The 72089-nt window shown below is 41.4% G+C and overlaps 3 protein-coding genes across 4 annotated transcripts; 2 read left to right on the forward strand and 1 right to left on the reverse strand.

The window, feature by feature from the left end:
- The first annotated feature begins 13518 nt into the window (after positions 1–13518).
- Positions 13519–17805, forward strand: LOC310871988 (uncharacterized protein). 2 transcript variants are annotated; one of them, XM_083783638.1, is made up of 8 exons: positions 13519–13652; positions 13864–14208; positions 14361–14628; positions 14844–14990; positions 15344–15420; positions 15722–15829; positions 15974–16481; positions 17201–17805. In XM_083783638.1, the coding sequence occupies exons 2-8, from the start codon at positions 13910–13912 to the stop codon at positions 17507–17509; spliced, it is 1716 nt and encodes a 571-aa protein (XP_083639764.1). In that variant the 5' UTR covers positions 13519–13652; positions 13864–13909; the 3' UTR covers positions 17510–17805. The 2 variants fall into 2 exon arrangements, with proteins under 2 accessions (XP_083639764.1, XP_083639765.1); XM_083783639.1 differs by lacking the exons at positions 13519–13652; positions 13864–14208; positions 14361–14628; positions 15344–15420 and having other exon boundaries at positions 14923–14990.
- Positions 17806–19079: 1274 nt separating this feature from the next.
- tm2d2 (TM2 domain containing 2) lies at positions 19080–38676 on the forward strand. The gene is made up of 4 exons (XM_083784338.1): positions 19080–19520; positions 19669–19756; positions 35033–35148; positions 38140–38676. Exons 1-4 carry the CDS (start codon positions 19204–19206, stop codon positions 38351–38353), a joined length of 735 nt encoding a protein of 244 aa, XP_083640464.1. The 5' UTR covers positions 19080–19203; the 3' UTR covers positions 38354–38676.
- Positions 38677–41452: 2776 nt separating this feature from the next.
- Positions 41453–58449, reverse strand: htra4 (HtrA serine peptidase 4). Its single transcript, XM_083784176.1, has 9 exons — positions 57873–58449; positions 53600–53699; positions 53318–53522; positions 49776–49970; positions 48376–48408; positions 45641–45755; positions 44685–44742; positions 43360–43455; positions 41453–41873 (listed from the first exon to the last, which is right to left on the reverse strand). The coding sequence occupies exons 1-9, from the start codon at positions 58330–58332 to the stop codon at positions 41708–41710; spliced, it is 1428 nt and encodes a 475-aa protein (XP_083640302.1). The 5' UTR covers positions 58333–58449; the 3' UTR covers positions 41453–41707.
- Positions 58450–72089: the final 13640 nt, after the last annotated feature.

Raw genomic sequence — 72089 nt, forward strand, 5'->3', positions numbered from 1 at the left:
AGCGCTAGCCATTGGCTGGCTCCGTTTGGGCCCAGCTGGCCATTGGCTGGCCCAGACAACGAGGCGGGACTTCCCCCCTTCTTCTTTGTTGTTTTTTATTTTGACTGAACGGGGGGTGGCTCCCGATCATAAACTGTAACGGTAGCCACGCCCCTCAGAACATACGTGACTTTATGGTAATTTTTTAAATAAATGGGACTATAATTTTCCAAAAAGAATATTATGACATGAGAAATGAGACTTTAAACTAGTGACTGGAAGCAGAAAGTATTCATGACCATGTTTATTAAGGTAATACAGTCTAGGTGAATTAGGAGTCCTAATTGGCGGAGACCAATATTGGAAAATGGTCACAGGAAAAATGGAGAGACTGAATGAAGGACTAGTTGCACTGGAAAGTGTATCTGGATGGCTGGTGCAAGGAGAAGTCACCACGCTAAATATCATAACTGAAGTTGTGGACATTGAAGTGATGCACATCAGCGTCGGAGAGGAACAGGCACTGTCCGATCAGTTACGCAACTTTTGGGAAATCGAATCCCTTGGAATCCACATGAAAGAAATGCATTCTGAGAAGGAAGACATGGTAGTGTATCCCAAGCCGTGCATATCCACGGATGTCCAAAGCCGTGCATATCCACGGATATCACAAGCCGTGCATAAGCCGTGCAGGCCAAGTTGCGTCTCACACACACACACACACACACACACACACACACGCACACGCACACGCGCACGCGCACGCACATACACACACACACACACACACACACACACACACACACACACACACACACACACACACACACACACACACACACAACCCAAACAAACATGTTTATATTAACTATTAATATATCTTCCATGAGGGGGAATCAAACTCCAGTCTCCAGGGAGAGGGCTCCTCTGCCATACAGGCCTATATGCTAAAACTATACTGTATTGTATGTGTATGCCTATTAATTTAAAAGCAATAATGCCTTAAATGCTGGTAACATACCTAAGTTAAGTATGAGTAGGCTAAGTAAGTAAGTAATTAGGCTAGATGTAGTATAGTGACAGATCTAAACTACATTTGACTTGGCTTCTTATGTGCTCTTGTTCGCATGCATCCTTGTCATGTCACATAAATAAAGAATGCTGGGACGTTCGATTAATGGACAAAGCCAAATATTGACAACTAATTGGCGCCACCGGGCTTGTGTCATTGTGTCAACATCCCGAGAGGAATTACACTAATGCAGTCTTCTCAGAGACGTTATGGCTCCTCTGAGACAAGGAGCAGAGAGTGACATATAGGAAATAAGAGAGCAAACCTGAAGGTGCTAAGACTGCCATAGATCGTATGTTTATGATCCAGCAGTGACTAGAGTGACTTTAAGTATTTACTCTAAGCCTCCCATGGGAATGTCTGTCAAATACGTCCAAAAGACCAACACAATTCCAGCTGGACATGAAACTTGAAACAATACCGTCGCCATATCTCTCGACACCCACATATCACCATTTGTATTTGCCCTTAATCCACCTTTGAGACCAATGCATACAGTTTAGTGGCTGTCTGCCTGTCATAAATCATAGGTCTGCTTACGAGTGTACAGGATTGCAAAGCATATGCTTTCTGCTCCTGCTGTGCAGTCTTGCACAGTAATCCATATCCGCAAGGTCAGGAGATATTGTGATATCTCCAGACTCCGGTCACAGACTCAGCTTTCTAAAATCACAACTTTATTGAACTGGGCGACACCTGTTCCTATGTAAACATCTGGGATCGAATGTTGCCTATGGGAATGATGGGCGTCAGTTTTACAGTACATGACCAGAAACTCTAGGCGTTAGTGCATAGTGATAATTAAGTTTTGTGGTCCATACTCGCTGCGGTTTTATATGCTATACGTTTTCATGAGAAAGCTACACTTTACTTCATGCACCATAGTGTCCCTATTCTTGTGTGAACATTCAGCAGAAATAGCAGATCTACTACAAGCTCATGCATTGTGATGGGTTGTGAACTTTGGCTAAAGGTACAGTATTTGGTGTAGAGGGAAATAGGTGGAGGCTTAGCATATAGATCCCTGGCCCGAGGCGCTCCAGTAAATGCAATATTAAAAGTACAATAAATATTTCTCCTATCTTTATTATAGCAAAGTGCAAAGTTCCCAGTACGAAACTACTTTAACTTATTCCTTTATCATGTCATGAATGGCTTTCATATTCACCTTATGAGACAACTAACAATGGCCTCATTCCAACATATTGTGATAAACTATGAAACAGCATTGTAAGGCCATAATAATACTCAGTGTTTACTTTTAAAATGGTAATCGCCCTAATACATAATGTACAAGGGCCAAAAGTGAAAACATTAAAAGCTGGTTACACTTACAGTATGTATAAAGTCTATAGGGGGAGGGCAGAGGGACACGTTCGGTAGGATTTTGGCTTATTTGGGCGCCATCTTCCTGCCTACATGTAGGCTAGTAGGATGCTAGGCTACTTGGCTGCCAGTCTGTAGTTCGTAAGTTTGCTTGTCAGTGACGCTGGTGTGTACACTGTCACTGCAGTACACCATCTTCCATCTCTCTACTATCTTTAACTTGCCGTTAGAAAATGTTCGTGTCTTCTATCTGACCATTATTATTATTTTGATTACACTGTCATGCTCGTTTGAGGACAGGTAGAGAGCAGAGCATAATGTGTTTGGGAATGTTCCTGAAGGTTATGTTATTTTGTCAGCTGACACCCAAATCAAAGAAACCATACAGCGTGTATTTAATTATTTTATATCTCCGACAGTCAAAGCACTGCAAGGCTACAATGGAAGCATAATTCTGACGGCGTGCGGTGGAATGGACAAGTTAGAGTATGTAAAACGGACAGGGCAGACCCATTACTGTTGTGGATCAAGGTTATGTTATTTTGTCATCTGACACCCAAACCATACAGTGTTTATTTAATTTTATATCTACAATGGTATATATGTCTCCACAGTGAGGCTGGAAAATGTAGTCTCGCAGCCTACTACTATAGCCTACTAGCCTACTGGTAGGTAGGAAAATGGCAACCAGAATAACCCGTTCTGAGTGAAACTCCTCCCTATGCACTATAGTGCACTATAGTGTCAAGGACATTTGCATGCACTTGCAGTTGCAGTAGTAGCTAGCTATATGTTAATCCATTGTTTAATCCATAGATTACACGCCATGGCTGTAAGGCCAATAATGTTAATGTATCAGCACATTTAGCTTCCTCTGTTCTTTTTTAAAATGATTTCTTTCTATTTTTCTCTTGAGACATAAAGCTGCGATATAGACTGCAGGCAAAATGTGACCCTCAGCCTGCAAGGGTGTGTGTGGCGCCGGATGTGAGCATCTTAAACCACAACAACACTGACGGATGCTGCAGTGTTTTACTTTGAGAATGATTGCATAATGAAGAGATCCTAATGCTTCCTCTGGCAGCACAAGCCTCAGTTAATCTACAGCCACTTATAGGACACACTAACTGTCCTCTTTATCTCCTTTAAGACAGCAGACATTAAGCTCAGGCAAACACCTCTGGACATAAATATTCACACTATTCAAATTCAACAGCCTTGATAGAATATCGTCAGGCCAGTCAAAGGGGTGAAATATAGTGGTGCCCTCCCCAACCACAGTGTCTGGTTCTCTTTTATGTTCTGTTCCTTCCCCCTGCTGTTTGTGCTGACAAAAAGGAAAACACATCTTCTTAATTGAAGAGCTCATTTCCTAACTATTCTCTATTAAGGATGTGTTACACTGGCACTTTCAAAGTCAATATTTCATCACTGGTGGTGATCTCCTGCTACTGGTAAAGATGCCATAATTTATGAATTGATACACGATTTGACATTTGTAATTATTTTATTCTTGTTTTTATAATACAGTTCTGTTTTATCAAAATAATATTCAGTTCATAGGTATTTTTGCTTCCTTGGTGTAGTTGAATTCAAGTTAGAAAACATTGCATAACAGTATGAATTATGATGTATCTTATTGAATTCAAGAGGACCACGCTATTAAAGTTAACATGAACTCTGTTAAGTCTCAGAGTCGTGGGACCTACTGTACTATGCGTATGACTACCGGTATATATTCTCGGTTAGATGCCCTAAAATTGCCTAACGCTGGCATTATTTTACTGTTTGACTAAATAATAGAATTACCGGTATACAATTTCGTACCCCCACTGACTTGCTGCGTAAGACAGGGTGGGAAATTATTTGGAAGGCTTCAGCAAATTCGCTACTGAACAGGACACTTCTGCTTAAAATATTGCCAACCTTATGCAGTGAAAAGCTACTCCAGTAAATTAGCCAATGTCTGCCAGATTTGGTAAAGTATAATGAAAATTGCAACAGTGTCCAGGTTATAGCATAGAATTCAGACTCAGAGTAAAGACATATACAGTGTAGATAAATAAAGGTGGCAAATTAAGTCTTGTGTTTTATCCATCAGCAGTTTTGATGTGATAACACTATATATAACTGCTACTATCTTGAGCTTAATGAACTGATTATTTTCTACATACAGTAGGTGCATTTGTTTCTCCACATATCAGGAGATGTTTTAAGGTTTGATATTGATTTTATTATTCCAGAAGGAAACTTATTTTGATTAAGTATGGAGGAGGGAAAAAAACAGGATACAGATAACAACTATAATGATTTAACAAGCACAAAACCATACATTAAAAATCAGTATTAGCCCCGATCCCATTCATCAATGGATGAGAAGATGTGTGTGCACTGAAATTCCAAATCTATCCAACCAGACAGATCTGGCTATCAAAATATCCATGCCTCTCAAGTTACTGGTTGGTTCGTGGCTGTTGAGGCTATTGCAACTGGGCTGAGTGATACTTATGAATGATATAGAGTTTAAAAAAATGAGAGCATCACACAAAAGGTAATTTTCAAAGGAGAGACATTCAGGCACAGCAAGTCACAAAGCATCGGATGATTGGATCAGAGAAAAGCCATCAGTGGAGAAGCTCTTTTACACTTACTGCTCTTTTTAATGGCAAGCCTTCAATCTTCAATCTGTCTTTCGCCTTTCAATAAGCTAATAGTTCTAATGTGTGAAAATTGATTTCTAGAGAACTGCTGCTTCCTCTTTCCCCCAGCCCTTTTTTTCATTCACTTTCTGTATACATCCTGGCTTAAATGTGATTTATAACCTTGTTGGTGTTGAAAAACGGTATTGATTATTTTTTCTCAACCTTAAACCTTTGTTTTATGTAAAGTTTGAGATCCCAGGGCATTGTGTTTACTGAATAGTTCATTTCAGTAAAGAGCCTTGGAGATTTCTTTGGCTGCCGTAATTTAATATAAACAAACATAATTATAGCATAGCTCTGTACATCATTCATTATGTTTGCAGGTAATCTAAGTGGCATTATATATTTTGACATTCTTCTTGCACCATGTACCCTGAAAGGCAATAGCCTAGATAAAAATATGTATTTATGATTTGCTTAAAACATTATGTAGACTCAAACTAAAAATATTGTATTTATTTTCAAAGCTCCTTTGATGCAAAAAGCAATGCCCACCTCACTACTAACTAACAGATAAACTGAAAATGCCATGGGTTAAAACTGCCATTACATTGTAGTTACCATACGAGGTCCTCCCTTTGCCAATCCTTTCCCATAATTCAGTGCACTGTTTGTAATTGTTGATTAAACAATCAGTGGCACAAACATCTAGATTTACTGCCAAATCTCAGTGCGTAAACCAAATTGGTATAATGTTCAAATGAGCTATGATTCATCTTAAAAATTTCCAAAAATGGAGATGGTTAAACATCATGCCGTCATAGGCATTTTGCATTAATTTTCATTTTCTAGCTAGAAGCTGCAAAGTGCAAACGAATGCATGGCATCTGTGTCAAGCACTGACCATGACATTGAAGGTTACAGTGATCATCTTTATCTGCTCCATTAATTACCGTAGGCTAGATCAAATATAAAATTAAAAATTAAGACATTCGGCCCAGGCCGTAGCGTAACGGTCTGGGCACCGGACTGGTAATCCAGTCGCAGTGTGCCGCGGGTTCGACTCCCGGACCCGACATCCCCCCCATCTCTCTCCCGTTTCCTGTCAGCCTACTGTCTGTCCCTTCAAAAATCAATAAAAGGCGTTAAAAAATTAAGACATTCTAGTATTTTCTGATGCACAAAATTCTATATTGATATCACCAATCATGTGTGTTGTTTTTACACTTACTTCTGAGCAGTGTCTGAATTTACTCTCCAGAGAGGCATCTGAGGGTATGGGAAATGTGAGGAATGCTTTGCATCGTCTTGTGAATAATATCCCTCACAGCACCCACTGAGCTTTCCAGGCCAAAGGTTATCTTCTGTGACCTGCTCTTCATACAGTATAGCACCACTAGAACTGTAGCATCCCTATTCTGGGGCGTTCTGCAAAAGTATAGATCTACATGCTCACAACTCATTGCTTTGCAACATCACAGGAAGGTTCTCTGAGCATGCATGCTCTTTTTCAGCAACACCTGCTTCACAATCACACAGATGACACACATTAATAAAACCTGAGAACTGCCGAGTACAACCACAGTCTTATGGTGGCCACTGAGCAGCTCAACTGGAGGAGATTGCTTGTGGATCGGCTATTTTGTGAGCTTGTAGATCGGCTGTTTTCAGTGAATATATTTAGTGTAGAGTGAAAACAGTAGGGGGCTTAATACAGAGCCCTTGGGAATCCGGTCAACTAAGAATAGGATTTAAGTGGTTAACATCACTATTTGATGTACAATAAAGTAATTACGGTCTAAGTGGTTACAATAGACCGCCAAGCAACAGCCATATTATTGTCACAGTAATGACAGTTCCTTCGGAGAGAATGACGATGTCGTTTTGTTATTATTATAAGATTATACTGTATGTCTCTGAGTTGTGCCTTTGGATTGATAGATCTTCCTGTGAAGTTTTGTACAAATCTCTGTGTGTGTGTGTGTGTGTGTGTGTGTGTGTGTGTGTGTGTGTGTGTGTGTGTGTGTGTGTGTGTGTGTGTGTGTGTGTGTGTGTGTGTGTGTGTGTGTGTGTGTGTGTGTGTGTGTGTGTGTGTGTCAAATACATACAAGTGCGCATATACACTTGTGTGTATTTGATATCAGCTCCTGGGACGGTGTCTTATAGCACCTCGGCTCTGCTGTTTAACTACATTCCTCCCACCTCTGAAGCCCAAATATGTTCAGTCGCACATCCCTGTTACCATTAGACCATTCATCAACATTGAACTGTCCAAACATCTGAGGTGTTAGGGAGACAGCAGGACCAGAGAGTGGTTTGGAGTGTTTCCAGTGACCCTGGCCGCGGCGAAGGATTCCAATCCATGAAGACAAGCAGTCTGCTGTGAAACCAACACAGGCTTAACGTGAAAAACATGATCAGTTGTTGTCTGTGACACTGGGATGCTACTGGAAAGATTGGTGAGTCAAGTCAAATGTCCAGTTTTATTTGTTTTTCTGTACTATAATATCAGCATAGCCACGAAATGACTAAAGGTATATGGTTCTTCTAGAGATAAAATCCAAAAGGGAAGCATGCACTGCACATCTCAGAAACATACATACAGACATACTGTAGCTGCGTATAGGAGTGGGCTGAGTGGCTAGCACCACTCAACAATTTTTGTTCAGCAGCTGAACAAAACATACATACAGAAAGAAGGTAGGATGTCCGCACAGGTTCTTCTAGCCAACACCATATCGCTAACATCCAGAAGTTGTATAACAATAATAATTATTAAGCAGGACATATTAAAACCAGAAAGGAAGCAATTCTTGGAAGTTGCAAACTGTGGTTGCACCAACAATTTCTGTCTGTTGAGTTGAGTCTTGCATAATTACAGTATGATGATGATATATGATGATGTATGATGATGATGATGATGTCACAGGGACCCCAAAAAGTTAATACGAAATAAATACAATTTAAAGGTATATTCAGTGATTTCACTCAAAAAACCTTAGGTTTCGTTTTTGGCTGTGGGACCCAGCCTTTCGTCCAATCAGGATAGAGAGTCAAAAACGAAACCTAAGGTTTTTTGACCCCCAGGGGTTAACTGGGGACAGGGAGGAAATCCTTATATGGCCAGCACACTCTATAGTAGTGAGGATTATCACAACAAAACAAAAAAATAAGTGATATTTGAATTAAGTGAAATCACTGAATATACCTTTAAGAATACATATTTCCTTACCAGACCAGAACCAATAAATGAGCTGGGCCTGGGTCTAGTAATGTCCATCCTGTCTTCTGACAACTCTACACCTCTTTGGAATGTATGCTTCTGTCAAGGAATCAGGATATTAAATTGAGTCTGATACACTGTGTATTTTAAGGGTCAGGGTTAGAAAGTTATTGCATGAGCACATGGGAGAAGTTTATGTCCGTGGTCAAGTATTGACCTGACCTGTGTGCCCCCGCACTCTGGAACAACCTACCTCTCCCCAGCCGATCTGCCCAGTCGATCGAGGTTTTCAAATCTCTACTGGAAACACACCTTTTCTCTTTGGCATTTAATTGCACCTGATCGTATTATTTCAATTATGTACTATTTGCTGTTGTTTTTTAATGATGTTCTTATTGTCTGTGCGCCGATGGGTGCTGCTGATGCTCTGCTTGTTTCAGCCTGTCCAAATTTGGTCAGCTTTGGTTGTTTTAAATGCGCTATATAAATAAAGTTTGATTGGATTTGATTTGTTGAAGGTATCTTGATGATATTCAGATATTCAGATTAAGGTTTCCGCTCCACCTCCTGAGTCACCGCTGCCCTGGCAGGCATGCTTTGGGAAGTGGTGTCAATAATGTCAAGTATACTGTGAGTCATCAAAATCTATTGATTCAATACCCTGATGAAGATGGCTTAGCCATAGTATAACGCCATCGTCCATTAAACTTTGTGGACGGGGCACGGTGGCACAGTTGGTAGTGCTGTCGCCTCACAGCTAGAAGGTCCTGGGTTCGATTCCCGCTGGGGACGCTGTGGGCACTGGCGGCGTGTTCCCTCCTCCGTGTCATCAGTGCCCATACCCGAGGCGGGGGTTGGCGAAAGGGCCTTTCTGTGTGGAGTTTGCATGTTCTCCCCGTGTCCCCGTGTCCCCTAGGGCCTAGGGTAGGTACCCTCACAAAAACATGCCGTAATCCTGGTCTCTAAAACTACCTCCCCCTGGCCAGCCGGGGCGCCTGATGGAGGGGAAAGGAACTGGTCGGAATAACGTGTCCCTTCCACGCGCTACGTCCGGCCGGGGAAATTCCCCTCTGTCAGGTGAAAAGAAGCAGCTTGGATTCCTCATGCATAGAAGGAGGCATGAGGTCAGTCCGCTGCCCCCCCAGGTTGGCAGAGGAAGTGTAGCGCCCAGGATTACATTAGATAATTGGCACTGGGTGAAAAGAAAACTGGGTTACAAAATCGTGGGATAGAATTTTAGAAAAAAAAAAAAAAAAATACTTTGTGGAGTATGTGGCTACTACTACTACTACTACTACTACTACTAACAACAACAATAACAAATATAGCTGAAAGCAGCTATAAGACGAGGTCAAGCCCCAAAAGAAAAAAGCTAAACACAATATACATAAGCCAAAGGGCGTATAGAGTTGTAGACCTCTTATTGTGTCCGAAAGAATTCCGCCAATTTAGCAGTTTTGGCAGTTCTGTGCTATCGTTCTTAAAGAAATTTGTACAATTTCTGAAATAAATGCCCAAAACTGGAGATGTTTCAGGCTTCTAGATGGGTTAACTATATGAGACCCAGGTGGACTAACTATATGGAACCTGTATATGACAATGTCAGCTGGCACCAGATGCTTCACACTTGGGTTACGTGTGGGCTTTAAATTGGTTCTATGTGTGCATTAGGTGTGCCCCAACTAGATAATTTTATGTGACACCCAAGTGGACTTGCCCATTGGACTTGCTTAATTGGGCTTGCCCATGCCCATGTGGGTTTTAACTTTTCATTAGATTCTAGTTCTACCCAACCCGAACCTGCTCATTTCTGTGTGGTTGACATGGCGTATGGTAGACTGGAGATTACGTCTTTTCTTTCTTTTTTTGTCAACGCTGTAGTCCCGTAACGCTGTAGTCCCGAGTCAGACTCCATTCACATTTGCAATTTCTGTGACATGGCCAAAAAAGGCAAAAAAGTGGATCAAGCAAAATGAAAGATTGAAAGATAAAGGTCAAAGGTCTTTTTTTTTCAAATGAGTGTAAGCTTCAGTTCCTGAGGGATCCTCACAGCCCTCTATATTGCCGAATTTCGTGAAAAACGATAGCACAGAACTGTCAAAACTACTCAAATGGAATTTTCACGAAAACAAAAAGGGGTCTACGCCCTTTGAGCTTGATCCATAATAACAATACATTAATACAATTCAATATATTCTTCATTGCATATTTGCATTAACTGATATTTTGATATGATATATCTCAAGTGCCATCTATGTTGTCAGATTGTCTTACTGCTTGATGTTTTTATTGACTGTCAGCTTCCACGCCGGCGCCGCATATGGCATCTCTGCATAGTGACATAAACTATGATATTTGATCACTCATTGAAATGTGCCTATCACACCTCCTCAATTTACTCACTACTAAAGCCTGATTTATGCGTGTTTATGCTTATTTTTATTCATGCTTCAGTGACAAAGTGTTTTGTGACATATCACAATACTTCACACTCCATTGCTCTTAGAATGGAATCACACTAACATTATTTTAAACAAAAACAGATAACCATATGACAGAAAGCTTGCAGTACATCTGGTTCCAGAAGGCTCTTAATAACTTACACCATCAATGGGCAGCAGCCATCATTAATTTAGATATCATGTCAATCAATATTTGGCTTGAGGTTTCATTCATCCCCATCAACTCAATGTTCCAAAAGGTGATATCCAGAGACATGTAGATTGTATAGACATTTACATTTGATCATTTCAGCTAGCTGATGTTCTAATTCAGAGAAGCAGGTGGGGTTGATTGTCTTCATCAACGATGGATGGCTGGATTTGGGGATTCATCTTCAGCCACCATGCACTTCCACCCTATAGGAGGAGGAGAGGGATGTATCGGCAGTAACCCAGTGAAGATCTGCAGGGTTTATCTGCTGTGACAGGTTTCACACGCAGCTTGCGGGCCAAGGCAAGCCCCACAAATAACAGCCAGGCGTCTTGTTTGCCATCCATTCTCTGGCCTGTTTCAGATTACCCACCGGGTTCTTTGATGTCTGGCTGACGGACAGGGCTGTAGGGTTTTCCCCCTGTCCTCTGCCAGAAAAAGATTGGGTCATCAGCAGCCCTGCCACCCACTGCATATTCAAGTGAAACCCCTCGACGAGAAGTGTGTTTATCCTGGGGGTTTGATCAGAGACCCTGCAAGATGGTGGCCGACACTAAGGGTGATTTCACAGCTATTGGCCCTCGGTGCCATTGCAATCCATCAGTTATAGGTGGATAGGATAGTGGCAGCACAAAATGATTGAAAACGGATATTCAAAATGTCTATCTGTACCAAACATTAAACAATCCACATAGGGTGGCCCAGGCCGTAGCGTAACGGTCTGGGCACCGGACTGGTAATCCAGTCGCAGTGTGCCGCGGGTTCGACTCCCGGACCCGACACGGCCTTTACTGCATGTCATCCCCCCATCTCTCTCCCGTTTCCTGTCAGCCTACTGTCTGTCCCTTCAAAAATCAATAAAAGGCGTAAGCCGCAAAAAAATATCTAAAAAAAAAATCCACATAGGGTGAGTAGAACCGCTGCTCCTTCGCCTGGAAAGGAGCCAGCTTAGGTGGTTCGGGCTCTGGTTATAGGATGCTCTCTGGCGTCTCCCTAGGGAGGTCCTCGATGCACGTCCCACTCGGAGGAGACCCCGGGGCAGACCAAGGCGCATTTGGAGGAAACACATTGACTCACTGGCCTTGGAACGTCTCGGAATCCCCCAGGAGGAAGTCACGAATGTTGCTCTGGAGAGGGAAGTCTGGAGCACTCTGGTGGAGCTGTTGCCCCTGCGACCCGACTACGGATAAGCGGTTGAAGATGGACGGATGGATTAAATACTATGGTATTTAAGACATACTGTGGTATAATGTGGTATTAAGCCTAATGACATCAAATCAAATGATCAATTATTGTCAGTATAAGCAATAAACAAAGATTTTTATTCTTCTACCTGTAGACAAGACGTATAACAATAATGCCACTTTGCTAAATTGACACATCAAGTGAGCTCATAGCATATTTCACATAACAGTGTGCATCAAAGGTGGCGGTGGACACATATCCTGAACCTGCCGCCCTCACTCATGAGGTTTCACTAGGACGTTCCTGGGCTGCCATGCATCCATTGAGTAATAAAACGCCTGTAACCAAATCCAGCACAGCCTTAATCCAGCCCGGACAATCGTTGGCAGACCTTTTGGCGAGGCAGAGCAGACTCCCCGCAAACCCATCCGCAGCAATGTTCTCATGTCATAAGGCTGCAACCGTGCCGGGGACGGGGACACGGAGCACCCAGCATGGGGTGTTGGAATGATGTGGGAACACTAGAGACTCAAGCGAATGTGCGTGCCAGTCTTTAGGGGGTGGTGTTATCACTCATATTTCATTGACAACACTGTTAAAAATCTTTAATATGGAGTGAACTGACAGATGCATGTGACATGTCACATTATAATGGGCAGGCAATAAGTAGGCTATATACAAGAAGTTGAATTAGTCCTCCTCCTCCTCCTGAACCAAAGCTGTGATGATGATGATGATGATGATGATGATATACTGTAAAATAAACAATAATACTATGCCAGTATTATTATTACAAAATATGATGCTACAGACCACAGTCATGAGTTATAAACCCGGTCTCATCCAAAGACGGCGAAACATATATGCACTGCAAATGCGTGCATATTATGACACTATAGATTCCCCGACAATCCGTGTAGCCTATATGTACTTTATTTCCTCCCCGTTCATTTCTATAAGTTGCTTTTCAGTGACGTCACGAGGCTGAGCCGTGGTCCGTGCATAATCAACTATTTGACTGTCAAAAAAATATATCGATAGGTTTGCAATATTAACAACACTCAATAAAATATATATCACTACTGATGATGTTTTACGACTATTTCTGTGTATTTGATTTTGATGTAGGCCTATAAGTAAATCACTGAAGTGCCATGACTGTGGTGGTCTGTGTAAAGTTCAGTCTGTAGCCTACATTACAGTCTGTAACATCATATTTCGTTCAGCCTGCTTATGATATAGGCCCACTGTGTGAGAAAACTCAGCACCAGAGAGTCTGAATCAGGTCCATCTGATGATCTGCCAGTGTGCAGAAATTTGACCCTATAGGCAATGCAATAGTCAGACATGCATCATGCCGCTTTCACATCCAGACGTGCAACACCAGGGAAACCCCACCCACCGCTAGGTGTCACATACAAAATACAAATGTGTCAATGTGCACATCACCTCGGACACGAACGGCAAGCAGGCGCGCTGTGCGCGTCTGTTCTAGAGTAGCCTATAAACCACACGACTATTCAGCAGCAGCACCAGGGTTCGGGGAACTCCACCGCTGACCACAGACGCACCGGTAATGACTGAGCATTACTTTCAATACAGCAGCGCAGTCAAGTGACGTATAGAACTTCCCAAAATCATGCAGAAACCTTTGTTATAACGTGATAACTTATCACGTTACAAACTGACACGCCAGGCTACCATGTGTGTCCAGAATATGCGTGTGTAACCATTTGAAGATGCACATGCTGCAGTTGACAGCTTCTCTGATTCTTGCGTCCCAGGCGAGGTGGCACAGTCTTTTCCAGCGGGGCTCTCACTTGGTGTACAATGCTCGCAACAGGAGGACTCTATTCTCTATTCCCAGCTGTTGCGTTAACACCCAGTGGATCTCTGCCACTGTCTATTTCCCGACGGAATTCCTGTTTGGATTCCAGTACTGAACCAGTTATCCACATGTCTGTAGAACGAGTGACACTGGCAACGGGGACCGCAAACCCCAGATCTCTCAAAAGACTGGAGACGGATGAAGCGTCAGAGGATGACCCGAAAGTTCATCTGGAAGCAAGGGATCTCTGGAGACAGTTCCATAAAATGGGCACTGAAATGGTGATTACAAAATCCGGAAGGTAGGATAAATTCAAACATTACAATTTTATAATAAGCGATAATTTAATTAAATTAGTTTTACAATGTGTAGTTTGTCTATAGGCTATCAACACTATAGGCTAACTTTGGTCTATTTCCATTTCCAACTGAAATCTGCTCTCTTCCTTTGCAGGCGCATGTTTCCGCCGTTTAAAGCCAGGTGTGCTGGCTTAGACAAAAAGTCAAAGTATATTTTATTGATTGACATTGTAGCGGCGGACGACTGCAGATATAAATTCCACAATTCTCGGTGGATGGTGGCAGGGAAGGCCGATCCTGAAATGCCCAAACGAATGTACATTCACCCAGACAGCCCCGCCACAGGCGAGCAGTGGATGTCCAAGGCAGTGAACTTTCACAAACTGAAACTAACTAACAACATATCTGACAAACATGGGTTTGTAAGTGTCAACTCTCAGTTTATTTAAATGTATATAGTGTAGCTTTTATCGTTTTAGCTCACTAAAGATAACCACACTGCATATAGCCTGTAACCTATAGGCCTATTGTGTTTAGTTTAATTATAGTTTAATTATATAACTTCTCTCGACTCTCGTCGCCTATATGTTGCAATGAAACATAAAATGATATATATTTTTCCTCTCGTTTTTGGCAGACAATTCTCAACTCGATGCACAAATACCAGCCGAGATTTCATGTAGTAAAGGCGAATGACATCCTCAAACTGCCATACAGTACATTTAGGACATACGTTTTCTCTGAAACAGCATTCATTGCGGTAACTGCGTACCAGAATGACAAGGTAAGAGTAAACCAATTACTTGTGAGTTATTAAGAGTTTATTTTCAAATAGGCCTACCTAATGTTGTGATTATTAACAACGGAAAGGAAACAAATACATGTAGACTAAAACTTGTAGCTGCGCGGCCAGGCATGAATAGCCTATAGCCTAAATTGAACCACATTGGCCTAATCTATTCGGTGTCACTGTCACTAAGCTTATAACAACAATATAAAGTGTCAAATCAAATAGTCTTGCACACACAGGATAATTCCTTTAAAAAATAATGACATTTTAAATTTTAGGCTATTTATTCTGCATTATTTTATTCCACTCAGTTATAGTTATAGGCCTATTTTTTCTATTAATTTCAGATCACACAGTTGAAAATTGACAACAACCCGTTCGCAAAGGGGTTCCGAGATACAGGGAACGGGAGAAGAGAAAAGAGGTAGGCTATTAAAGTTGCCTTGTCCTAACTGTGCACAAACTCAGAATAATTGCTGCTCTCCCGACTATAGACAACTTTTAAATGTATAGTTGCCATATTCCACTTACCGGTATAAATGTTATGTTATTTCCCCTGTAGGCCTACTAATTTATGTTATTATATGTTTTATCACCAGGCAGGACCACAATCGACCAATCAATCAATTAATCAATCAACCAATCAATCGAGCGAGCGAGCTAACGAGTGTGAAATGAAATAATAGCTGATATATTTTCTTGCTTTCTTCTATTCTTGTTGTTAGAAAACTACAACAATCATCACAAAAGTCCAAAGAGATGCGGATGAATGATATGACAACGGAACCAGTGAAGGAATCGTCAATTGAATACTCTGAAAACTCCAAGTCCTCTGCAGGTGCGAATTTTGTTGGCCTTGCTTGCGGAAGTTGCGGTTAATTGTCGATTCGTTCATTCATGCTATATTACATAGATGACTGCAGGAGTACACACGTTCCAAACACAAATATTAACGTCATTATTTATTTCTGCGTTTAAGATGCTCACGAAAGTGACAGCGATCAAGACGACGAGGACAACCCTGTACAAGACATGCGTAAAGCTGGCAGTCAAGTGGACATTAAAACGGAACTAAATGTTACCATTACGCATGACGCAGACTGGACACGTGACGGCACAGAGAAAGAGAGAGACCTTGAACAAGACCGCTATGTAATCAATAGAACTCACGGAGCGCGGCCCCATACACCAAACCCAGAGCCCATGAAGGGACACACCATGGGAAGAGAAAGAACACACAGCCATTTTTATCCACCAGATTTAACCAGACACCTCAATCACCTTAGCATCGCCAACCATCTTTTCCACCCTGCTCAGGTCAACATTGGAGGAACGACGTTGTATAGCTGTGCCGCCATAGACAGCAGGGCATTGCCAGCTGGTGTGAGCGCCATGGACATGGAGGCAGCTCAGGCAGGCATCCCAACACTTGCAAGAAGTTTAGGAACGCCCGGGTTGCCGGTGGGCCTTCAACACCATGCGCTGGTAGGTGCACGGTGATTGGTGAAGCATCACATAAGCACAATATAGGCACTATAGGCAGTGGTGTAAACTGTAAAGTAACCCTTTAGTTACTTAATTACTGTATACAGTAATTAAGTTACTTAATTACTGTATACTTAATTACTGTATATGCAACAGTAATGACTGTTAATTATAATGAATTAATTAATTATAATTACTGTATACAGTAATTCAGTAAGTATAAGTTACTTTACACCACTTTACTTAAGTACAATTTTGAGGTATTTGCACTTTACTTGAGTAGCCTACTTTTACTTTATACCCCACTATACATCTCAGATCCAAATACCTACTTTTACTCCACTACATTTAATTTGAAAACTGTAGTTATATGAGTAATGCAGAGTAAACCACTTCAGAAATGTGAAAATAGTCGATGATACAAGTTATGTTGCGATCATTGTGAGCTTGTAAATATATATAGGCCTACCATATGCAATTTTCAAAAGATTATACATTTGATCATTTGAAACGGGACATTCTGCATGAGTAATTTACCAATTTTACTTGTGCTACTTTAAGTAAATTTTGAAGCCAATACTTTTGTACTTTAATCAAGTACATTTTGAATTCCAGACTTTTACTTATAGCCTAGTATTTATATACGTAGGCCTACTTAAAATACTATAAATAGGGATGTTATAATTGATTGAAAATGTCTCTTCTTTTTTCTGTTACAGGACCTGATAGGTGTCTCTCATTGCGGAGGGTTGTTCTTTTATCCATACTCTTTCTCGCCTGTTATAGCGCAGTATGTCCCGGTCAGAGCCCGTCCACATTTCAGTACATTATATCCACCAACTCCAACTCAAGCCCCAGACAACCGTTTGACGTCTCCGCAGGCATCTTTTACTCCAACAAGTTGCAGTGATGGTGCCGGTGATGATAATGGGGTCACATCGTGTCAGGGGTTTTCACCATTCGTGAAATTATTCCCCGATTCAGATGTCAATGAACCGGTGGTGCCTGTGGACTTGCCAATACCATAAGAGTCATCCCCAATCGAAACGCATTCGTAACAGAAAACAAGTCAACTATACGCTATATATTATTACGTCCAATTTCTACAAGTCATGTAGATTAATATCTATCCTGTTATCATATACGGCCACTTCCGTGATTGATGCACATGCACTGCGTAGCCTATATAGCCTATATCAGCTATCATGAAATAGCACTGTATTATTCCAAATTCTGTATAGGCCCTGGCCAACATGGCTACATTTTGATCTTAACATGTAATGCATTTCTTAACATAGGTCTACATTTAACGCACACATGTTTTGACTATCTACTGGCTACACAAAATAATTTTTTTTAATGCGTGCCAATTTCAAATGGGCCTATCTTTGAAAGAAAAAATGTTGACTTGTAAAATGCCTTTACATTTTTGATTATAGTAGGCTATATGATTTGATTTGCCAAGACAGTTATTTGTGCATTTTTGTCAAACGAAATGAACGAATTGCTTCTGCTTCCTTATTAACATGCATTGAGAATCTATTAAATGTTTTTTCAAATCAAATGCTATGTCCACTTCTAATTTAGAAACCTTCTTCCACGTTTGCCTTTGTAGGGTAGCAATAGGCTAGCCGCTATTGACTTTTTTATAAGGTTTGTTCATCGCATTGGCTCTAGCATGCCAATTATTTATTTATTAAAAGCTTAAATTATTATTTCGGCTATACCCTTGATTAATGTTGTCTAATATGGCCTGGCTATGGCCATTGTTTCAAATCAAAATAAAAAAGGAATCGTGCGTAATTGTGGATTTTACAGTAAGGCTGTTTTCAGACAGAACCAACTGATTGGAAATCCGGAAAATTTGTCATGAACAAAACGCTTTGAGACATCATATCAAAGTCAACTTTATCAGAATGTGCACGTGAAATTTCTAATTCTTTGCAGAGCCTGTAGGCCTACTTTTACATTATTGACCAGTGGTGTAATGTAAAGTGTAGGCTACTCAAGTATACTCATTTAATTTTGAGGTATTTTTTTATAGACCTTTACTAGATTAGGCCCTATTTCCAGTTTTCGAATTTTTTACTTCTACTATATCTAGACTAATGAATGTGCGGGCCGGTTAATTAATCACACCACCTACATTTGTGATGACGTTTGTAGTGATCAAAAAGTTTTGATAAATTCAGTCCAGCTGTCATCCCAGGCCCCTCGCCCCTGTCGGAGAGAATGTCGGATCCTCCGTGTGCAGCTCATGCAAAAGTGGAGATATTTGACTAAACAGTAGGCTAAACACACGTTTCTGCCAGAACTTTCGAAACAATATCTTACTCCAAGTATTAGGAATGAATATTGGGTGAGTACACTAACACTACACTCGCTGTGCGGATCATGAATAATGCACAAGACATAATCTCTAGGACTAGCTTCGGAGAGACCACAGGCGTTTGTTTCTGACCAACTTTTTGGTAACAAATTGTAACGCCATTAATACATATTCAGGTCTAGCCGCTAGATGGCACCAGAGCCATAGAGTAGGCTAGGACATGGCACCATGGATACATCCTGTTCAATGACGTCATATTAATGGGACAAAATATACACATACAAAAACAATCTGGTAGATAGTATATCTAGCTTAGAGTATAAGGTATCTAGACTAGTCTAGAAATATCGTTGTCAAATGAGGTCTTTACGCCGGTTCATGTAGCGCTACGAGATGGCGAGGATTTCCGTCAATTACATTTTACTGTGCGGACAAGTGCTGCTGCTGCTCACAGTGCTGCTGTTGCAATGTTTCGAAGGAATTCACTCTCAGAATTCAACTACAACAACATCGGAGCCACCGCCGCCTGCTGCTGCTACTTCGGCACAGGGAGCGACGGCGGTCCTCCCGTTCAGCGAACAGCCGCAGGAGAACATCACATTATATCATAGCAACAATAATAACAACGACGGAGGAGGACACGATGATAATAACGTAAGCGAGCAGTATGAATACAGACCCCCGTCTCCAGTCGTCCTCTGCAGTTATTTGTAAGTATCAAACCTTGGGTGTTAGCATTATCAGTTAGTCATACTATCTGTACACATGCATGTACGTAATGGTATTCAGACAGTCATTCAAATTTGCGTTCACACTTATTTATTTTCATCCATGACCAATCGATGGTATCTTCTGAAGACCGGAGGAGTTTGTTCTGTGTCAAGACCCCGTGGATCACGCAGGCAACAACAGCGCATATCTGGAGCTGGGCCACGGTTGTGTCGGGGTAAATAATTTGATCTTCATTCATTCATTCATTCATCAAAAACTATAGGCATAATATAGTGTACAATTTGTAGGAGTGTACAATTTACCAATATTTAAATTGCTGTATACGTTATTAAAGATGTAACAGCAGAAAATACATTTTCAGAGGTCAGGGTGTCAAAGGGAGAGAGAACTCTTACAGGATTTTTAGGATACAGGAAAAGTCTATACTATCTATTCACTACCGTAATATAGAGCCTTCACCTTTTAAATAAAACACTTGTTTTAACCAAAACAATACATACAACAGCGCCTAGTGGTGCCAATCCAATTTAATGTTACAGTTAAGCTTTGGACAGTACACCTAAAATCACTTTTTCTTAGATTTGAACAAAAATAATTGTGCCCTTGGCCCCTTTGTGATAGGGAGCAATATAGTACAACTTGCGTGTTGCCCATAGGCTTCTGGTTTCAGAGCTTTCTGCTGTTTTTGTAGCTATTTCTGTGTATTTCCATGGGTGGAAAAGAAATATTTGGCGGCATTCGAGTCATTACATATTTACAATTGAGACGGGTGGCGACTTGGTGACGAAGATGGAAGTCGCCATGGTTGCCAAGGTCGCCAAGCCGTGATTTATGTGGAGTATGCGGAAGTGCCGTTGGCGGCTGTGCTGTGCCTGTAGTCTAACGTCACTAGCTTCCATTTCTCAAATCAGCCATTACTCAAGGCTCATACATGGTCTGGATTTTCGGTGGTGGGGTGACCACCGAACTACAACATGATGTCACGAGCCGCGGTGAAGAGCAAACCACCGCCACCGCTCCAGCCCTTCTCTCTGTTTTTACTCACCACCGCTCAACGTTATTTCAGCTCCGGTGGTCAGCTCACCACCGGAGCGGTGGTCACCTCGCCACCGAAAATCCAGACTATGAATAGGCCTTCACTCCGTCCATCTAAAGGCTCATTCATAGTCTGGATTTTCGGTGGTGAGGTGACCACCGGAGATGAAATAATGTTGAGCGGTGGTGAGTAAAAACAGAGAGAAGGGCTGGGGCGGTGGCAGTGGTTTGCTCTTCACCGCGGCTTGTGACATCATGTTGTAGTTCGGTGGTCAACTCACCACCGAAAATCCAGACTATAGGCCTATTCATAGTCTGGATTTTCGGTGGTGAGGTGACTACCGCTTCGGTGGTGAGCTGACCACCGGAGCTGAAATAACGTTGAGTGGTGGTGAGTAAAAACAGAGAGAAGGGCTGGGGCGGTGGCAGTGGTTTGCTCTTCACCGCGGCTTGTGACGTCATGTTGTAGTTCGGTGGTCACCCCACCACCGTAAATCCAGACCATAGACTGTAAAAAATATGGACAAAGCGTTCCGCGGGTCTAACATGAACGTAAAATGAAGCCTGTAATAATATGGTAATTCCTGATGTAAGTCGCCATCTTTCTAGATCCGTTTTGGACCAGCTGGCCATTGGCTGGCTCCGTTTTGGACCAGCTGGCCATTGGCTGCCCAGACAACGAGGCGGGACTTCCCCCCTTCTTCTCCGTTGGTTTTTATTTTGACTCGAGTGGGAGGGGAATCCCGATCATAGACTGTAACGGTAGCCACGCCCCTCAGAACATACGCGATGGTTTTTTTTCTTTATGGTCATTTTTTTAATTAATGGGACCATAATTTTCCAAAAAGAATATTATGACATTAGAAATGAGACTTTAAACTAGTGACTGGAAGAAGAAAGTATTCATGACCATGTTTATTAAGGTAATACAGTCTAGGTGAAGTTGGGCCAAAATACATGGGCCTCTATGGAGCTATGGGGCTTTTTGGGTCCAGTCCAGCGCCACAACAGGCCATTATATGAACTACCGATTTCAAATGAGGCTTCACAAAATATCTGGCTGACTGCCCCCCTGATCCAGACTATGTATGAGCCTTATGAATAACGCTTTAGAAGTCTATTTATTTTCAGGAGTGTAGATGTTGTAGCCTCGACACAGCATAAAATCAGAAATGATCCCAGAACGTTCAATCACCACAGATGCACCCTATTGAGAGAAAACAGCCTTTGAAAACAGCGCAGCATCAGGAACTAGACGCCTGTGTTTCCTTCTTCCTTCTTCCGATTGGCTAGAGGAAAATTAGCAAGAGAGGCAACCTTTGCTTTACTTCCCGTATCTGCGCGAGGTGGACGGTAACATTATTAGGAGACGGGAAGAATGTTGGAGTCTATTCATTTCCAATGGGAGAATGAACGTGAACACAGCTTCTGAACCATTCCTTAAAGGGGGGATGACACGCACGTGATCGACCCAGTGCAAGGCATGTTGGGTTACAGGTGCATTATGGGAAGCAGAGTTTTATTTTAAATTATTTCTTATTAGCCAGGTGAACCTGGCTATACTGTCGATGTTGAGAGACTAATGACCTAGTCGACACTTCTTCATGATTGTCTGCCTCTAGTGCCTCCTAAGGGAGATAAAACCCATAGTCTGAACACTGCATCATGAAGCCGTATCTTCTAAGCCAATGGGAGATAAAACCCATAGTCTGAACACTGCATCATGAAGCCGTATCTTCTAAGCCAATGGGAGATAAAACCCATAGTCTGAACACTGCATCATGAAGCCGTATCTTCTAAGCCAATGGGAGATAAAACCCATAGTCTGAACACTGCATCATGAAGCCGTATCTTCTAAGCCAATGGGAGATAAAACCCATGGTCTGAACACTGCATCATGAAGCCGTATCTTCTAAGCCAATGGGAGATAAAACCCATAGTCTCTTTGCTGCACCTCTAGTCACATGCTTACGAGCTACATGATGTGTTCGGTTTCTGCAACGTGATATAGGCATGTCTAATTTATGTTTGTTTCATATAGATTTGAATTGGGGGGGCGTTCTTTCATTGCTGACGAGTAGGGAGACACAGCAGCTCTCCACAGCTTCTGTGTTTTCGTTAGCTTCCTCTGTATACTGGTTCTCTTCTCTTCGTCTTGACGGATTTATTATTTATTTATTTATTTGTTTCCTTATACGAGATTACTGAAATCTCAAAAAGGTGGGCATAATAAGCTTCGGCTTCAGCCCTTTCCTTTTCGGTCAACTGTATCATGACAACCCCTTTTCCTTGTATGTAATAATGTTGGATAAACCATGACCGAGACAAATAAACTATCTATCTATATCTATATATATATATATATATATATATATATATATATATATATCACCCATTCTTGAGATAAGGGACAAAACTTTTTTCAAACTAGATTTTTTTTTTTTTTAAGATACATTCAAATCAAATAGATGCATTTGTAGACACAGGTCTCAACTACCAATCTTGAGAAGGAACAGGTTTTTCGCATAACATTTCTTTCTAAAATGGGACATTTATGCACTTAATACCTGATTCTTGTCAACTCCGTCAGACACACTAAAATCCCTTTTAATTGAATTTGATAATTTCAACAATAATATAAAGTCCTCAGTTATCTTATAATGGCTTTCAGTAATCAAGTTAAGTAATACAATTCTTTTAATATTGTTTTGTTCCAATATCACACTATTATGAAATATCCAATTTCTCAAATCCGTCATTTCAAACTTTATTTTCAATATTATAACATGAAAACCATGTAAAAAAAAAAAAAAAACATCATTACGTATCATTTCAGTTGGTGTTTCAATACATAAGCACAAAAGATTTAACATTGAATTTTCTATTTCTTTGGAAATTAACAAAAACATCACGGGACGAACGTCTGACGGAGTTGACGAACATCTGACGGAGTTGACAAGTTTAACTGATTTAGGTTCTAGACCACCTAGGATCTTGATTCTGGTGACTAATCCCACATTTTCAAGGATGAGGAATACAGTGGTACTATTTATATTGGCCCTGTGACCATGGCAGCCATTTTCAAAATGGCCGCCACCTGCTGTTATTTTACAATAACTCAAGTTCTACACCACCTAGGATCTTGATTCTGGTGACTAATCATACATTTTCAAGGATGTGGGATACATTGGTACTATTTAGATTTGTCCTGTGACCATGGTAGACATTTTTCAAAATGGCCGCCAACTTTCTGTTATTTCCCAATAACTCAAGTTCTACACCACCTAGGATCTTGATTCTGGTGACTAATCCTACATTTTCAAGGAGGAGGAATACAGTTGTACTATTTAGATTTATCCTGTGACAATGGCAGCCATTTTCAAAAATGGTGGACCTGCTATTATTTTACCAATTTAGTCAGGGAATATTATCAGAATAATGTTAAATCTGTGAATACATTTCTTACCAATAATTTTTTCACCAATGTGTTTGTAAAGGTGTCTACTAACATATCCCACATTGGTTTCTATTGAACATTTTTGACAGCTGCTGAAAGTTGGGTACCATACCAAGTGGCTATGGCCAAACTAGGGAGTCTATGGCCAAACTAGGGGTCAAACCCCTTGGGCTAAATTCGGCCATATATCCACTTGCCCAAATGTGCTGACCTCATTTTGTGATGACGGCTATGGCCGTTTTCAGCCCAAGGAGTGTTCTTCGTGCATAGCTAATGTTTGGAATGCATTCAGAATCATGAAAACTCCCTAGTTTGACATTGGTGAAGAAAATTCTTGATAAGGAATGTATTACCAGATTGTATTAATATCCCCTGACTAACTCATCTTCTAGACCACCTAGACCCGACTTCACCAACAGAGACCCGATTGACAACTAAACAACAAGTTTGGACAGCCCCACCAATTAGTGTTACGGAAAATAGCAAGTGTCTACCCTAGGCCCAGAGGGAGACACAGAACTTAGATGCGGCTCACATGTTGCACGACTCCTCAACAAGCTGCCACCAGAGATGAGAGCTGAATTCTGCCGCACAATGCTCTGCGGCCCAGGAGCAACCAACACCATGTTGGAGTTCTCTGAGTGGTTGAAGCACGAGTCCTAGCCATATAGCCTGTGCAAAGGCAAACACCTTGAAGACCTGCTTGAGGTGAACATTGAGCAGTGAACAGTGAGCGAAAGACTGAAGACAGAAGATCTGCCTTCAGGACTATCAGGCAGGATGTGCAGACACTGAAGGCATCAGTGTCGTTCTGTGTCAACAGCATGTCAACCAAAGCAATGTTACCAAATCAAAGGAGCCTTCACCTCAAGTCACCTGGGGCTGGGTGAGAAATCGTATCCTGTATCTAGCCTCACAACTAAATACAGACACTTGGCCAGACTGCCGTTTGAAAGGGTTAAACCCTTCATCCTGATTGGGGAAGACCACCCCACCTAATCACACCAACCGAACAAGTGAGTTTGGGGCCTCCAGGTGGGCCAGCAGCCATCTGCACAAGACTGGGCTGGACCCTGCAGGAAAGCAATCTCCAGCCAAGACAATGTAAGTTGACTATAACAGAGCCCCAGAACACAGAGGTCATGAGAAGGATGGAGAAACACTGGCAGGAGGCCACCAAGATCAACGCCACACTGCAGTGGCCAGTGAAGTCAAACTGTGCGTCTGTACCTGAAAGGGACAAGTCAAAGGCCAGAAAGCCCACCTCCTTTTAATGTCCTGTCAGTAGCAACTCAACCTGCACCTGAAATAAGCCCTGACCCCTCCCAGAGAAAGTTCATCCTTGAAAATGTAATGATTAGTCACCAGAATCAAGATCCTTGGTGGTCTAAAACTTGAGTTATTGGTAAAATAACAGCAGGTTGGTGGTCATTTTGAAAAACAATGGCTGCCATGGTCACAGGACAAATCTAAATAGTACCACTGTATTCCTCATCTTTTCAAATGTATTATTAGTCGCCAGAATCAAGATCCTAGGTGGTCTAAAACTTGAGTTATTGTAAAATAACAGCAGGTGGCGGCCATTTTGAAAAACAATGGCTGCCATAGTCACAGGACAAATCTAAATAGTACCAATGTATCCCACATCCTTGAAAATGTATGATTAGTCACCAGAATCAAGATCCTAGATGGTGTAGAACTTGAGTTATTGTAAAATAACAGCAGGTGGCGGCCATTTTGAAATATGGCTGCCATGGTCACAGGGAAAATCTAAATTGTACCACTGTATCCCTCATCCTTGAAAATGTAGTCTTAGTCACCAGAATCAAGATCCTAGGTGGTGTAGAACTTGAGTTATTGTAAAATAACATCAGGTGGCGGCAATTTTGGAAAATGGCTGCCATGGTCACCACGAGACAAATCTGTGATGGCCCTATAGCCAAAAATGTTCCTTAAGGCATGCTCTAACTGTGTGCCAAATTAGAATACGTCCCATTATTCAAAAACTATAATTTTATTGTTTTAGGAACACTTTTGTCAACTCCGTCAGATACATGTCAACTCCGTCAGACACAAAACCTGACGGAGTTGACGTCTGACGGAGTTGACAAAATGTCATTTGTTTTCATCTTAACCCTCTGTAGTACAATGTAGCCATTTTGTTTTTGCTTCATTTGTTAGCTAAACCTAACCCTAAACTTTTATAATAAACATTATTTTGGAATTCTTAACAAAGATCATAATAATGTCCTGACGGAGTTGACATGTAAAAGCTGTGACCACCCTGATATCAACATTGTTTGTTTAAAATATCAAACAATTGAATGCTTGTCAGACCAGGTGCTCCACTGTTGCAACAAATACAAACGGGACTTGGAAAAGGAGTCTTCAGGCTAAATCTGTCGACAATATTTTCTGATTAATTTAAGACTTTTAAAAAACCTGACGGAGTTGACGGGAGACGTGGGACACACATTTGATATGAGATATCTAATGGAAAATATAAATTAAAATTATTGTGTATATTGTTTGCTATGTTGTTGACAATCTACTTTAATTTAGTATGTATATTTATGTGATTGTGACAGTATTAGACACTTTTTTTGCAGTTTGAAATTATGACCACTTGCTGGGGACAGGCTAAATACAGGCGTTTTTGGGTACAGTGCCTGCTTTTAACTAATTCAGATGGCATATGAAAACAATTATAATGAAATTAATGGCATAATAATACACAACTGTATTACATTTAACTTTGCAAGTGCTTTTATTTTTATTAAATTAATTTATTCTTAACAATAATAAGGCTCTTATGTGTGGGACATGTTTTTTCCACTTTTGTCCCTCATCTCAAGAATGAGTGATATATATATATATATATATACATTTCTCTGAGCACATATACACACACAGCTCCCAGCACCGTGTGTTCCCCAGCTGATCACTGCAGCCTTGCCTGGCGAAAGAGAAGTACGGGCAGCAGTAAATTGGACCCTAGATATTAATATCTGACGGCCTGTTTGTAAACAACTTATTCGTTTTAGGGGTAAATATATGCCATGAAGTTGCAGAATCTGTGTAACACTGTAACGTGTAACAGCTAGTTTTAATTTTTGTTTTCAGAAGTCGCATTTTCGAGGTGGTCAGCTCTCTGTGGCGTTGATTCAGAATATAATGATATGCACGCTCCAATTCTGTTCTCTCCCCCCACGACAACGGATAACCACGCCTACATTTTCTTTTCATTTCTCAATTCTGATCAAATATATGACGAGTGGGGGGTGTAGCGGCTCCTAGCCAGCAGAAATATGACAACGCTCCAACTGCTGTCTCAAAAGGGTTTTATTTCCCAAAGTTGACACCGTGAAAACTGTAACACAAAACATACAATATTCTCTTAACCACCATGAAATATGCAATGTAAATGTCTTTGTTGTAACTTGTTGGTCAATCATGACTTCCGGATTGTGGGTAAACAAACAAGATGAAACGTAAACAAACAAACAATCGACGAAACTACAACACTATTTACAAACACAGAGACCAACAACATGTAACGTACCGTGTGCGCCTTCTGCCGCTTCTTTTAGGAGCTACTATCGATTCTCTTATGTTTTGTTATTACGGACACTCTTTGTACCGTGGGAAGAGATCACCTCTCCCTGCAACTCAGTTGATCTGTCTGAGTTGCTCACACCGGTGCCATTAATATTGCTCACAGGGCTCTTCCTGCACGCCCTCAACACGTCATAATATGAACTGCATTCGAGACCAGGTACCACAAATGGCATGCACATACAATGTGTACCGAAACCTTTTTCCCATCTTGTATTTGCCAAAGGTAAGTAATAAAATAGAATAGACAATAGAAATAGAAAATAGAAATAGAAAGTTACAAATCCCATTGCTGGGACCGTTACACTGCCCCCAAAATACAGTGATTGATTACTGCCTGAGCTATTTAGGCTGTAGAAATCTGTATTTTCCTTTTTTAATTGAACCCAAGTGTCACATCATATATATGTTTTTTTTATTTTGACCTTTGAGCATCCCACCACACTCCAGCCTAGGTCAGTCTTGACTGCGTATGGCTCGTGATCTTCCCCATCTATTATCCTTCTTGGTTTCAGGGCCCTAGCACAGTCGTAACCAATAAGGAGACCAACAGGACAGTCCAACAATTCAGGCATTTCTTCAGATATGCAGTGAAGGTGAGCCCAGCGCTCCGCTGTTTTCCGAGTGGGAATGCTGTTTTGTTCCAGCGGCATGTACTCTTGAGTGTATGCAGGTGGCAAATCAATCATTTCTTGTGAGAAGTATCCTCTGACTCTTAGGCCAGTCACTCTTTGGCATTTGACCACTGAACCCCTGTCGGTCATTGTTGACAGTTTCAGTTTGACTGGCTGTGCTTCTGCTTTAATTGTCTCTGCTGTTTTCAATTCAATGAAAGTGTTACTGCTTTGGGTGTCCAGCAGTGCATACACTAAGGTTTCGGGGGAGGGGCCATCAACCGATGACAGCCACACAGGAACAATCATTGATGTACAATCCCCCTTATTTCCGGTCACGCTGCATGAGACCGTTGAAGCGGTTGCCTCTAGCTCTGCCGATTCTGCAGAGGGCTCCTCTGCTTCAGGAGTTTCTTCATGAAGCGGAGATGGATGGCTTCTTTGACAAATATTGCAAGTGGCCCGGTGGTTACACTGTCTATAGACGTGGCCAACTCTAAGGCAACCAAAACACATGTTATTGTCCCTTATAAATCCTTTCTTTTCTGTTAGTGACAATGCTGCAAATCTCTCACACTTGTAGATAAAGTGATTCTGCTTACAACAAATACAGCTTAATGGTCTTGCATTTGCTGGAGGTCTTCTATTGGAATATACAATCTCACTTTGAGTGTTTTGGGGGTTCTGGGACACTTCTGTTGATGTCGCAAAGACGCTCGCCTTTGTGTGACTTGGTTCCCTCCCAGAAGCAGATGTCGCTTTTTCGTCACAATACTTCAAAGCATGCAGGGAAGTAATAGGGTTGCACGCCGCTCGTGCTTCCTTTGCCACAAAGTCTGCGAATACTTGAAACCCTGGATATGGTCTTTTGTCATACAAGGCTTCAGTGACATGTTGATTCCAGCGGGTGGTGGCCCAGTCTGGAAGTTTTTTAACCAACTTCTGATTCTGCTCACAATCATTGAGGACCTGTAGTCCCTCCACGTAGGGCATTGCATGTTTACATGAATTCAGGAAGTCGCTGTACTCCCTTAATTTAAATGGCTCCCTTGGTCCAATCCTTGGCCAGTTGTTAATTTTCTCTCTGAAGGCCCTTTGCACCACGAATGGGTGTCCATATCGCTCGTCGAGGGCATCCCAAGCCTGGTTGTATGCTTCCTCGTCGCTTCTGTAGAAGGTGCCTTCCAATACGCACAGTGCTTCTCCACTGATATATTTTTTTAAGTAGAAAAGTTTGTGCACTGGCTTCGTGCAGCTTGATTCGATCAAGGCCTTGAAACAGATGCGCCATTCTATGTATTTTAGCGGATTGCCAGAAAACACGAATGGTTCTGGCGCTGGAAGCCTAGTCAGTGTCAAGGTTTCTTGTAGTGCTTGAACTAAGCTAATTTCATTAATTGTGGGCTCTTTATTCTCCGTGGATGCAGGAGGCGGGAGGCGCCTGGAGGCTTGATCGCCAGGTGAGCTAGCTTGTTGCTCGCCAGGATGACTTGGGAGCTGGAACTGCACTGCTGCTTCTGAGCCCCTTCCTTCGTTATTCCATTTGAGCTCTAGTTCCCTATAAGAGTTATATTCTGCCTCTGCAGCTTCCAGGTCTCTTTGTTTCTCCAGTTTCCTCAACTTCTGTTCGGCTGCAATGATTTCCAAGTCTCTTTGTGTCTCCAACTCCTTGATTTGCAAGTCTCTTTGTGTCTCCAACTCCTTGATTTGCAAGTCTCTTTGTTTCTTCAATTTTTGTGACTTCTCCTTTTCGACTGAGATTTCCTCATCTCTGTGCAATTCAGCCTTTTTTGCAGCCACTTGTGCTGCTAACTTTGCCATTTCCATTGATACAGCCTCCGAGGCTTGGCTTTCACGCTGACTGCCCCGTCCAGCTCTTGAAACAGTTGAGCCATAGACTGACCGGGCGTCTGACCTTTTCAGTAACTTGTAGACTTCAGCCTTGGCAGCCTCTGGGTCGAATTCTGTCGTCCCAGCTTCTTTTGAACGCCTATGCAGAAGTTCAACTATTTCATCGGCTGCCGAGACACAGGTGTCTACGTTCCTACGTGCATCTTGAGACGGGGTTGATATCGCCCTTAAACTCTCGTACATTCTTATTACGTTTGCTTTGCAATCCTCAATAGTTCCTACATGTTCAGCTAATTCAGTTTGTGTGCATTCCTCCTTTAGCTGTAGTCTAACCCACTGCAGTTCTAACTTGAATTTTCCGTATGCAGAGAAAAAATTCCTCCCTCTTTTCCTGCTGTCCTGATCTAATAAATCACGCATTTTTTCTGTTGGGTGTCTTTCCCTGCTTGAACGTCTGATTAATGCAGGTTTACCTGGTTGCTCAACTTCTATGCTTTCCAAACCAGGCTGAGCCAGGAGTTCATCACCTTTGTTTAAGTGCTCTTTCTCTGACCCTCTTTCTGACTCTCCACCTTCAGCAAGGGGAACAACCACACCCTCATCCGACATTGTTTTTTTTGTTTTTTCACAACAAAGTCTAAATAGAAAATAGACAAATAGATAAAAATAGAAAATAGACAAATAGATAAATAGAACCTCTTGTAGAGACACCTTAAAGAAATGAATTCTTATCACCAGCTTTGGATTACACTCTTTTCAAAACCTTTCCGCAATGAAACCCAGAATTTCTTTTCAACCTTTAAATGGAAAACCTCTTGTAGAAACACCAGTTTTACAAATGAATAAACCCTTGCAAATGTCTCTTAGAAAATAAAAAATTAGTAGAATGTCTCAAACTCCAACCTATATATTTTCCTCTTCCAAGAGTTCCACCCACCAAGACAGTTCAACCTGTCCTAGCGTACATTCCATTTCCTCTTCACCCACACAACATAATAGGCTTCGGTCTGACCTGTCACGTTACTCCTGCGCAACGAACGCTCTCCGGACAACCTCGGACCACCGAAAATGGAACAACGCCGCCTTCCCGTGGCCGTCCCGACCACTGCAGGCTCTGCCGCGTCACCCTTCCGCTCCTCAGGTCCACACTGTTATGCCTCGTCTGTGTGCACGACGTCCCCGCAGATGCGTGCTGGCTGCAGCCCGCAGACAGGCAGGGTGGTCCTCGATACTGGAAACCCCTCTCGACTCGCCGATCCTCCCGTGTTGTGTCGGTCTGGAACGCTTCGTCCCGATGATCACCGCCGTTACGAGGAGGAGGAATGGCCGACTCTGGACCTGCTCTTCTCTTCCTCTTCGGCGGTGGAGGCTACGTTTTCACTGTAGCGGCTCCTAGCCAGCAGAAATATGACAACGCTCCAACTGCTGTCTCAAAAGGGTTTTATTTCCCAAAGTTGACACCGTGAAAACTGTAACACAAAACATACAATATTCTCTTAACCACCATGAAATATGCAATGTAAATGTCTTTGTTGTAACTTGTTGGTCAATCATGACTTCCGGATTGTGGGTAAACAAACAAGATGAAACGTAAACAAACAAACAATCGACGAAACTACAACACTATTTACAAACACAGAGACCAACAACATGTAACGTACCGTGTGCGCCTTCTGCCGCTTCTTTTAGGAGCTACTATCGATTCTCTTATGTTTTGTTATTACGGACACTCTTTGTACCGTGGGAAGAGATCACCTCTCCCTGCAACTCAGTTGATCTGTCTGAGTTGCTCACACCGGTGCCATTAATATTGCTCACAGGGCTCTTCCTGCACGCCCTCAACACGTCATAATATGAACTGCATTCGAGACCAGGTACCACAAATGGCATGCACATACAATGTGTACCGAAACCTTTTTCCCATCTTGTATTTGCCAAAGGTAAGTAATAAAATAGAATAGACAATAGAAATAGAAAATAGAAATAGAAAGTTACAAATCCCATTGCTGGGACCGTTACAGGGGGGTGTCCTGACCCTTTAACATAACCTTTCTGTTCACTTCTGGGAAACCTTTAAAGCAGTGGTTCTCAAAGTGGGGTCAGGGGACCCCCAGGGGTCCTTGAGGAGGTTAAGGTGGACACCACTCCCCAGTCAAAATCAGTTTGACCACTTTAACCCTATATACATTGGCTATCAGATCTAAAAGCTCTCAATGTGTCACATTGTGATGTTTTGAAATATTTGGATAATGTTATATTTTAACAACACAAACTTGTATGTTTGTCCCTGGCACAATATACATCAGATATGGGTCAGATTAATTAATACATATCGCTGCTGTCGGGAAGAAACCACCTAACTCCATTTTTGAGGTTTTTGATTATTATTTTTCCATAAATCAGTGATATTGAACAATATTGTTGAACCAAGGAGAAGTAGTAAAAAGCGGGACAAAACCTCTTAACTCCATTGGACCCTCAAACTGTCTGCTAAAACGGCTAACTCCACCACTAACGTCTAACAGGGGATTCACACTATGGTCCCGGGTGCGCACTCGGGACCACTTGGCAGATGTTGTGGTAGTGTGAATGATGCGTACCGTTCCCGGGAGCGGATCGCCCAACCGTCCCCGGGACCGCATGGGGGGCGGGTCTCTGGACCGTTGAAGTGTATTCAGATACGGATCGTTCCAATGTGAATGCATGCGTACCTAAAGAAGGAAGTGGACTGTTTTTTTTTAAAGAACGTGACTTAATCTCTAGTCGACGAGCCAAGCCTCAACAAAAAAAACACAGCCGCTGCACGACGCGTAACACCAGCGCATTTCTCAACGCCGCCCGTCTCCTGTTGAATCTGCGTATACGCGCAGCACCGCAGTACGCGCTGATCTTATTCTGCGGACTACACGTGGCTCTTGGGCTTTGCTTGGCACAGTTTCCAAAGTAAAACAAAATAATAATAATGCTGAAGTAGAATCCATAGCAAACTAATACACTGGAGCACAGAACTGACTGACACAGTGAATAGCAGGCAGGCTGACAGTGAAGTAGTATAACGGCAAAAAGCCAAAGAGGCAATGCAATGCAGTGTGTCTGGATTTATTTGAGACAATGTCGCAGAGTTGATGGTCAGTGTCCGTGCGCGCCAGCCATCAAACAAACCGCCGTCTGGAGGATTAAAGTGTGTTATGCAAGTGTACCCGGTGCGCTGTTGAATCTCGGGCAATGTGAATCATGACCATCGGGGACCAGGCAACCGTATTCGGAAACGGTTCCAATGAAACGGATTCAGTCCGTCTCAGTGTGAATCCCCTATAACTGTAACGTCAAAGTCCTATTACTTTGGGCTACTGGTTGCCCGATGCAGAGGATCTAGTTCAGACGTGTGATGAAATTACTGATGTCCACACGTTGACTTAAAGTTCAAAAATGATATTTATTCACTGTAACTTGTATTAAATAAAACAAAAGAGTGTCAAAACCATAGAAATCAACAGCCTATGTCTCACAGTCAAAAAAACTATTGACTTCACATCAGCAACAACAGAGAATTCAATCAGGTCTCATTAAATAACCTGGCCAACCTTGGCCTTGACCAAGCCCTTGGAATGATGTCATCAAAAAACATAGAAATAAAATGAAAATAAATGGCTCTTACCAAACAATATATAAATCACAACACCAACTTTGATGAGGCATTATTGCTTCATCATATTCATTTCCTGAAGAATTTACATTTTTAATTTCCTGAAAAATGAACATTTTGGAATTAAGTGGTTTCTTCCCGACAGCAGACATTAATTTGGGCCCGGGTCCTTGACATAGCTTTAACCCATTCTGACCTGAGATCAGATTCATACGACGTTTCCGCCGGACACACACTGGTCCTGATGAACCCATTCTGACCTGAGATCAGATTCTAAAAATGTCAGTCGTTCTTTGATTTTTCAAAAAATAGCAGACCTACAAGCTCGTATCGCGCCACTCGGTGGCGCGATATGAGCTTGTAGATCTGCTATTTTTAAAAGTATGAAAATGGCATTTGGCATTGTCAATCATCATATTCCATTATGCCCCATTGGAAACAAGTCAATTAACACAACACCTGTGTAATTGATTGATTGAATACTTTATTAGCAGGTTTGTTTTGTTAACAGTACAGGTAGTACAGTCAAAGGTTATACTAAAAGGATAACAACAATCTGCAGGGGGCTTGTTTCCCTTGTGGTCCATTGTACTCAATTCGTCAGTTAAACATTATAATACATACTGTACATGCATATAGGCATATTGGTAAACTCACTAACTCTGTTGAATCACCATCAACGGGTATATTTACAGAGAAAGGAGGGGTGGGGTCGGGGGCAGAGGATGCAAGGTATTCAAGGAGTTAAACTATGTATTTGTATTTTGAGGTCAGACATTTGTTTAGTTTAGTTTAGCCTGACCTAAGCAGAGACATTTCTGGTCTAGAGGGGCGGGTCGCGCCTCAGAAATGCGCGCACCCTGATTGGATCTCATCGATCTGTCCGTCACCCCCGGCCCCTCCTCTCCCCCCTAGTGCAGCGCTACGTCACATCATTTAGAGCGACGCCCACCCGGAAGGGTTGACTCCCACTTTTAGACTGGTTCAGCCCACGGCTTTTTCCAGGCTTTCATCTTTCGCGCAGACGAAATGAAAGCCTGGGTATCGAGGCTAAGTTTAGTTTTGAGTTTGTAGGGAGTCGAGATCTTTAATGAGTTTTGGTAGATTATTCCACATTATAATTATAATTTATATATATGTCATATTTTATAATGCAATGTATTGACCATTGTATAGAATATTACTGTAGATTAACAGTGTGCTCAAAACCATCTAGAAAGATGAATCTTTTCATCCGTTACACATCTCACCTCTTGTCACCTCTGTGTTTAGTGGGGAGGCCAAACTCAGAAAGAAGTGAACCACACACCAGTTATCTGCACTGCCCTGGATAACATTGAGTGTGCTGGACCCAGAGAGTTCCTCAGAGGCAATGTGCCCTGCATCAAGTAAGTGATGTCATGCTGGTTACACAAAGGGCTTCATGTATAGTATAGAATAGTATGTAATAGAGCTTTACACAGGTCAAATATGACCATGACAATTTGGGACGATTCAGTCTGACAAAAGGACCTGGACTGGATTTGAGCTGTGAAATTTGTTCAGAGATCCGATTTATTCTGAGATTTTACAGACCAACTAAATAAATACCCTATGCGCATTAGGTAGTAATTTATTAATGTTTTCTTTCTTTTTTCCTGTTATATTTTGCAGTGACTGGCCTTTTTAAAAGCGTTGTCAGGTTATCGATTAGTTGATTACCTGACATTTCATCTTTTGTCTATATGAATAAATGTGACTGTGACTTGACATGCCATTTTGTTTACAGTTACAATCCAGTATACATTATTTTTAATAATAAATTAAGACGCATATACAGTATGAACAGCTATGTAAGAGTTCAAGGTGACACATACAACACACTTATAGCTTTTCACAGCTGCTGACACTGCTTCTGTGTTCCCATGTGTGATCACAAATCACACTTGGGTTTGGGAACACAAAAACTGGGTGCTGTATATTCTCTCGAGACTCATATGATGATTATGACCAGCTACAGTATGTACACTGATCTAACAGCTTGGTTTCTATTGCTTCTTTAGCTGTCTGATTTCTCTCTTTAGTTTTGCATTGAGAGTGATAAACCAGTGCTTAGGAACTGAATGAATAATAAACAAATCAAATGTTCAGGCACCCCAGTGACTTGGTGTGTTTACCACATAATTGTTGTTTTGTGCCCAGTGTAGCGTGCTGTCCCCTCTAAATGCTCCTTTCCTGTCGTTGTGCTGTTAAGTGTTAATTGATGCAATACAAAAAAATACAAAAATCTTTGTATTTTCAAACTATAGTCTAGTTAACCCTTCTCCCCCAAACCAATAAGCTTCAGTTAAATACTTAATAAATAAAATAATGGTAGCCATGTACTCTTGATTAATTTGGAATCAAATACTGTTGAAAGTATGTGGTTGATGTTATTTGACCACTAGATGGCAGTATTGCCAAAGATACTACTGCCATTTGTCTGCATTCAGTATATGCACCAGCAGTTCTCTTGGAGTGAGGGGGTTTATAAGAGGACAGAGAGGGTGCTCTCCCTACGGCAGCTGACCAATCGAGGGAGTTTATAAAAGGACAGAGAGGGTGCTCTCCCTACGGCAGCTGACCAATCGAGGGGGTTTATAAGAGGACAGAGAGGGTGGTCTCCCTACGGCAGCTGACCAATCGAGGGGGTTTATAAGAGGACAGAGAGGGTGGTCTCCTTACGGCAGCTGACCAATCGAGGGGGTTTATAAGAGGACAGAGAGGGTGGTCTCCTTACGGCAGCTGACCAATCGAGGGGGTTTATAAGAGGACAGAGAGGGTGCTCTCCCTACGGCAGCTGACCAATCGAGGGAGTTTATAAGAGGACAGAGAGGGTGGTCTCCTTACGGCAGCTGACCAATCGAGGGGGTTTATAAGAGGACAGAGAGGGTGCTCTCCCTACGGCAGCTGACCAATCGAGGGAGTTTATAAGAGGACAGAGAGGGTGGTCTCCTTACGGCAGCTGACCAATCGAGGGGGTTTATAAGAGAACAGAGAGGGTGCTCTCCCTACGGCAGCTGACCAATCGAGGGGGTTTATAAGAGGACAGAGGGTGCTCTCCCTACGGCAGCTGACCAATCGAGGGGGTTTATAAGAGAACAGAGAGGGTGCTCTCCCTACGGCAGCTGACCAATCGGCACAAGTTAAAAGTGCCACTGCACACTGAACTAGCATCACAAGTGACCTCGCTGTAATAAGGATTGTCAATGTCAAACTTTTTCCTTTTTTTAAGGATTTACTGTTGAGATACGAGAGAGAGAGAGAACAAAACAGACTTGAATGGCTGTGTACTAAACATTGTGAGGATGGTGTAATTGTAAAGACAAGCAATTTGAGCAGATCTGAGCCCTCCGTCTATTCCCTTTTTCCCTTTAACAATCGTCAGTCAGAACATTCAGTTCGTAGCACATATTGAACAACTCAGCAGACTGGGGATCTTAATTAATACAGGCAGAGGCTATTAGTTGCGAACGCAGTGAGCACTAACTATGACAGCAAGGGCTGAATGTCTGTGTGTGTGTGTCCCGCTGTTACACCACCCGCCCGCCACCAGAGGGCGCAGCTGTATCACACAAAACACACACACGCACTCACACACACACACACACACACACACACACACACACACACAACTTAACTTAAAAAAAACTTAACTTAAAATGAAAAAGAAAAAACTTAACTTCAAAAAAACTTTAAAAACACTTAACTTCAAAAAACTTAACTTAAAAATAAAATCTTAAAAAAACACAAAAGTGAAGTTTAAAAAGAAAACCTTAAAAAAGTATGTAATTTATTCTAATTGTTATTGCCATTTACGAGCTGCGTTCGCTTCCCGCGTTTGCGCGTCTTACTTGTCATATTTGACTGTATATCTTGGTCATTCTGTGGTCAACTGAAGATCCAGTGGATTTACTGTTGCACTACTGCAGTTAGGTTGCTTAATTTGTAGTCTAGTCTAATGAGGCAGTGTCTTTTGAGGCAGAATAATACATTGAAATTGCAATATTTCCATTCAACATATAGAAGAAAAATACTATACAAACTATTCTGGAGCTGTACAAAATGTCAGGTCTACAAATCCAGTTGCAATATTAGCATAAAACTTGTAATCTGATTATTTTGTCAATATTATGCTTGGTCGGTGTCTGTATGCGACTGTTGTATTTTGCAGTGACCAGTCTTTTTAAAAGCATTATCAGGTTATTGATTACCTGACTGGTCTCATCAATATATCTTTGTCTATATGGTGCATATTGTCTGTCTGCAAACCTAATTTCCCTTACTTCAGTTTTGACCTGAAATACGATTAATTTAATTTAAGTAAACTGAAACTGCTGCTTTGTTTGTGTCTATTGTAGATACACAGGCCACTATTTCATCACAACCTTGCTCTATTCCTTCTTCTTGGGCTGCTTCGGAGTCGACCGCTTCTGCCTGGGACACACCGGTACGGCTGTGGGCAAGTTGCTGACCCTGGGAGGGTTGGGCATATGGTGGTTTGTCGACCTCATACTGCTTATCACTGGTGGGCTGATGCCTAGCGACTACAGCAACTGGTGTACCTACTACTGAGGCCGAAACATAGCCACAGGCAATAGACTGGTCACTATCAATCTTCCTTTGACAACTAGTAGTGGTGTTCAGTCATGTACTATGGAGGACTTAAGGCTCATACATACTAGACTGGATTTTCGGTGGTGAGGTGACCACTGAACTACAACATGACGTCACGAGCCGCGGTGAAGAGCAAACCACCGCCACCGCTCCAGCCCTTCTCTCTGTTTTTACTCACCGCCGCTCAACGTTATTTCAGCTCCGGTGGTCACCTCACCACCGGAGCAGTGGTCACCTCACCACCGAAAATCCAGACTATGAATGAGCCTTAAGAGTTTTTACACAAGTTGATCACTAATTAGTTCCCCCTCTTTGAGGGGTTTGTGTACAATGAAAACCTACTCTTTAACCTCCACAACACACGTGTCTGGTTGTTGCCTGGCAATATCATAGCTAGGCTTATGTCCTCTATAGGCTGTTTAGATGGATGAATGTTGTACTTTATAATTTGTCAAATGGGTTCAACAAACAAAAAAGAACATACTACTGTACACTGATTAGGCAGCACACCAAGCAAGTACAAACATGGCACACCATGATGCATAGTAATGACACATCTAGGAAATTACCGGAATCTTTAGTGATATTATACCGGAAAAAGGGCAAAGTTCTTTACCCTTATGGTGTGTTCACAAGGGCAGATGCAAAGATGAATGGGAGTATCATTTGGAGCTGCAGCTACATGCATCATTGCGTCTTTTCTTTGCATCGTCATGTCGCTTGCTTCCACTGACAATGAATGGCCGTGTGAACGCAATATAAGGCCTACCAAGACTAATTCAAACTCCCGGTATAATGTAATTAATCGAAATACTTGAAAAGTTATTTAATAACGAGCCAGGATTTGGAATGGAATATTTTTTATTTTACGTATCACACTGAATCTGATGCGTTAAACCAGACCATTGAAGGACAATTCAACGGGACATAGTGATGATTGGATTTGCAACCTTTCTGTACCTTTTCTGTCCAGTCACTAGGGCACAATGCCAGCAGCCATATGCTATAATGCTTTAGGATGGATTTCACATTCTCATAATTCCACTGTGATTTCTCAAACCCATTGAGCATAGGCTAAATAAATAGGAGAGACGGGTGAGACAAATCTGTGTTTTCCATTCCCTGTAATCATTTAGCCATTCAACTAGAATCAACTTATGAGAGGGACAATAACTAATTAGATAAGACCACACCTGCCAATACCGGTATTTAAGTGGTGAGCCCATGTTCTTGGCAAGTGATATAATTCTGTGCTGATGATGTCATCCTTACAACACAAATTCAGTTTAGGTTATTGTCTCCGGTCTCCACCTGTAAACTGTACCATTGCATACTGTACTGTTGTTACACCAGAAGTGTAGTGAACACCCACTGGAGGAGGTTCTATTCATAGCTGTAAAAATCTAGATACCGTAACCTCATTGGCCGCTGCAGTTCATTGGAGCAACCTGTATCTCAGGGAAGACGGGGTCAAACGGAAGTGCTCGCTCGCTGCCACTCAAAGTGACTACTGGCCAATCACAGCGCGTCTTTTCCGGAACTTGTCAAACAATTCAATTCAAAGGCTTTATTCGCATGAGAAAACAAACGTTTACATTGCCTCTGATTGGCCTACCGAACGTCCCCTTCTGTGACGTCACAGAAGCTTGCCTTTCCCCGGGATACAGACGCCCCAGAGCCGAAAGAGGAGTCTACCTTTCTATGTCTTTGGTTCTACAGTGGCCCCTTTTCCACCGGTTGTTTCCCAATGGGAACCGGTTCAGTTCTTTTTGGTTTTTAGTCCATGAGCCAGAGCTCCAAAATTGAAACGTTAATTATGAATTGAGTGGGCAAATCACCATGAAACTTCCCCAATTGAGTACTTACACGAAGACAATGATTTATTGTATTACAAATTTTACATTTTTGAATATGCAAATGAGGCATTATGTAGGAAAATATGCAAAATAATCGAAAATATGAAAAAGCTACTACTGTGGAAGGGTTATCATGTATTTATTTACTTGTATTGATCCTATAAACAATTTAATATAGTGTATAGTTCGTCCACAAATGTTGGACCTCTGGCTCATGGACTAAAAACCAAAAAGAACTGAACCGGTTCCCACTGGGAACCAACCGGTGGAAAAGGGGTCAGTATGTGCCAGGGGTGTTAGTCCTCCATTTTGCGGATATATGGAGTTGCAACCTTGTGCTTGTAAAATGTTGTACATAATATTGATCTACTCCAAATGCTGATTTGGTTGGTGTTTTATATTTTAAGTTGAATGTATTCAACTGTTCATTATTGTGTATTTGTTTTGCCTCATGTTAATGTTTGAAACATTCTGAAACCTATTCCTTTGGACATAAAACATATTTTAAGTTAATTGATCTCCAATGTTTTGTTGTTGTAAGGGTACATTCTGTTAAGAGCAAAAACGTCCCGACACAGATTGTATTACCTTGTCTTATCAGTTTTCACAGCTCAATAAAACATGTCTCAGAAAAACGCTTGATGGAAGTGGTAAATGGTATGGTACAGTCATGTTTATGTATATGTCTATAGTCAGTGTGTGTGTGATTTTCCTGCTGGTAATGTGGATTACCAAATACCGGTATTCCAATATGGAGATTGAGCATAGTGCTATTAAAGATATACTTCTATAAAAAATGAAAATAACTTAAGCATCTCAAAATATACGTAATGAGCACTGCACCTTTTTAAATACATTTTATTCAAAGAGTATGACATCATATGCACAGAAAGAAAATACAACTCTTTGTTTTTTACATTTTCTCCCACAACTCCTTTCCCAATCCTCCCCACCCACCCACCATCTTTCCCCACGAGGCCAGACATACAAACAACATATATACACAGGTATAAAACCAATAGGTTGAGTACATAACTAAGATACAAAGAAAGGGATCACATGGTTATGTTCACAGAAATAATTAAAAGGGGGGTAAAATAAGAGACATATTAATAATAATACAAATAAAAATAAAACAGTAATAAATACAAATAATAAAAATACTTGGGTTATATATATATATATATATATATATATATATATAAAGAGATAAAGCTTGTAGCACTGCTGTTTTTATAATTGGGTTACATTTGTATTGATCCTAGAGCTTCTTGTAAAGCATGGTGCTGTACAAACCAGTGCAACAGAAGTGCACTACAACATTACAGGTATATCTAAGGGGAACTCTTATTACCACAAAATTACCAACAGAGTTCAATTCAATAATTTGGCTGAGGCCATACAAATTGCATGTTGGTATTTCAATGACAGCCACACTTAGAAAACAATTCACTCATCAATCAATCTCATTAGGGATGACTGTGAGTGAGACATCTCTGTCATGGCGTCGCACCAACACGGACAGTGTAACGATAGACTGAACAGCTTTAGTCACTTCCTCTGTGGTGTGAATTGGCTGTCCGTTGATGCCAATAATCACATCATGATTGATCATACCAGCGCTGTGGAACAAATCAACACAATACATCACAGACATTGAGAAGAAAGCCAAGAAAAATGGATGACATTTAAAACATGTTGATTCTTGTTTCTGGCTTCTCTCTCTCAACAAAGAGGAGACAAACAATAAATTGGGTTGTCAGTACAGTCCTGTAATACTGACATTATTTGTTATTGGCATTTAGTCTTGCCCACATGAAAAATAAATGTATCTTTATTTTCTTAGGCTTGTAATGGGCATTCCTGTTGATTACTTGTTTGTTTAACGGATTAATTGTAATATTCTACTGATCAGGTTTAAAGCTAGGTTGTGGTAAACAACTACGCTTGTAAACAGTAGTTGTAGTTTTGCAATCAGGACCATTCTCTGTGTTCTTAAAACTAGGCAAAGGTTTACTGGGCTTTTACAGTTAGAGCTGCTAAACTACAGTGAAGTGTTCACCAGCGGGCTCCTTGGAATTATAATTAGGCTACAGAGGCTCAAAGATAGCTGTTGTAGTACTTAATATCTGCTTCATCATGCCATACATTGTTTTTGGATAGTATAGTTTAATGAGCAAACGGACCACAATGTAGTCTGCAGCCTTGAGAACAACATACTCTAAATGTTCTTGTTCCAGCCTGCTGAAATTATCCAGAGGCCTGCACAATTTACAGTTAGGAATTTAGCAGACGCACTTCCAGACACAGTGCTGCAATGCTAATTAATTTTACAGTGGCCAAATAACACCTTTCTGTGAATATACTGTATGTCCTTGACATACAGTATATTCACATATATGCCTGCTTTTTTTAATTTGAGTCTGTTGGCATGGCATAGAGGATAAGAGGAAGACTATTATTAGAAAGATTATTTTCTTTCTAAAAGTTTCATAAGGAATATTTAATAGAGTGCCGAAGTCCTGACGTCACTCGCTCATCCCCTGGTTCATGGAAGTTTTTCTCTATGGAGAATAACATGGGGTCCTCTTAAAAATTTCTCATCTCAAGAATTGTGGTCCAATAATAAACAAACTGTCTCTGCGATATTGTCGGGGAGATGTCATATTTCATACAGTCTGTTTCTAGCGAAAATTTTACTAATTCAGCAGCAGTAACAATAGCGTTTTGTCTCAGTCAGTTTGTTCTTCATATCCATAGGAGTGAAACAGCCGGGATGATTTGTTTATTTTTCAAACACAGTTCTTATATAAAGCGATCTAAAATCCCCCTATGGGGTTTACAATGCAAATAAAAAAGTACATGAACCCGTGGATTTAGCACCCCCTACTGATATTGACGTCAGACTTCGGTGCTCTATTTAAAGTATATTGGGGATGTAATGCCAGGCCAGTGGGCCTCACATTGGTCCAGAGAGATACAACACTGAAATCACACAAACGTGCAGGCAGCACCTGGCTACCAATATCACGTTTAATCACAATCCCACTGCAGACGGATGGCAGTTCCACCTCTGCAATAAGGGCTGTATATGGGTTTAGTTCTTACCTCTGGGCAGCTGTTCCTGGGAGTACCTCATAAATGTATACTCCTGAGCTCACATCTGGAAAGTCTCTCTCTTGTTCCCTGAGTTCTCGGATCAATCTGGACACAGAGCAGAAGTTAACAGCCTTTCATAATTTAGTGGCACCTCAAAATGTAATCTTTATCATTAGTAATTTGTGCTCATTAAATAAAAGTAACTAGTACACACTCATTTCTTTTTCTAAATGTTTATTTTATCCCACGATTTTGTAACCCATTCTTTCACCCAGTGTCAATTATCTAATGTAATCCTGGGCGCTGCACTTCCTCTGCCAACCTGGGGGGGCAGCGGACTGACCTCATGCTTCCTTCTATGCATGAGGCGTCCAAGCTGCTTCTTTTCACCTGACAGGGGGGAGTTTCCCCGGCTGGACGTAGCGCGTGGAAGGAACACGTTATTCCAACCAGTTCCTTTCCCCTCCATCAGGCGCCCCGGCTGGCCAGGGGGAGGCAGATTAGAGACCAGGATTACTGCATGTTCTTTGTGAGGGTACCTACCCTAGGCTAGGGGACACGGGGAGAACATGCAAACTCCACACAGAGGGGCCCTTTCGCCAACCCCGCCTTGGGTATGGGCACTGATGACGCGGAGGCGTGAACACGCCCCCAGCGTCGCCAGCGGGAATCGAACCCAGGACCTTCTAGCTGTGAGGCGACAGCCCCCACTAGTACAACTCAAGTTTATTGACAATTGTTTGGGCTAATAGGTTGTCATACCTTGATGAAATGCTGGCCAATAACATTATGGCACTGAGCGTACAAATACATTTCTTCAATGTTACTAGTTCCATAACCAGAACATTGCACCTATCATTTGTGCTCTGAGCTATGGTTGATTTGAGTAGATGCTAATGATAACGCAGACAGAATCCTCTGCATGTCAGAGGCACTCTGGAATCAATTATCAATTTGAAAGAAAGAATATAACATTTACAGAAAATGAGCTCCTGCCATTAAAGTAACAATATCAACTATTAAAAATATATATTTCCTTAAAAAAGTGCAAACTTTTGAGAAGCTGTAAGGGCCTGTGTTTTTGAAGTATTCATTGAATACTTTTTAACCCATTCTGAACGGGCACCCATTTTGGTGTCAGCATCATGTTATGCTTTAGCTATTTTTGAAAAATCGAAGAGCGACTGACATTTTTAGAATCTGATCTCAGGTCAGAATGGGTTAATCAGACCAGTGTGTGTCCAGTGGAAACCTCGTATGAATCTGATCTCAGGTCAGAATGGGTTAAGCTGGACTTGGGGATTCAGAAATAGCTATTTCAAATGTATACTCACGACGGGGTGAGCTCCAGCATCCGGACACCCATGTATTTCTTCTTAGGTCGTGTCTTTCCTGATGGCCATAATAACATAAAAACATAATATTCATAAAAGTCAAGTCAGATATACACAAATTACGTACAAAATATCTCAAATGTCAAACAATGTAAATATATTATATTACTATACAATATGAGAGGCAAAGGGTAGGATGCTGATAATCCCGTAGGGGGTACGTGTGGTGACAAATATCGCTCTCCCCGCATCCATCCCCAAACACTGGATATTGTGTTTGATGATGATTTGTAGTCCTATCGCCCAGCCCTAGTTTAAACCTGAGAGGCCTCTTATGTCCGCTTATAGGCACACAAAGTCTCATGGTTAATATGTTGTGGAGTCATATTAGTTTTAGTAAAAGCCAAAAGTGTAAACTGTTACAAAGTCAGAGTTAGCAAAATATAGAGGAGAGAGAACACTATCAGTTTAGAATATAGAGGAAACGGAACACTTGAAAACCAAAATTCCAAAACAGCTAACTCCATTGGATCCTAAACCGGCTAACTCCACCCCCTCCAAATGTGTTTATTTTTTTCATTTCCTGAAATGAACATTTTGGAGTTAGCTGGTTTCTGCAGACAGCAGAGATATAATATATAGGAGTCTTGTAAGAATTTACTACCTGTGGGAATTTCCAACAGGCAGGCACCAGAGCGATGCACAACTCTTAAAGAGACTGATAAAGTTTCATGGTGCCGTGTGAATCCTTTTGGAAGTTACGTTCCTTTTTATGAGAAGCCATGGACACTCTCACACATACCTTTGGCCAATCTGAGTGGAACATTAATCACAACCAAAGTTTTCACACAAGGTTTAACAAAAATCTGATCATAACTTTTGGACATAAGGCAAAAATAGAACCCCTGTCCAACTCCACTGGTGGAGGTAATGTAATAAAAATACACTCTACCAACCGTTGATTTGTCTGTCATATGATTCAGCAAGGAACTGACGGATCTTGTCAGCAGGTATGGCAAATGAGATTCCTGCGGTCACCTTCAGAGTATTTATGCCTATTACATCACCATCCTGTTAAACAGAGAAAGAAGAAGGGACAGACAGGAGTGGAGATGGCCATCGGAAGCACATTCGTTGTTATGATAGTATTATTCTAGCCACAAGTAAAAGAAGACATGGCAGTGAGACAAATTGACATCGTGATCATTATCTTCCAAAGTATACATAACACCACAAGGCAATTATGTGGTCGTTTTCTGCCTCCCGTTGAGATGCAATTAGAACACATCAGCCTTGGTTATTGTAGTAAATTATCTGGGGGTTTTTTTCTCCACAGCGAAGGGATGATGAATAGAAAATTCTGTTGGTATGGCAACCATTCTAAAAGAACAGTATTTTTAGAGTTAGGCTACAAAGCAACAGGAGGACATTTACATGATTTTAACACACAGTATGGTGTGGATGCTATCATACTATAAAATTGAGAAAACTATCTGCATCCACTATTCTCCTCAATGGGTAGGCCAATTGATGTGAAATTGCACAATTGCATTGAGCATTGGCAGGGTCTGACAAAGCAGATTTTTCCATTTCCCCAAATTTAATAGAATATTTGGCATATCAGATGGGGATCTGTATATGGCCTATTGTGAGCAGAGTGCAGCCTATAGAAACGGGGCTGTCTTCCCCGGAGCTGTGGACAGAGTGAACAATGGATAGCACATGAGTGAGTATTACAGTCTATTGGCACTTTCCCAACGCAATGCACTGGCTCAACTGGATTCGACTACTCACCTTTTGTGTTTTTCTCATCAGGCTAAAGTACATGTACTTTTTTTGGTATCACCTCTGCTCTGTCATGGTTACAAACGAGCTGAGGTGATACCAAAAGGTTCAGAGAGAATCGTCCAAGTGTGATTGTGTCATTGCATCACAACAGCCTAAGCTCCCTGGTAAGAGGTACGGTCGCCCCTAAACCATCTCGCCCCTTGATTCTTTCCGCCGAGCGCTCGGTGCCGCGGTTCTTGAATTCTTTATTTTGTTTTACTTATTTCTGTTAGAAATAAGTTTAGGGCTAGGCATAGTTTTACTGGGGTTAAGTTTAGGTATAGGGTTAGGTGGCATAGTTTTACAGAGGTTAACCTCAGTAAAACTATGCCTAAACCTAACCCTGTACCATCGAGGGGCGAGATGGTTTAAACCTAACCCTGTACCATCGAGGGGCGAGATGGTTTAAACCTAACCCTGTACCATCGAGGGGCGAGATGGTTTACCTGATACCGTCCTATCAGCAGTGGAAAACAAAAGTAAAGCGAGTAAAGTTGAATCGCTCCAGTACCATACAGTGGGAAAGCAACTAATTAAATGAATAATGAAATAAACATAAAGCTGGATTCCATGTGTATATGCAAAACACTAAATGATCAGGGACGGTGCATGCATTCGCCTTCAACACAACCGTGATTTTCAATGATGCATACTGTTATTGTAGCAATGGCATTTCACAGAGAACCCACTTTGATATAAAATAAAACAAACCCCACAGTATAAGCTGTGGTAAGATGGAGCAACATAAGCCACCAAGCCAGTTGGAGACAATTAATAATGTTGATCATAATTGGATTTAGCAACATTAGTGTATACCGTTGGGGCGCGCTCATCCCCAGGTAATATGAACTATAGTGATCTCTGTCAGCCAGAACTTAAATATTGACCCCAACTGAAATGTTTTATTTATTTACTTATTTTTCCTTTAATACCACACCCATTGTGTCACCACATAGATTTGTACCTAACTAGACATTTTGGATTTTAGATTTGGCTTTTATATTTTTGTATTTTTAAAGATATGCGTGCGATATTTATGTGCAATGGTGTATTAACTTTGTATTTAGGGTTTCTTCCTGGAGGCTGAACCCTTGACAGTCAAACGGGCCAATGAAGTAAACAGTAATATAGTGACACCACACTATCAGCCCCTCCCCTAACCCCTCCCCCTTTATCATACAACTACAGCTGTGGGTGCGGCTTCAGTTCAGGTGGATCACCACCCATCACCACCCACCAGGCAGACCAGGCATACTTAAAGGTATATTCAGTGATTTCACTCAAAAAACCTTAGGTTTCGTTTTTGGCTGTGGGACCCAGCCTTTCGTCCAATCAGGATAGAGAGCCAAAAACGAAACCTACGGTTTTTTGACCCCCAGGGGTTAACTGGGGACAGGGAGGAACTCCTTATATTATGGCCAGCACACTCTATAGTAGGGAGGATTATCACAACTAAACAAAAAAATAAGTGATATTTGAATTAAGTGAAATCACTGAATATACCTTTAATGAACTGGTGGGCGTGTCCACATAAAAGCATGATTTTAACAAATACTGTACACTTTTTGGAAAAGGTTCTTCCCCCTTATATTGTAATAATACCTGATGATCATGTTTTAGGGTGGAAAAAAATGGTGGCTTTAAGTTAAACTTCGCACCCAACCTTCAGGACAAATGCTTTCCAAACAAGGTTTCTACATCTAGCCTTAAAAGCAAAAATGCTGAGTGGGGACCTTGAATGCTAAATATGAAACAGATTTGTGACCTTACTCTTCGTTATGCCATAAAACAAGAAAGATAGCCTGCATTACAAATATGCAGATTACATAATATGCTCTCTTAACAGCACCATAAATCCTCTTACCAAGTTCACAAGCGGTCCCCCGGAGTTACCATACTGTGAATATACAGAACACAACAATATTGGTACTGAATAGTTATGTACTGAAAAAGGACAAGGGAAATAAATTAAATCAAATTAATTCAAATAAAGCAAACATAATTTCCCATGTTCTACAAATGTTGAAACATTTTCTACAATAAATTCTAGCTTGTGTTCATTTCAATACTACCAACAGTTAGAAGTAGGCCTACTTGTTTAAAATGTGAACTGATTAAGTTAATATATCAAATCATACCAGTAACTGACACGTAACATGTCAGGCATTGACACTCATGGCGCATTCATACTCAAGCTAAAACTGGAGTATGCATGAGCCTTAAGCGTACCTTTACCCTGGCAGGTAAATGAAACTTTCGGGCAGGTGGAGTTTGCTTTCAAGTTGCCCGACCGGGCAAGTGCTTGCTTGAGAGGGGACGCAACCGTCTATAAAACACAACATGAGATACGTGGCCAGAGCTCTCTGGTCAGTGGAATACAAAATAAGAGCATTGTTTACAGTACCTATAGCCTGGGGTCCACCTATGCTTTCTATGGCATAGGCAGCTCCCGGCCGGATCCGCCGGGAGAATCTAGACACAGCTGCGCGACATGAGACTGATTAATTAGAGCGACAGAGAGAGAGAGAGGAGTGTGTGTGTACATGTGTGCGTGTGTGCGTCAATTTAACAAAGATGCAGACGATCAGAAATCAGCAGAGAGTGATCGACGTTTGCGCTACTCTATGCCGAATTGAAGTGGACTCGGACCCAGACTTTTTTTTCCCCTCCCTGGAAATAAAAACGTCTGGGTTTCCGAGGCTACAGTACCTATAATGTGCTGTTTTCTCTGTTGCTATACTAAAAAACAAAAAAGACTAAATGTGAACCCATTAGTCATATTCATAGCTAGGTATTTGGCATAAAGATTGAGGTATGATTTTTTTTTATTGCACAGCTCCAGAAAGTAATAAAAAGTAAGTGTTAAATTGAACATAGTTATTTTACCTATCATTTTATAATGGTTTATTTATTTTGAGGGCAAGTGGGCAAGACCTTTGGGCAAACTAGAACATGACCTGTACTTGCCCAACAGGCAAGTGCCTCGGAGACCTTAGTGTCAACCCCTGCACTTTAATGATGCCATGCTTCTATTTCTGTACCTCTGATATAGCCACTGTAGCAAGCAATACAGGAGATAAACCACTTAATGACTTATTATTTCCTTTTTTCCTTTTTAAAGCATTGTAGCCAATGCTTTAGTACTATGATAACAAAACTATATTACCACCATTAATTACAGCTACATGTAAATACTTATTCATGTTGTTACATCTTGTGTACAGTACACGTACCGAGTAATATGCACTTTTGTTCAACACTCACATTGATAATCGCATCAGTTTGAATGTACTCCATGTCTGAGTCTTTGAAGCCCAACTCTTGTCCATTGCGCTGTGCTGTGCTGACAATGCCAGTGGTGACTGTGTTTTGGAGAGAGAATGGGCTCCCCACTGCCACCACAAACTCCCCTGGACGCAGGTCTGATGACTGGCCTAAATGCAGCACTGGCAAAGGGCTCTAGAGGACGAACAAAGAAGAATAAACACGAGATGATTCCCCCGGAACAAAGACAAACATGATTAATGAATGATTGCACAAAACAAAACATAGTGGGGTTTCAACATAAGCAGCTCTGTGCTCTACGATGAACTGAGTCGGGGCAACATTCTAATGACAGCTTTTGTCATTAATTGTTTGAGGGCCTCATTTTCATCTTCAACTTACACAAACATTAAATTCCCATTGACAATGAATGGAGAGTTTACGTCATATGTGGACGAGCAAATCAGCTATTTGTGTCTCTCCAGCTCTTTAATAAATTAAATAAAATAAATTTTCAGGTGGGTTCCAATGTCAGCCAATCAAGAGTGAGTACTCCATTTATCTGTTCCAATTTTGTCTGCTAATTTCTTTTCACAGGCCCGGATTAACAATGGAATTTAGTGGAGCTTAAGCTCCAGGGCCCGCAGCATGCTAGCCTGGTTAATAAACCAGACCGAATCAGCCGTTGGCAAAAAAAGATTGCCCACCGGCGGATTTCGGTCTGGAGAGGCTCAATTTTACGCCCATTTCCTACACACGAGAACGTGGGCGCCCAATAGGGACACGGTATGCAATATGGGCGGGCTTTGGTACAGTGACGTTCAATGCTTGAGACCTTTGACTGACAGTAGCTCTGACCAATTGCGTCAAAGAGAAAATGTTTCCCTGGAAATGAAATCCAAGCTGAGCCTCCCCAGACTAATATCCCGCGGATCCGTGCGATATTAGTCTGGTTTATTAACCAGGCTAGCAGCATGCAGGACCCTGTGCGAGACTATTTCAAAGCTGTTGCTTTCGTCAAAACCGTATTCGTAGGCACCAATTTCAATGTAAAGTAACACAGGAACCCCAGCTAGTGTTGAGGGCTGATTTCACCCCTGTGTGTCGGGGAGCAGCCTTATAACAGCGGCAATAGTGCTGGCGGGCGTGCAACTGGGCGTGCAAATGCAAAAAGTGTTCATTCGTTGCGCGCACGCGAATCACATGCACACGTGCATGGGGCCTTTTGATTTGGTGTAGCACCAGGGCCCTCGGAGGGGTCGATTCGGCACTGACTTTCGATTGTATTCAGAGACAGCTTGTGGAGAATACTACGTTCATATGGGATACCAAACCAACTTGACCTTCTCATCAAAAGCTTCTATAACAACTTCACATGCCAAATTGGAAAAAGTCAACACAGTTTCGCAGTCAAAACAGGAGTGAGGCAACGTTGCATTAACTTGCGTAATGTCTGCACTACTCTTCACCCTGGTCATAGACTGGGTGATGAGAAGAACCACCAAAGACATACCAAGAGGCATCAGATGGACCCTCTTCTCACAATTGGAAGATCTCGACTTTGCAGATGACTTGGCTCTGTTCTCCCACACACACCAACAGTTGCAAGAGAAAACAAGTCGTATGAACACATCAAGTAGGTCTGAAGATCAACCAGAAGACAGAACTGATGGTGCTCAACACCCCAAACCCCCCACCAGTACACATAGAAGGAATAAACCTACCCACAACAGAACACTTCACATACTTAGGCAGCGTAGTAAGTCATGATGGAGGCGCAGGTGGCGACATCACAAGCAGGCTCAGCAAGGCCAGAAACTCCTTAGAGGCTTAACCCATTCTGACCTGAGATCAGATTCATACGAGGTTTCCACTGGACACACACTGGTCTGATGAACCCATTCTGACCTGAGATCAGATTCTAGAAATGTCAGTCGCTCTTCGACTTTAAAAAAATAGCAGACCTACAAGCTTGTATCGCGCCACTCGGTGGCGCGATATGAGCTTGTAGATCTGCTATTTTTCAATAGCTAAAGCATAACATGATGCTGACACCAAAATGGGTGCCCGTTAACAACGTCTGGAAGTCGGCCCAGTACAGCACCAACACCAAACTTGGACTGTACCAGAGCTGTGTCCTCCTGTCTACCCTGCTATACGGTTCTGAATGTTGGAGAACGACAGAAAATTATCTCCACACACTGTCAACCTTCCACACCAAAAGCTTACGGAAAATTCAGCGAATAAAGAGGGTGGAAATGTATTGGCTTGGGCATGTAATACGTAGAGAACAGGACATCACCACCAAAACTCCACTTCACTGGACACCAGAGCCGGGCAAACGCAAAAGAGGCCGACCCAAGAACACATGGCGTAGGACAGTGGAAGACCCTGCATCTGCACCTGGGGATCTATAAGGATGCTGGCCCAGAACAGACTGAAGTGGAGATCCTTTGTTGCTGCCCTACATGCCCGGCATAAAGTTTGTATCAGATTCTTAAGCAAAATCATTATTTTATGTTTACTAAAGATTATAAAAAATAATGCCTTACTGCTCCTTTAACATATTGATACATTTTGTCAAGTGTTGCTATCATCTCTATATCTAAACCTTTTTAAAGAAACACCATCATGGAAATAAGTAAAAATTAATGTAAGCCATCACGTGCTAAACATGACTAAACTGTGTCTGCCTGCTTTCTCTTCTCCCATGCTGAAGCATTATTATCTCTAGAAGGGACAATCACACCTGGGTGATATTTCATGGAAAGATCTCCAGGGCATAGGGCCTTGTGTCACAACAGATTCCCCTCCAAAGCACATTTTGCCGTCTGCTGCCTCAAACCCACTGTGCATAACGGTAAAATATAGTATGGTGATTTACAACTGTCAACTACTCTTGAACAGGTTGAGGTTGTACTTTCTTGCTTAATGTCATTTTTAAAGGACGTATGGCTACAGTAGGAACTGAACCTGGGACCTTTCCGTAATAAAACAGTCTCTCGTTATGTTCTCTTTATCAGGTAAAGGAATGCTGTATGCCAACGTGATATTAAAAGGTTAAGCGTCTCGCTCTAGTAAACTGTTGTTAGTGAAGTTGTGTTAAGTGGAAATGTTAATGCCATGTAAAGGAGCTCTTATCCAGAGCGACTAAGTAGGTCTGAGCAGTGACAAAATAATGTTTTATTCATAGCAACACATCAAAGTACAAAAAAGGGGAAAAAAAAGATACATAGCTGATGCTATGAATTTACAAAACATAACCAAATGGTCCCTGGAGGAAATCAGATAACAAATGGGACATGATAAGGCAGTGAAATGTGGATGAAGGCCCGCTCAGATTCTCTTCACTGGCCTATATGGCTGACTGCCTCAGAAGGTTTAATACTCTGTCTGCTGCTTTGATGTTAGCCACCGATGACAAGCTGGCTGCCGCCAGGCCAGTGTAAAAACTAAATACAGAATTAAGATCAGGGATCTTGGAGAGCTGAGTGAAAATACAGTGGGGAAGGGCCCCATTTCTGCCTCCAGTGAGCACTCACATCTGACTCAATTTTGATAAGTGCGATGTCCATCTTGTGGTCCATGTCCTTTACGACTGCGTCATAATGCTGGCCACTTTTCAGCTCCACTTTAATTTGTTGCTTGTTGTTAAGGACATGTGCGTTAGTGACGATCCAGCCGTCCTCTGATACAATGAAACCGGAACCACTTGATAGCTGGATCTCTTCATTTGGAAATCCCACCCTAGTGAGGAAATAAAGGAAAATTATAATGCTGGAAAGACAAGAGTGTAAATGGCTACTAAATAACTGTAAACAAACCTTTTATAAAGCTCTAGATGTACAACAGCTGGGGCAATCTTATCCACCACATCGGCAATGAAGTTGAACTTGTAACGCATGCTTCCGGGTCTTTGGACATCTGTATGGATAAAACACAAGGTCAAAAGGTATGCTGACATTAAAGAGTTCTATTACAAAATACTACGCAAGTAGTATTTTGGTGGAAAAACAAAGCCATTACCCAGAGTTCCATCAGATAGCTTATGTATAGATCAGAGAAATTTGGTATGTTTTATTCACACGAATACAACCCAGCTGTGTTTTCATTGCCAATGTTAATGTTAATGTTAAGGCAAGCAGTGGCACATCTGCTTACCTGTGAGTATTTTCACATGTTCAAACAACATCAGAGAGTAGTATTTACATCATTATAAGACTGAGAGGGAATGCAAACAAACATTGAGCACAAAATTACATTACTGTACATGGTTTTTATATATTTTCCTGGATTCTCACCACGGTTGCTAGCCAGTAGCCATGCATGATTTAGTGGCATGTCAGCTATTTCCAAGCTAATATCAGATGTGATAAACTTAGGCCAGCTGCTGAAGGCAGGACTGTATGCCCACAAGGCAAAGTCTTTAGAGGGAAAATGAAAAATCAATGCTTGAAAGATCTAGGGAACGGCTGGGGTTGCCATGTCTACTCTTGGACAGAGGCAATTTATGACTATTATCTTAAGTCTCAGTGCCACCTGACGCCTTTGGAATATATGTTTTTAATATTATTTTTTGGGGTTTTTTAATCCATATTTAGAAAATTCCTCTAATCTGGTGTGCAGGTGATGACATGCACATGACATGCACAATATAATTACATTTTCTTTATTTTATTTATAATGGGCTTCGGTGGCAACGAGGGCCAAAACTGGTATCCAACTGGTGGCACTGGATGAGTTTTAAGTATGCCCCTTGAATGAATGAATGAATGAATGAATGAATGAGCTCTTTTGGAAAAGAAAATATGGGTAAGTATTATCAAAGAAAACTTCGACCATGGAAAAAAAAAAGTTTGCTATGGAACCTTTTCTATCAATATACCTCTCAAATATAATCCCTGTGCAATTGTCACATACAGTCTATGGAAGAACCAATGCCTCATATCACCATATACAGCATCATTATGTCTTTTCAAATGTCCAAACATGAGCCCATGTCTCTGCAAATTATTACCCTAGACAATAGAACTGATGTTGATGCCAAGACCTGCCTTGGCAGAGCATCAACTATTTACCGTAATTTAATAAGCCTATTTCCTTCTCAAATGGTTGTCCTAGACCTTGCACATAAAAACAGAACCTTGATGGCAAACACTGCCTATCTCTCTGTACTTTATTGCATTATGCCCAAAAATATTATGTTAACTTTACTTTTCTACCGCAGATTTGTGCTGACATTCTTTCCACTCAGCTAAAGCCTGCCTGCTTGTTGTGAGGAGAAATAGATTTCTGACCTTCAGGTCAAAATCAAAATTTGTGTCAAACCAGAGGCAAGATCGTGTCAAAGGTGTCTATTGTCTCAATAGAAGAGACAAATTACAACCACCCCAATTGTATAACTTATATCATAATTATTATCAACAGACTACCATAGAGATTCGACAAAATGAATTCACAAAAATAAAAGAGGGAAACATTTTCTCTCTCTCCCTACTGTACAGTATGAGTACATGTCTATACACACAAACATGGAGACAGAGAGAGATATTGTGTTAACCTCATAATTAATTATACTGTACACATGTTCATAATGGATTTTACACAACATTTTACGTGGTAAATCTATCTGTGACAGTTATTTCAAGCAGGGCCAACTTGATTTGCCAATTATTTTGTGAGCCGGGTTGAGGCTCTGAAGCAGGCGTTTAAGACAGTTTAGCTATCAGATGTGTTAAAACTTAAAATAACTGATCGATAAGCACTGCAGTAGTGCTTTGTATAATTGGTCCTCATGATAATATGGTACCAAATTACCAATACATTTCTGTCTCCTCTGTCTGTGTCTCAGAGGAGGGCTGTAGACAGTTCAGAAACCTGCCTACCAGTGACATCACCCTGTCCATCACATTTGTAATTGACTTGATGAACTGGAAATATTATTTAAATATTTTTTCCATAGCACTTTCTTTTTCTCACAAAGGGTACAATATATATATATATATATGTAAACATTTTGAACCACCTATAATTTTCCCACATGTGGTCTTTACCCTCCCCAAGGCCAGCATGTAGGTGCTGGCAGAGTGACACAGTGTTTATTGATCTGTGGACACAGAGGAGACTTCTCTGCAAGAAGATGACTAAAGTTGACAATAATATGAACAACGTAGATCTCGTGGGAGAAGTAAATATTATAGGCTATAATAGTCTGGCATCGACCGGGACAACGCTCCAACTCTTCTCCCTTCTGGATCCAAAACTATGGAACACACTTCTCATTGCAGTCAGAACTGCAGACTCACTCCCAATCTTGCGCCATAGTCTGAAAACTCACCTCTTCAGACTCCATATAGCCTGTATCACTTGCTTGCAATAATGTAGCAATAATGTGGGTTCTTATTGTCTCCACCAGGCCGAAGGCATGGGGAGAGAGTATGTTTTGCACTCCGTCCGTCCGTCCGTCCGTCCGTCCGTCCGTCCGTCCGTCCGTCCGTCCGTCCGTGTGTGTGTGTGTGTGTGTGTCCGTCCGTTAGCAGCTAATCTCGGCCACCGTTAACCCGGTCGATGCCAAATTTTGCACACACACTCCCTGGATGCCAACGATGAACCTCTGCCCCAAACCTTCCAGAACGGCCTGTTATAGCGCCACCAGGAGGCCGCTTTGTGCAAAACAAGTTTTTGCACAGCACACCTACAGATTTTGTCCAAACATCACGCAAATTGGTACACAGTCTCTCTAGAGCCATTCAACCAAACCGGTCTTTCAGATTTCTCACACTCCATCCTGATTGGTTAAGATTGGCTTCCAAAGTTCACAGGAGTGCTCAGTTTCAAACAAAATGCTGCAAATCATGAACACATCGCGTGATTTCCGTGAAATTGTGCACCCACATTCCCACTAGGCCGAGGACAAAATGCCACATGAACAATTTCAACTCAACCTCAAGGTGGCGCTATAACTGGCCGAAAAGTGTTTTTACCTCTAACTGCACGGATCTGTGGATAACCTGGTGGAGACCTGTGCCCAGAAGGGCACTTTTTCTAGTCTTGCTTATGATTCTTGATGATCCTTATTTTTAGCATGTATTTGATGTATTGCCATGTATTGTTCTTGCTTACTGTAAATCGTGTCTGCTAAACGTCTGAATTGTAAATTCGCTCAACGGTGCCGGAGATTAGACTCTCTCCTCATGCCTTCGGCCTAGTGACGACCATAAAGAGAATGCATTTGTACTGCGACATCTAGGAGGGTTTGGTGTTATTCACTGTTATTGTGCTGGTATAAAAGAAAGAAGGAAGAAAAAGGTCATGTTGTTAAAAGTGTTACCTTTACCCAAACATGTTCTGATTTTGCCAACCAAAAAATAAATTTACATAATGCTATAGTAAATGTGTGAATGTAATTAAATTTTTCAAAGTAAATGTTTGTTAGCAATAGCTTATTAGCTATTGCTACATCCTCTGCATAATTTTATCAGGAGAATGCAGTTAATTAGCAGTTAATTAGCTATTTTGATGTACAAGTTTCATTCTGGATCAATGTATGATTGTTTTATGAGCATGAAGACTTAGACAGCAGCAGAATAAAGACAGAGTGAGACAGGGTCTCAGAAGAGGTTACAGTTACAGGTGGTCTTGAACACAGAGTGACAGACCATTAGTGTCTGGGACCTATTTCATTCATTCACACATTTAAGCATGCATATAATACCCATACCCATAGATCATGGCTCTGGTTAACAATGAACATTATTAGTAGGCTAAGCACTAAGCAGTAGGCCTATAACTAATTATTATACATACATACATATACATACATATATATACATAACTAATTATATAGCAAATACGTCAATGTCAAACTTGCTCCTTTGTGCCCCTGCTCCCCAAGTAGACAGTCACAGCCCTGTACCAAGACATTTTTGCTCGGTTTGATTCCCACAGATGTCAACTAATATCTAATTGTAATGGTAATCGTGGTAGGCCAATCAATGCACAGTTGTAGCATACTTAAAATATTTTTGCCACAGCCCACAGGGCCTCTGGCCTCATGTCAGTGTGCTTCTTACTATTAATCTGACAAGGGGAACTCACCGGAGTAGCATTGACTTTGCTGCATCATAATAATCGGAGGAGTCCCCCCAAGCTCTGCTCTCCTGTTTTCCGCCCTGAGGCGACAGCTACTGGGGTACGTTCTTCCATCGCTCCCACACACCACCTCGGTGGAGGTGCACGCGCAGGCACGGCGACGCGTCTCAGGGGTAGTAGAAGAACCAGCGGCGGAAGGTTCTTCTGAAGAACCACAAGCCATGCCCTCCCCACAAACTCTGTCCCCCGGTTCCCCGCAAGGGTCACCCTCTCCGGCTGCACACACTGGACAGCAGTCGCAGGTGTCCTTGACCTTGCCCCAATAACACGACGGAGGTTGAAGAGGACAGCGAGAGGGATCGCAGACATTCGGACAAGCGGTATGTGTCTTTATAAGGACGCGCGCGTGAACGGCAGCGATTAAAAAACAAGTGAACTTCGTCATGGTCCATACGTGATATCCCATTTTCAGGAAAACCAGTCGAGTCAAAACAAAAACACCTTCTCATACGAGTCCAATGCTCGTCTCGACTTAAATTAACGTTTGCTGCTCGTGTTTTCCATATAAGCCACGCACAGCCTGCAGTTTCCATATTCACTATGAGTTAGGCGGCCCTGCCCCACAAATTCAGCCTTTAGGCTATACTACACGTGGGTTATTTGGCTATCTGTCATAATTGTTTCATCCAGATTCCAGTGGCAACATGCTGGTTCTGTGTTCAACAAGTCCTCAGTTGTCCTCAGGTAGCCTAAGGTAGCTCTGGAATGCGTTTATAGTTTTGAATTTATGCTCTCTTAAGTGACAAACACGACACGCCTCTGTTGCTAGAGGCCTAGAGAGCATAATATTTGTTATGTTTCATAAAATCCTTGAGAGGCATATATAGTCTGACTATACTAAGTAGTAAGTACTTGTCTTGCTAGCCCATAGAGCCCCATTGTGGACCCGGACATGAGTACACCGGTTTTATGTTAGAAATGTTGAGTATGGGTCCCCAGCATTTAGAAACTGGATGCTAACTTGACCATACCATTAACAACCTAACTAAAGGCAAAACAAATCCCCAAATGTCATCATGCTTTATGTAGTATGTGACGTGTCAAACTAGGGGTTTTCATGATGCTGAATCCATTCCAAGCATTGCTGTAGCTTTGTACAAAAAACACTCCTTGCCTTGGGCTAAAAACGGCCATAGCCATCACAATGTGATGATGTCAGCACATTTGGGCTATGGCTGTTTTTAGCCCAATGAGTGTTTTTTGTGCAAAACTAATGCTTGGAATGGATTCAGCATCATGAAAACCCCTTAGTTTGACATGTCACATGCTACTTAAAGCATGATGAAAAATGTTAATATGCATGATCCCAAATTGAACATTTATTTTCTGTTTACTAAAGGGGGAAGACATGCAGTAAAACCCGCCGCACACTGCCAGACTGGATTACCAGCCAAGGTGCCTGGACCACTGAGCCATGGCCCAGGCCAACAAAGTGAGTGTTATCGGAGTATATTAACACTTATTTTAACAAAAATGAAATAAAATGCCACCTTAAAGTTTTCTCTTTCAGTATAGATTTTTTTCCTTATAGGTTGTTAATGGTATGGTCACATATGCCAATTATAAAAAACTGCTCAACATACAGTATGCAAGTTAGCATCTGGCAGTTTCTACATGCTGGGGACCTAGCCCTACAAGTCAGAACCCAATGCTACTGAAGTTTCTGACATTTTTGAGATCCAGATAGGTCCTATTCCACCTCCACCCTGCCACCGGGTACGCACACATAAATAAACATAAATACCTTCGGATACCTCCTTCTGCGCTCTTTGAGGGCTTTTGTTCGTTTGAGGGCTTCTGAATGTGTGAACTATAAGTACCTATAAATACTGCTGCGAATATCTCCTGTGGCGCGGAAGCCGTTAACCGTCTTCCTGCCATTGCCGAAGCCCTTCGGCAATTGAAGCATTAATTTGATATTAACGCTTGCTGCCATTGCCGAAGCCCTTCGGCAATTGCTCTTTTATAGTGCTTATGATTGATCAAGCCATAATGCTACTCACGTTAGCCGGTTAGCTAGCAGTGTTGTTAGCACTGCAGTGGATCGTTCATATTAATTCACCGTCGCCATAAGAATCCATTCTATCCGTTTCTTTCAATCGCCTGTATCTCCTTGGTACCACAGCACCTCAAAGGCCCTTAAAACAAGGCTCCAGACCTCCCAAAACAAACTGGTCAGGCTCCTACTTGGCCTCACCCCCCGAACCCACCTCACCCCTGCCCACTTTGACAGGCTGGGATGGCTTAGGGTCGACGACAGAGTACAGCATCTTGCAATGGGTCTGGTCCACAAGATTCGATACACCACCAAGATACCCATGTACCTGTCTAAATACTTCCTTAGTGTAAACGAAGTCCACACCCACAACACCAGAGGGAGTACAACAAACCATGTACAACCCAGATTCGGCACAAACAAGGGACTAAATTCTTTTCGCTCCTATGCCACCAAAATGTGGAACGCCCTACCAACAGTCATTAAGACATGTGAATCCCTTGACTCCTTCAAAACCGCTCTCAAAGGGCACCTACGGATGGCTGCAATTCGAAACTGGCCTCTGTAAAATCTGAATCCCCCCCCACCCCATTTTCCCTCACTGTATATTGTATCTTTTCCCTATTTTGCTTCCCATATGATGAATTTAGCTACATAGAAATGTCTATTTGTATGTCTCTAAATGTTTGTATGTCTTTAAATGTTTTGATGAATTGAACAATGTGGACCCTGTTGTAAACAAGTGTAATGCTTAATTGGGTCGTCCACTCACAGTTGACAGTCTTTGTATTGAGTTTGTGCTTAAAATGTACTGTAAATTCTACAAACTGTTAATAAATATTTCAATCAATCAATCAATCCTATTCCTTGTCCCAGATGGCATTTTTGGTCAAAACAGCGTTTCTTTGACGGCACGAGCCGACGTTGTGGAGTGCTAAAATGTACCGGCATGATTCGATCATGTAAACAAAGGTTGTCTTGGCAACGTAAAGCTGGCAGGGATAAGCTCACTTCCGGTTGAGGCAAAATGTGGCTTTTCAAAATAAGAGCTCAAATTAAAAAAATGCTGGCATGAATTAGGTCCTAATTTCTCAATAAATGGCAGCAGTAAAAGGGTTAACTTTGTTTGACCGATTTGGTCGCTTTGATTCTTCTCTTCCTTCCTTATTTATTGACACCTCATTGTACTGCCTATCTGGCTAGCTAGTGGCTATAGCTATGACAGAGCAGATCAGAGGCAGGAACGTAGCCACGCACAAGCCAACCGCACATCAGGAGGCGGTACAATAAACGGTAAATAAACAAGAAGAATCAAAGCGACCAAATCGGTCAAACAAAGCTAAAAATACTTAACGGCTTCCGCGGCACAGGAGAATTCGCAGAGGTATGTATAGCGGTACTTATAGTTGACACATTCAGAATAACGTTCTATCATTTCAATACGAAAACACAGATACGCACAGGGACCCTACGTAAAGTGACATCCAAATTTCAGAAAAGCTTTACGGAGGGTTCCGAGAGGGGCTACTGGGGACCCATACTCAACATTTCTAACATAAAACTTTGGTGTACTCAACATGCCTGGGTTCACATTCTGGCAAGTGAACTAGTAGGCTACTTCACATATCACATCATCATATCTGTCACTCAATCACCAAAGCAGGCACACATGCATCAGTGACCAAAATGGCAGTAATCAACTCATTGCAAGCGCTGTCACTGTCAGGCCCGTTTCTGCTTTTCTTCTGTCATTTTCTTTCTTATTATCAGTGATGTGATTCCTGGTTGTATGGTAGACTATCTCTTCCCTATAAGAGGGTTCCCTGAATGAATCAACATCAACAAGAAATGTAGCAAAAGCCACCTATTGCATTTTAAACATGTCATTATGGCTGCACACTGCAGTCAGTAGCTTGTGCAATAACAAGCTTCAGTTCTCAGATCACTAACATTAAGAGCAAACAATGGAAAGGAATAAAATGAGAGAAATACACTGCTCTCTGTCTGACAAGTAATTTATTTCTACAAAATATAGAAGCTAAGTAATGAAATGAGTTTTACAACACATGCTTCTGTTTCACTACAATGGTTTTTGATTGATTGATTGATTGAAATATTTATTAACAGTTTGTAGAACAGTACATTTTAAGCACAAACTCAATACAAAGACTGTCAACTGTGAGTGGACGACCCAATTAAGCATTACACTTGTTTACAACAGGGTCCACATTGTTCAATTCATCAAAACATTTAAAGACATACAACCATTTAGAGACATACAAATAGACATTTCTATGTAGCTAAAGAACAGAACAGGAATTCATCATATGGGAAGCAAAAAAGGGAAAATATACAATATACAGTGAGGGAAATGGGGTGGGGGGATTCAGATTTTACAGAGGCCAGTTTCGAATTGCAGCCATCCGTAGGTGCCCTTTGAGAGCGGTTTTGAAGGAGTCAAGGGATTCACATGTCTTAATGACTGTTGGTAGGGCGTTCCACATTTTGGTGGCATAGGAGCGAAAATAATTTAGTCCCTTGTTTGTGCCGAATCTGGGTTGTACATGGTTTGTTGCACTCCCTCTGGTGTTGTGGGTGTGGACTTTGTTTACATTAAGGAAGTATTTAGACAGGTACATGGGTATCTTGGTGGTGTATCGAATCTTGTGGACCAGACCCATTGCAAGATGCTGTACTCTGTCGACGACCCTAAGCCATCCCAGCCTGTCAAAGTGGGCAGGGGTGAGGTGGGTTCGGGGGGTGAGGCCAAGTAGGAGCCTGACCAGTTTGTTTTGGGAGGTCTGGAGCCTTGTTTTAAGGGCCTTTGAGGTGCTGTGGTACCAAGAGGTGGATGCATAGTCATATTATATGGTTATATGTTAATGAATTACTTGAGGTGAAACCCAACTGCAGTTCATCAAGTATGCATCTCTGGGAGCAGATGTGTTACGACGGCTCATCTTTTATAGTTTTCCCTGCCCGAATGACAAAGTAACGTCGACTATGTTGCATTTGATTAAAGTGGGGTAGGAACATCACCACTGCCATTTGCAAAAATAAATAAGGAGTAAATTGCCACGCCATATAGGCTACTGTACTGAGTGTGTAATCTTTTCATTAGTATGTTCGGTTAAATTATAGTGGGAACTGGGATTAAGAACTGTGTGGCGTCAGGTGTGATCTGTGTAGGTGAGTGCAGGTCTGCTCCTGTTCAGACAACACGCAGCTGTTGGTTTAGAGCATTTTGAGATGCCAGTGCCATCCATTGAATATCCTGTTGGTGTGGAGGGCCTAATTAGATAAGACACCTGTGGTGATAGGCGCTTACTTGATGGCTAATTGGCTATACACTGGCATGCACTCTGATCCACCCTAGTTTGCCAGCGGGGTGAGTTTGCTCTGACATCAAAGTCAGGTTCCATAAGTGGGCACTCACCCTACTTTAAGAGCAAGGAAAGGTTGCATGCATCAGATACTTTGTATTGGGCGGGGTGGATGTCAAAATTCAGGTTACCTTCTTGTATAAAAAGGACAGGCTTGTATGCTGCTCCTACTGTGAGGTAAGATGGGTATCAATGCCATGCGGCCTGAATGAACAAGATAAGGCTAGCTGAAGCGACTAGACTGGACACTTATCAAAAAATCTAAAACTGTCTCTGAAATTAAGAAGCAATGTGGCCAGTCAATGTAGCGGCAGTGTCTGTCCTTCATGTTAAATGATACCGTAGCGACTCAGTCGACTGAGTCCAGAATATGGGCCCTTTTCTTAAAGATTGCTTTAAATTTAGTTTTGGCATCTTTGTGTAATAGGTGTCTGTCAGTGCATTTCTTTTTATATAAAGTGCTCCTAAGTTGTATGTGCTGCTGCAGCAACGTGGGCTGTGGTGGAACAGAAATAATCCCTCAACAGTGATTCCCCCAAAATTGCCCATTTAAAGGTCACAGTATATTGCATCCCATATTTCTGATTTAAAATGTATTTGATTTGGACTGTTTGCAATATTACACAAACTGTCAAACATTAGTTTCAAAAATAGCAATGGGTTTTGTTGTGTAGCTGTTGTCCCGGACAAGTAATAAATCCTTCCGGACAAGTGCATTAAATTTGTACTTGACCATTGGACAAGTGACTATTGATTTCACATTTTCTGTGACACTCCTAGCAGCCAACAATATTGTGTGACATTGTCTGGCTTTCCTAATAATCACCTTTCCAATATGTCCGCCATTTTGTTTTCTACGTGGCCCATACATTTGTGCTTCCCAAACATTAACTGTTCCCAAAGGAAGTTTTCATATGTTCAGTCCAGTAGTCATTTCAGGTCCGGCCTCTTCGCTGAGTCGCTGACCGAGAATGTTGTCCGTGTGAATCTCATGGAAAAGTGGGGATATTTTACTTGACACATGTTTTCTGACAGTACTTTCAAAATGGATATGAAAGTGCACAATATCTGATTCCAAGTCTTAGGAATTAATTATTGGGCGGGTACACACGCAGTGCTACAAGTTTAAATGCAGACAAGGTCAGTCTGCTAACCGTGCGTGGATGGGAACGATGGATGTGTTTTTGGAATACATAAATGTCTGTAAGATCACAGACATTCTAGGGCCATTAACTTGTTCCTGAACTGAGAATATTCATTTAATATATTCACTAAAACCAACTTACAGTTGGTTGATTTAATTGTGTGCTCGTGCTCCACACAAGTGACTGGGAAATGTATTTGTACACACAACGAACTGGCTGGATTACCGTATTAATATCAGTCAGTCAGTACTAATACTAATTCACCATCAAGCAGCTTCTGCACTGTCTGAAGACTATAGATTATATGAAAACAAACATAACAATGATATCATGATAAATATCACTATTTTGTGATAATTGCTGAAAAGATAGTGATATAATATTTTGACATATTATTTTCCACCCCTACCTCATATCACTTCATTAAAGAAAAATCACACCCATGTTAAGTGAGGGGCGCTCTTGTCATCATACATCATCAGATATCATCTCATACTGGCCAATCAGAATGCCTGTTGCCTGTGATACATTTTCCCTTAAATGTCAATGGCGTTTAATTTATGTCATATTTAGCAGAATTTTGACGTAATTTCTCTGTTGATTGTCAATGGCTCATTTTGAGATGTGTGGGGACAAAGGCTGTATATAGGAGGGGCTAGCGCCCCTTAAAAATACATAATTTTTCATCGTGCTCCTAAAATAATTTGTGTGCTACTAGATTTTTCAACTTAGGCGCACACGTGCTACTTGGAAAAATGCTAAGCGTCGAGCCCTGTGTGAAATAGTTGAAAACATAAAAAAGACAAGATTATCAGCAATATCATTTTATAACTAGGTAGCTGTACAAATCAAGATTCTACCGAAGTTAAACGTCACTTCTGTTTCATGCCGTCACGTACATGCACAGCGACATAATTGATTGTGATTGTTTAACTTTTGTTATACCTACAGTAAAACCCTGTTCTACTGTAGATGCCTTGGCCTTAAATTAGTTAAATTAATTAAAGCGGATAATGCCGATGTGTTACACAACTGTGAGCAGAGCTCCATTGTTTCAATATTTTGCTGTCTTTCCACTATAGTGTAGCCTAGTCTTCTTTCACTTTTGCCCTGCCGTGTGGTGCCCCCCCAAGGTTGGTGGCCAGTGCTGCAGGCAGCACTTAAAGTCCTTGAATTAAGCCACTGCACTGCTTGAGACTGCCATATTAGATGTAACTTATTACAAGCACTTCAGGCCTGTCCTTAATTTCGATGTAAGGAGATCCTGTCTGCTGCCGACTACATAATAAATAACCCAAGGTATTTTAAATCTTCGAATTCCTTGCTGTCATTGCCGTTTATTGAACGGATGGGTGGACTTGTCTGTGTGATCTAACCCTCTTAATTCATATTCAAGGCATTCTGTCTTTGAGCTTTGCATTAATAAAGGCCTGTCATGTACAGTAAAATGCTTACAGGACGCCACACAGTCACCAATGTTTGAGAGAATGTGGAATTACTGCCATACTCTGTGATCTTTCACCTCCACTTATTGAACAATGTGAATATACTACTACTATGCAGAACCAGGCCCAACTGTCTTCCCAAAGGCAAAGAGATGATGATTTCATTGCGACGACTCCAACATGATGGGATGTCCTTTGTAGCCATTAGAAACTGCATGCTCTCCAAATGTTCGGACTGGCCATGGCATCACATTGCAACGCATTGTGAGGTTGTAGTTCTGCTTTTTCCGTACAGTATAGGCTATTAATTGCGGCTGTTTAGGCGGTATGAACGTTTTGTCACTGAGATGCTGTGAGATAATAGATACCAAAGGGTATCCCTACACTTACAGTAAATAAATACATTCTACTTTTGGTGTACACTTGGTTCCACACATCACACTTAAAAATGGTTACGAGTTTTCTACCTCTGACTATTTTCTGCCTTTCTGTTTTGTTGTGATGTTAGGTAACCATAATTAGCTGTCTGCTCTTGTTAACACTGAGAGGAATGATGAGGGTAGTGATGTCTCTCTCACCTAAATTCTACATGTCAGAGGGAAGTACCTTCATTTGATTCATGCTCATTGCTTGTTTGATGCAATTTATTACAAGATAGTAAACACTAACCCTGGCCGACTCGCCAACGTCATCCTTGACGGGGCCTTCTCTGAAAGCTCCGAGGCAATCTTCACTCACTTTGATCATGTCCTTTTGGTTGGTAATGAAAAAAAGGACATGAAAGGCTGGCTTTGGAAAATGTGTTTGGAAACTAACTCATAACGACCCCAAAATTGGAATTGATCTAGCCAATATAAAGTTTAGAGCATCTACACTTATCGGTGTGGTACAAGTATTATGAAGAGTAGTTAACACAACTATACAAAGTTGTGCTTTGTGTTAATTTCCATACTAACTTAAGATTCTGGTGGAACTGATTTGGACCTATAAAAGTTTAACAGATAACACGCAACCTCAATCTACAGTAAAGCGAGACAAAGCATTTAATTGAGAGCTGGAGGGATGGGGCGGCCCCTGTTACTGAACACTAAAGCAATAACGATTGCTATTGAAATATTGAGCTATATAACACTCATTTTAACAAGACAATATCTCCTTGAGTATAAATTGGTTGTTGTTGCATTTGCTAACCTGATTTCATTTGAATCTTTTTGAAAAATGTTAATATGCATGATCCCAAATTGAACATTTATTTTCTGTTTACTAAAGAGCTGGCGAAATGGAGACAAACAGTGATTGTTATCGGAGTATATTAATTATTAACACTTATTTTAACAAAAATGAAAATACCACCTTAAAGTTTTCTGTTTCAGTATAGAATGGTTGTTAAATGGTAAATGGTGCATGCTTTACATACAGTAGATTGTGCATTACATTCACCCATTCACACACACATGGCGACGGAAACCATTCAAGGCACCAACCAGCACATCAGGAGCAAATAGGGGTTCAGTGTCTTGCTCAAGGACACTTTGACACTAACTCTGGGGAAGCCCGGGTTCGAACTGGCAACCTTGCGGTTGCCAGTTCGAGCCCCCCCGCCCAATCTGCTTTCACAGCTACATTTTTTTAACATGAAAGATTTCACTCTACTGAGAGTCATCTCGGATAGTGTGAGCAGTCATTAGGAAAGAGTTCGACTGGAGGTCTTTTGATGTATATTTCCATTAGGAGTCTACATGGTAATTGCTGCTCTTCTGAAAGTTCACTCTTGGCTTTTAAAGGGAAACATTATGGTCATTTGTAATGGCAGAGATGTGACACATTGCTGTAGAATAGGTGCTCAAGTTTTTAGTTGACCCCATTTACTTTGCTGTGATTGAAAAATACATAAATTATTGTTTTTCTGTGTACTTAATTTCTACCTTCATTGTGCTCAATGATACTATGATTGCACACAGTTTGAAACTGCTCATTCTGTTTTGAGGGTAGAGGCTTAACAATGGTGGAGTAGTCTCTGCCATGCTGTCAGCCTTTTAAAATAAACCTTATTACACAAGTCTCAACCCCAGGCAAATCTGCCTTGTTTGTCTGTTGAAGCAAATAATTATGTCCTACCACACACACAACATTTTGATACCGCATTTTCACGGTAGTTCATCAATGATCTTGCTTTCATATAAATACTTTTAAGATGAGAGTATTACATTGAAACTCTGGGTACTGCTTTGGAGAGCATATAGGCCCCATGATCGACACTATCCAATCTATTAAACATGTTTAACAGTGAAATCTATAAAATGGCCCACGCAAGTCCACCCTATTTAACCTCTTGATCCCTTCAATACATTTTATTATGCCATGGCATTTGATAAGTAAACATCCTATTCTGGGAACAGAACAAAGAGAGCACATAATATTGTGGCCAAGCAGTCTTGAGCATAAAAAAAGTACACAAGTGTATTTATGGTTGAGAGCGGAAGGAAGGAGGGTAGTTTATAGAGATATGTTAGACCAAGGGTCTTCAACGGGGGTCCGAGACCCCTAGGGGGTCCTCAGACCTGGTAACTGGTAGAAAACCATAGGCAAAAGGGGTGGTGGCAGTAGACCCCCACCCTTTCTGACTTATTTTTTAGACACTTTAATTTCCAACTCCATTACGTTAGTATTTGTGGACATACAGGACATGAGTTAATTGGTGGATACATTGTATGTCCCAAGTCCCATTACCATAATGCGAAGAGTTTCCTAATGCGAGGTTTACATGTCTATTCATGCCGCTCTTTAATCCCATCCTCATTACAGTACTTTGAGAATAACCATGTGATAAAAATATAAATTCTAGTCAGTAGATGTTGGACAAGAGTATCAATATGCCACATTTTGGTAAATGGAACTGTGTAAAGCCCTTTTGTCCAGCATCTGCACAACAATCTGTTGAAATGTAGTTAGAGTACAATGTATTGTACAGTATATTCATCTGTAACATTCAGTGGGTAATATGAAACTGCTATTCCATGTGCTAATTGACACATACTTTTAAAACCCTTGCAGTATCTCCCAATGATTAAATAATGGCTGAAACGAGACGCAATAAAGGCTTGAGCAAAACAGAATTCAATTTCCTGATTATTTTGTTATGATTATAATTACTGTATGTCCACGCTGCAAATGGATTGCGTTTAACATGGTGCAGTTAAGAGCCTTCTACATCAGAGGGAGAAGCAATGACCTGACATTTCCATAATGGCTGACTGTAACTGCGCAAGTCATTTTTTTCATTTATAGTGCCTGTCATTCCGGCTGCTCGTTCAGCATACAAATCCATTATTTCCCCCGGAAAACTCATAATTCATAAGCTCATTACAAAGGGTGTGAATTAAGAGGCGGCGAGTGCGTCCTTTATGCAATTTCCTGATCAGGACTAGCCTAGTTTTGAAAGTCAAACCTTCCTCAAAACTTCTACAGACTAACAAGTGACATTGAACAGGATTGTGCATGCTTTCCTCTAATTGAATGTCCAAGTTACTATCATCATCCTAGGCTCAGAGGAAGTCCACCGGACATGATGAAACCAACCATGGGTTCTTGCACCTGGGATAGGACCTTCTGCATACTGCATGAATGGACACTCATGTACTGTATTGTGCATTTTGATCACCATCCTGCTATAGTTTTGGAAAATCAATGGGTCATCAGTACCCATTTCCAGCCAGTAGGGGGCAGAAATGATCCATATTTCACCCCGTATTGTCATACTGTGGCTTAACTGTGAGGCTAAGGTGTATATAGCGAGGGGGAGGACTCCTTTAAGCTCCAGTGGCTATGCCACTGCAGACACAGATACATAGAGGGAAGGTGACCGCCTGCCCTGTCAAGGTCAGCCATGGCCATGACCGCATAGCCTTCCCTCCTGTTCTAGTGATGACCGATGCACTAATTGGCCACGTATGTTGCCACTGTGACTCTCAAAATGAAACCACACCAAGTTGACAGCCCCCCTGGATTCCATCTGAGATGCAGCTTTTAAATGGTCCCATATGGCGATTGTCAGCAGAGCAGAGGGGCTGTTTGAAGAGCACTCCTCATATCCCGTTTCATTAGCCTTGTCGGTGTGTGCTGTGGATGAGATGTAATGTGGTGGCAAAGTGTATCGCTAGTATCCTCCACGCTCTGTCGTGAGCTGTCAGATCAACACCAAGGCAAATAAGCTTAGTCATGAATATTGAGTTACTCTCTCTCTCTCCTCTCTCTGGTGTCTCCTCACTCTGTTTGTGTGCTGATTGATGGTGCATAATCTATTAAGAGGATTTGGACTAGTCTGAAATTGAGGGCAGAACTCTCTGAGAATTAGCTTTCTTAGTGTCGGGGAAACTCTGTATAAAACCCTGGTAAGACGAGGTATGGGCAACTTCAGAGATGGCCAGGGAAAACTCATTAGCTGTGACAGCTATTTAATTGATGCGTATAGTCCATGTGCCCATATGGATAAGTGTTTTACACAAATTCTGACTAGAAACCAAGGGTGGGGGCAACATTTGAATCACTAAAACGAATTGGCAATGGAATGATATGTCTAATGAAATTTGAACTACACTCCTTTTCTCTCTCTGTAATGTATAATAATGTTAACCTTAGTTTGGATTTAGTCAAAGTGTCAGATTCTACAAAGACTGCATGTGACATGCGCTGTATCCTTGACAGTCGCTAAGGAAAGTAACTAAGTACAATAACCCATTTAGGCCTGACGTCGAAATTAAAATAAAATCTTTCTGTATCAGTGGTGCTCAATATTTCATGTCAAGGACCCCAATAATTATAATGTAATATGCCTCCGCCCCCCCATCTGAAAATATGTTGTTCCAGGGACCCCCCAGAAGCAAAGATTTGAGTTAAAATGTTCACTCTAATAATATATATTCAAAGATTTGAGGCACATTTTCACGATTTTTCATAAATGGCAGACCTACAAGTAGATTTGCTATTTTTCAATAGCTAAAGTATAACGTAATGCTTTAAAACACCAAAAGGTGTTCCCTCCCAAAAGGGGTTAACTTAAGTACTGTACCTACTGTACTTACTACTAAGTACAATTTTGAGGTGTTTGTACAGACTTTAGTATTTCCAGTCCTTTTTTCTACTCCACTACATCTCGGAGACAAATATTGTACCTTTACTCCACTACATTTATTTGACGCATTGTGAGCTTGTAGAGCTGCTCTTTTCAAGATTTTTATACATTTGAAAACTTTAAATGGGACATAATGCACAATTAGTACTTTTACTTTACTTTAAGTACATTTGTAAGCCAATACTTTTGTACTTTTACTCAAGTAAAATTTGAATACCAGACTTTTACTTGTAATACAGTACTTCTATATTGCAGTATTGGTACTTTTACTTCCATCCATTTTGACACTGAGAATAAAATGATTGCTAAGGATTTTATTGTGTATATGCAGTGGTCTGTAAAACAGTCAAGAGCTTCTGAAATGTTTTATCTACCAAAGTGGAGAGAGGTGTGAGGGAGATTTTTTATTTCTGCCAGCTCATCCGAGACGGGGGACATGTAAGAAATACTGGCCTAGTAACTTGTGGCTTGCCTCTGGAAATTTACAAGAAAAACAGTGAAGCCAAGCAAGAAGAATTTATGTCTGAAATCATTTCCATCCGACAAGTTGAACTCTAGATTCATTGTTGTTGTTTTGTTGCTTATTGGACTTTGCTTCATTTTATGGAAGAGGGATCTGAGCAGTTTGCTGCAAGACTCTGGTTGCTCCCATTTTGATAAGGGGCGACGATAATGACTTTGAGCTGCAATTACTCTTCAGGTCTTGACAACAATGACGACACCAAAAAGAACAAGTCACTGTCTTCAATTCCTGGCAGGAGACGGTATATGTCAGGGCTGCTTTAGAGGGAAGGGCATCAAAGAGGGGCTGTTAATTTGACCCAGAGAATCCTCATTTATCCTTTCATACCCACTGTCCCCGAGGCCTGAGCAACTTGTTATTTATTTATTTTATTTGTTTACTTAGCAGGGACAATGGACAGTTGAATTAAATAACTGTTCCAGAATTACCTACGAAGCTAAATATAATCTGTAGACACTGGACAGGAAATCCAGTAGGTGTACAGCAAGCAGCCACAGACGAACCACGATTTATTTTGTGTGTGTGTGTGTGTGTGTGGGG

Source organism: Protomyctophum parallelum (genome assembly GCF_964188405.1).
Source record: "Protomyctophum parallelum genome assembly, chromosome: 15".
NCBI lineage: Eukaryota > Metazoa > Chordata > Actinopteri > Myctophiformes > Myctophidae > Protomyctophum > Protomyctophum parallelum.

Excerpts from the sequence above, each read along its gene's own strand:
- htra4 (XM_083784176.1), bottom strand. The coding sequence starts at position 58,332 with ATGGGATATCACGTATGGACCATGACGAAGTTCACTTGTTTTTTAATC. Across the intron at positions 49,971-53,317 it reads TTATCAAAATTGAGTCAGAT|AGCCCTTTGCCAGTGCTGCA; the intron begins GTGAGTGCTCAC and ends TTCGTCCTCTAG. Across the intron at positions 44,743-45,640 it reads ATATGACAGACAAATCAACG|GAAAGACACGACCTAAGAAG; the intron begins GTTGGTAGAGTG and ends TATGGCCATCAG.
- LOC310871988 (XM_083783638.1), top strand. The coding sequence starts at position 13,910 with ATGCTCGCAACAGGAGGACTCTATTCTCTATTCCCAGCTGTTGCGTTA. Across the intron at positions 14,629-14,843 it reads TATCTGACAAACATGGGTTT|ACAATTCTCAACTCGATGCA; the intron begins GTAAGTGTCAAC and ends CGTTTTTGGCAG. Across the intron at positions 15,830-15,973 it reads TCTGAAAACTCCAAGTCCTC|AGATGCTCACGAAAGTGACA; the intron begins TGCAGGTGCGAA and ends TTTCTGCGTTTA.
- tm2d2 (XM_083784338.1), top strand. The coding sequence starts at position 19,204 with ATGGCGAGGATTTCCGTCAATTACATTTTACTGTGCGGACAAGTGCTG. Across the intron at positions 19,757-35,032 it reads TGGGCCACGGTTGTGTCGGG|TGGGGAGGCCAAACTCAGAA; the intron begins GTAAATAATTTG and ends CTCTGTGTTTAG. Across the intron at positions 35,149-38,139 it reads GGCAATGTGCCCTGCATCAA|ATACACAGGCCACTATTTCA; the intron begins GTAAGTGATGTC and ends TGTCTATTGTAG.